The sequence below is a fragment of the Spinacia oleracea genome, chromosome 1 (assembly GCF_020520425.1).
Source record: "Spinacia oleracea cultivar Varoflay chromosome 1, BTI_SOV_V1, whole genome shotgun sequence".
Taxonomy (NCBI): Eukaryota; Viridiplantae; Streptophyta; class Magnoliopsida; order Caryophyllales; family Amaranthaceae; genus Spinacia; species Spinacia oleracea.
In genome coordinates, this window is record NC_079487.1 from 85,123,547 (window position 1) to 85,190,652 (window position 67,106).

General features: G+C 37.6%; 2 protein-coding genes and 1 pseudogene across 2 annotated transcripts; all 3 read left to right on the plus strand.

Moving 5' to 3' along the window:
- The first annotated feature begins 1,766 nt into the window (after positions 1 to 1,766).
- On the plus strand, positions 1,767 to 6,125 carry LOC110776456 (transmembrane 9 superfamily member 8). The gene is made up of 7 exons (XM_021981021.2): positions 1,767 to 1,945; positions 3,551 to 3,715; positions 3,816 to 3,925; positions 4,024 to 4,132; positions 4,224 to 4,336; positions 4,431 to 4,581; positions 4,687 to 6,125. Exons 1-7 carry the CDS (start codon positions 1,838 to 1,840, stop codon positions 5,842 to 5,844), a joined length of 1,914 nt encoding a protein of 637 aa, XP_021836713.1. The 5' UTR covers positions 1,767 to 1,837; the 3' UTR covers positions 5,845 to 6,125.
- Positions 6,126 to 19,288: 13,163 nt separating this feature from the next.
- On the plus strand, positions 19,289 to 30,535 carry LOC110776455 (transmembrane 9 superfamily member 9-like; annotated as a pseudogene).
- Positions 30,536 to 41,770: 11,235 nt separating this feature from the next.
- LOC110776453 (putative F-box protein At3g16210) lies at positions 41,771 to 43,676 on the plus strand. Its single transcript, XM_021981019.2, has 2 exons — positions 41,771 to 42,036; positions 42,277 to 43,676. Exon 2 carries the CDS (start codon positions 42,298 to 42,300, stop codon positions 43,522 to 43,524), a length of 1,227 nt encoding a protein of 408 aa, XP_021836711.2. The 5' UTR covers positions 41,771 to 42,036; positions 42,277 to 42,297; the 3' UTR covers positions 43,525 to 43,676.
- The last annotated feature ends 23,430 nt before the right edge of the window (positions 43,677 to 67,106 follow it).

The window sequence follows — 67,106 nt, forward strand, 5'->3', positions numbered from 1 at the left end:
GAGACAGAAAGTTGAAGGTGGGAGTTAATTGTGATCTAGGTTGTTTCTTTTGTTCTGATTTGGAGACTGTTGAGCATTTGTTTTTCACTTGTCCGTTTGTTGCGGAGATTTGGGCCATGGTGCTGAATTGGTTGAATCTTCCTATTAACAACGGAAGATTCTGTTTGCAGAATGTTGCGGTGCATTTTTACAACAATGGTGTAACACATCAAGTGATTAGAAGGCGATTGTGGTTGCTATCTATATGATTTGGCAAGAGAGAAATCGTAGAAAGTTCCAAAATAGCAACAACACAACTCAGAGTATTTTTAAAGAAATTCAAGTGATCACTATCTTTAGTAGGTGTTTCGGCTCCAAGAAGTTACAAAATTTTAGAGCCTTTTTGTAATTTTGGGTGTTTTTAGTTTTTACTCCTGGGGTGCCTTCCTAGAAGGGATGCCATTGGAGTTTTATCTTTGTTTGTTTGACAGTTTAGCCTTGAACTCAATATTTGCTTTAATATATTTGTTTCATTTACCAAAAAAATTATCTAATGTACAATGAGTATATTACATAATTTATATGCTTAATATGCTAATTTAACAAATATTTGATATGGTTAACATGTTAATTTAACCAAAATTTTTAAGTAAATATATTTTCCATTTTTGTAATACGATTTGATAAAATATTGCCAAAATTATTTTAGCAAATGATTATTATGTTGTATCTATTAATGGTCATATTCTATAATCCAATATCTTTTCCATAGACAAACAATTTATATAAAATGGTAAAAATAAAAAAGAAAGTAGAAATATTTTTTTAAGAAAAAGTTTTTTGGCGGAAAAATTTTGCACCAGAAAGTGACATCTGTCATTCCTAATTTTTGTTTTAGTATAAATTTATAAAGTTATAGATACTTGATGGTGATCCTTAAGCTGATATTCTAAACAATTATTTATTTACCTAAATATTACTCCTTAGTAAATTAATCTACAAAAAGTCTTGCACGCATCAGGTGTATAAATTTATTGTACCTCGTAGTAAATTTTACTCAGTTTTTAATAACCTTTAACATGTTTAACTTTTATATAAATGTTTTTGATGGATAAATATTTTAAAGGTAATATATTTACCTTTATACTGTATATTATTAGTTTTTTTTTTTTTTTGGTGTTAGCACCCGATTCACCCTTAGAGCTAATCTGGATTCGGGGCAAGTTCTGGGTGGATAGGTTCCAGCCCCCCCCCCCCATTGTTGTTGCGGGGGATTGAACACGAGTTCTCCCTACCGAGTTCAGCCCCAATCACCACTAAACCAACATACAATTGGTATACTGTATATTATTAGTGATTGTAAGGGGATAATTTTTATTAAAGCAAAAAACTATTATCATTAAAAAATAGATAACTTTTGCATTATACTGTAATACCGAAATAACTTTTAAATATTTTGACTTAATATTATTTCGATGTACAATATTGTTTGTAAACCACTTTGAAATAAGAATATTTGATTAACCTATTAACAAAGCCTTAAGACTAGTTATGATTTATTCTTCAACTTGATGATAAGCTAATTATGAGTGAAGTCATTATTTGGAGGGGTATTCATATAATTTTAGCACATACTACAATATAATTAAAAAATCAAAACGTAATTAACAATTAAAGACCATAATTAATAAAAAAAATTAATCCATAATCCACTCCCTCACCTCACCTTCCGGCCCCACATCTCCCTTCACCTTACACACAAAGCGAGCACTAATAAATTCGGTTTCTGGATCTCACACACTCTCTTCTCAAACCTCCCTTTCTCTTTCCCTCTCTTTCCCTCTCTAGAGACGACGCCATGGAAGCTCGACGAAGATCTACACTCTTCTCCATCTTCCTCGTTCTTCTCATCAATGGCGCACATTGCTTCTACCTCCCTGGCGTCGCTCCTCAGGATTTCGACAAGGTCTCTCTCTCCTCCTGTAAACTCATTTTCTGCCAATTTCACATAAATAATTTCATTGATTGTGTTGAATCTTTGAATTGAATAGTTTCAATTTGATTTCCGCAATGAAATGTGGTTAATTTCTAGGTTCCAATTTTCACTTTTGATTTGCTAATCTCAAACTTTCTCATTGTTCATACGCTTTGATTGCTTTTATTGGTGTTGTTTGATTCAGATCGATGCATTTTTTGTTGTTTTTGTTTCTAATTTATCATCAATTGTTAGTGTGTGTTGTTTTAGGGATAATAAGTTTTGTCGGTGATCTTGAAGCTATTGGTTGTGAAGAGAAATGCGATTTTTCTGCTCGCTTGATGGGATCTACTTATGTCGGTGGGAATTACTGTTGAATGAGAATCCTGTAAAAAGGATAGAAACTTGAATCTTACGTCAATAGTCAATGCAGTGACGTTGTAGTGAAGAGTTGAAAAAGTTTTCAGCAAATATCGATTTTGATTAGTTAAAATGATTTTGAATCCGGAGGATCAGCAATAATAAGTTTTATGGAGTAAAAACACCAGTTTTAATCAGATTATAATTAGTTCAGAACAGCAACATTTCTTAACATAGGCGAATTTAATGGGAGGAAGGTCTTTGTCTGTTTGGCGTTAATGGTTTTACAAAACCTAGAATGAGCTTTTGTGTGAAATCATCTCGTGTCAATTAGAATGTCCAGTTGCTAGGGAAGTTTTATGATTTTAGGTATGAAAAGCCTAAATAAAAAATGATTACACCATCTGTTTAGTAATATAAGATTATAAGGTGTCCACACTTTTTAAACTGACCTTTCACCGTTCATTAAGTATATACTGATAGAGCTAATAACAACCATACTGTTAGACTTGTATGTATAACAAGTACTTGCATACTATTAATTATTCCTAGTTATATCATAGATATATTTTGGGAGGAATAATGGTCAAAGTCAATCTTGAAAAGGACTAGTCATATGAGAGAACAGGGGTATGCTTTGTGGCGGAGTATATGGGGTTATGCAAAACTTTGAATGCATACAATCAGGATTTCTATCCAAGACAAAGGAAACCAGAATAATGCATATGGTGATATGGGTCAATGAAGCAACCAAGATTTGAAGTACTAGAACTTTGTCTGCTAGCCTAGTGATCATGTTTAGGAGGAAGTATGACAAGTGACTTGGACAAGGGTGAAGATATCTAGAAGAACATTTGTCAGCAAAAATGAACATGGAAGAGAGACTTAGATCAAGGACTTCAGATGTTTTGCACGTTGGCCCGATAAATTTTTTGCCTAGGAGATTTGAATTATGCGAGAAAGTGTTCTTATAGTTTCTTTATTTTCTTTTCACAGTGCTGGTTTTGTAGGGATCATTGGCTTTTCCATTTCGTTGTTGAAAATGCATTTCTAATACACCTACGTGAATTTGAAAGTAATTAAGTAGAAAACTATGTGAATTGGTGAAGCTGTTGACTGTAATTACACCATTTCTAAATTCATCCATTATATGGGCTTCATTATGACTATTTATCTATTGACATTAGATTTTGGCGAACTTTTCATAGACAGTTGATTAATATGTATTTGATGCAGGGAGATTCGTTGATGGTAAAGGTCAACAAGCTGACCTCAATCAAGACTCAGCTTCCGTACTCCTACTATTCACTTCCTTATTGCCGCCCTGACACCATTGTTGACAGTGCGGAGAATCTTGGTGAAGTTCTTCGTGGTGACCGAATTGAAAATTCTCCATATGTGGTTAGTTTTTTTTGTATGAAAATTTATTCATTCGGGGAGAAAAAGTGTTGATATAGTAGTATCTTGGATATTCACCATTAGCTACATGGATCATTTGCAGTTCAAAATGCGGGAACATCAAATGTGTAATGTTCTTTGCCGGAAAACACTCGATGCCAAAACATCAAAGGAATTTAAAGAGAAAATTAATGATGAATATCGGGTCAATATGTAAGAACCATCTTGCTCCCCTCTTTGTTCATGCATAGCTTTCCTGTGCATGTTAACCTGTTTGCATCATCGTGATGGCTCTTCTTTTTCCATAACAGGATCCTCGATAACCTTCCCTTGGTTATGCCGATAAGACGAGGAGACCAGGATTTAACTCCTGTTTACCAGCTTGGCTATTACGTTGGGCTTAAAGGGCAATACGCTGGAGTGAGTTTTTATCTTCTTAGTATCATAAACTGATGGTGTGTTATGAATTTGTGATATTGTCTGTGTCTAACGTTTTTAACTTTGCCCGCAGACCAAGGATGAAAAGTTTTTTATCCATAATCATCTGTCATTTACTGTGCGGTACCACAAAGATGCACAAACTGAGTTATCAAGGATTGTAGGGTTTGAGGTCAAGCCTTTCAGGTAAATATTTTCTCTGGGAATTCTCCTTTCTGGTAACTTAATGACACCATCTTTTGCGAGTATGTGATGTTCTATTCTTTTTGGGTGACATTAGTGTCAAGCATGAATATGAAGGGGAATGGAGTGAGAATACTCGTCTAACATCCTGCGATCCTCATGCAAATCGTTTGGTTACTAGCTCTAGTAACCCACAAGAAGTTGAAGATAAGCAAGAAATCGTATTTACTTATGATGTTCAATTTCAGGTAACTTAAAAATGCAAAGCCATTTCTTGTTCTGTATTGCTATGTATATTTTCCAGTCAGTCATTTAGTTAGCTTATCAATATTTTCTTCCTTGTTGGTGTGTAGGAAAGTGAGGTCAAGTGGGCATCTAGGTGGGATGCGTATCTTCTAATGAGTGATGACCAGATACATTGGTTCTCAATTGTTAACTCATTGATGATTGTCCTATTCCTCTCTGGAATGGTGGCAATGATCATGTTGCGTACACTATACCGTGACATCTCGAAGTACAATGAACTTGAGACCCAGGAAGAAGCTCAGGAAGAAACTGGTTGGAAATTAGTCCATGGGGATGTTTTCAGGCCTCCAACTAATTCAGACTTGCTGTGTGTTTATGCTGGAACTGGTGTTCAGTGCCTCGGGATGATGGTTGTCACCATGATGTTTGCTGTGCTTGGTTTCCTCTCACCCTCAAACCGTGGTGGGCTTATGACTGCCATGCTCTTTCTTTGGGTCTTCATGGGTATCTTTGCTGGTTATGCCTCTGCCAGACTCTACAAAATGTTTAAAGGAACAGAATGGAAGCGAATTGCTATAAGGACTGCATTCTTGTTTCCGGGATCCGTGGCCATTGTTTTCTTCATTCTGAATGCTCTCATTTGGGGTGAGAAATCATCCGGTGCAGTTCCATTCGGGACAATGTTCGCCCTCATCTTTTTATGGTTTGGAATCTCAGTCCCACTTGTTTTTGTCGGTAGTTATGTTGGATTCAGGAAGCAGATAATCGAAGACCCTGTCAAAACCAACAAGATTCCAAGGCAAATCCCAGAGCAAGCCTGGTACATGAACCCCATATTCTCAATCCTCATTGGAGGCATACTTCCATTTGGTGCTGTTTTCATCGAGCTCTTTTTCATCCTCACCTCTATCTGGCTGAATCAGTACTACTACATCTTTGGATTCCTCTTCATCGTGTTCATGATTCTTATAGTAACATGTGCCGAGATCACCATTGTACTTTGCTACTTCCAGCTCTGCAGTGAGGACTATCTCTGGTGGTGGAGATCTTATTTGACATCAGGTTCTTCCGCTCTGTACCTCTTCCTCTACGCAGCATTCTACTTCTTCACCAAGCTTGAAATCACAAAGCCTGTGTCTGGAATGTTGTACTTTGGGTACATGCTCATTGCCTCTTATGCATTCTTTGTGCTCACTGGAACCATCGGTTTCTATGCATGCTTCTGGTTTACCAGGCTTATCTACTCCTCTGTGAAGATCGACTGAGTATCATGATATACCCCCATTAGGTTGGTGAACGGTGAGCAAATTTTCCCACCCCCACAAAGAAAAAGATAGCCACATTCTTCTCAGAATTAGTTATTCTTGTGTACGTTGTTAGATCGTAAATGTTGGGAGAGGACTGTGATCACAATTATAGTATTATTGAACGGCCACTGATATACTCCGTACGTAGACTGTTAAAGATCATGTATTTTTCTTTCATTCGTTTTTGTAATGACATAATCCTCAATCTTTATTTTATTCATTACTGCTTCTTTTTTTTCCCTGTTTTTTCATTTTTAGAAATCATTAATGTACTTAACGCTAATATATATGGAGTATTAAAAAAAAAAAAACATGGTTGAATTTATTTCTTCCAGATCTGGTTTGCAGACTGTAGTATAGTGCAAGTTCATCAGTCTCATGGATGATTGAAGTTTCTTGTTTGGTTCTAAATAGTCTATTACAGATTCTTGGTTGAAACTTGAAAGTGGGAAAACTAAAGGCCCAACGCTCGACCCGTACATTGATAGTTTTGGAAGAAAAACTTGCTTCCAGTGGCTTTAGTTATGAAAATAAACACCCCTTACCCCTACGGCCCTACCCTTTACATGCAGCTTGAAGAAGAGATTGGATGTACTATACACAAGTACTCACTGTGTGATGAAGGTAGTCTTTTTCATATCTTCTTCGGCCATCTTGATTTGATTATACCCTGCGTCAAGCTATAGCTGCCCGGCCCTATCGGATAAGGAATGCGAAGGCCTTTTCAGGGTGCTTGCAGTTTAAGGGGGCTTAAATTGGCCCGTTTGCTTATTGACGATAGTCGCTAATTTGTTGATTTGTGTTCTTTATTTGCAGCTAATCCGTGGGGGAAGTAAACCTGCATGGATGTTCCGTAACAGAATCTTTTTTTCTAGGTTGGATTTCTTTCAATCCTTTTTTCATGTAGTAGCTCAAATCGGGTCCTCTAATTGGAACAAAATTGATGTCTACTTGGCTGACATTCCTGGTTTCCTTTTGGTTAGGAGTAGAGCTGTCAAAACAGGTAATCAGGTAGGTCATAACCGGGTCGGGTCGTGTCGGGTCAATATTCCATAGGGTTGAGGTCTAGTTCGGTCGGGTCGATTTCAGGTCGGGTCATGTCAGGTTTTTTTCTATCTTGGGTTCGGGTCGGGTCATATTTCGATTAGGTTAAATTTCGGGTTCGGGTCTTATCGAGTCAGATTTAAGTCGGTTTTTGTAGCAGGTAATTTCGGGTTCGGGTCTTATCGAGTCGGGTTTAAGTCGGTTTGCAACAAGTAATTTCGGGTTCGGGTTCGGGTCTTATCGAGTCAGATTTAAGTCGGTTTGTAGCAGGTAATTTCGGGTTCGGGTCTTATCGAGTCGGATTTAAGTCGGTTTGCAACAAGTAATTTCGGGTTCGGGTCTTATCGAGTCGGGTTTAAGTCGGTTTGCAACAAGTAATTTCGGGTTCGGGTCTTGGTTTTGATCGGACAATAATCGGGTCAAATATAATTCAGGTCGGGTCACTCTCGAGCAGGGGGTCAAACTCGGGTCTGATAATTACATCTTAATTTTTTTTTATATTATAAAAATATTGTTTAACTTATTTTAGAGTTAAATTTTATATAGACCAAATAATCGCGTATTTTTGTCAAGTCAATACATATATAAAGTGAATATGGATTGCGAACCAATGATCGTTTTGGTCATCTCAAAATGTTCAAGTGAAAAATATTTACTCATGCAACTCGAATTTCATTTTTGGAATGAGGAGCAAGTGAGTGGGTCTCGAGCCCATGTGAGTCTCGTGTGTGATATTGTAACCATTTTTCTCGATGTCGGGCACATTGACATAGGTCGCGCAGACAAAGAGGAAGACTATCAGTTAAGATGCTAGATTCAATTCCTACCTTTCATCTCATCCAAAATGCTAAAACCCTAAACTTTCATTATCATTTGAAACTCCTTTACATTATTGGAAGACATATATTCATCTAGCCTGTACGATTTTTATATCATAAGTACGACGTATATATCGAAACATATTAAATCCGAACTATGATATTATAAGTTTTGTTATGTCTATAAGTGTGGACTTCTAAATTAGACTAGTTAGATATAGGCTACTAACACTAGTTAACTACGGAGTAATTCAAGTTATATATACGATTATAAATGATAAATCTTATAAGCAAATAACTACAACCAAAACGGGTTATGACTTGTAAATAACTAAATAACTCTATATGTCTTTAACCAAAGTTGATCCAGGTCATTAAAGTTGTTTACCAGGTCAAGTTCGATTGACGTCAAATTCGGGTCAGTTATAACTATGTAACTGTATACAATTAAAACCACATAACTCTATAAGAACAAGATTATAATTATATAACTCTAGTAGGACTATAATTAAGTACTGGTGAATTGTTTTAAGAAGTTCAACAACGACTCAGATAGTTTATAACATGTTCAATTACTTGGTTGAATAGTTCAATTAACCACAAATTAGACAATTAGTTCAAACAAAATCATATTACAATTAGTTTAAATAACTACGACTTAAACAACTTGAAAGATCGGATGAAGTTAAACATAATCACATTATAACGACTTTGCACTTCATATACTCTAAATCTCAATCCAGGACATAGAGTAATTAATATATTGAAATGAGTTAGGTAATTCATATGAAGTATGTTTTTTGGATTATATAACAAAAGTATGTTTCTTATGTGGGCTTATCTTTAATAATAATAATAAAAATAATATATTAATAGTATAAATAATAATATTAAAATCAACCAAAATAATTAAATTAGCTTAAAAAAAACAGTAATTAAATTAACCATAAAAAACATTCGAATAAAAGACACAAAGTGACAAAGCCCAACTTTCCAGCCCAAAAACAATCTAGAAAACTCTTGGTATAAATATCTCACATTCACCCCCTCATCTATTATAACCCTAATCGTCATGCCTGTGTACATTTGTCTCTTCCTCTCCCTCAACCGCACAACGGACACAATCACACAAAACCTTCAGTCACTCTATTTAAAGCTCTTTTACTCTCACACCATGTTCTTCTTCAACAACAAACCCGTGCTCAATCAACAAGGAAAAACATCAAGGATGTGGCGTTTTTCTGATCTAGAAGAAGCTCAAGATTTGGAGTACGATTTTTCTTTGTTCTCTAGTTAATTTAGTATACATCTTATCCTAACTTTAGGGTTTTATTATTTTATTGCAGATCTACTACATTGACATGATTTTATCCTGTTGCGATACAGAGACAATAAGGCTTTGTTCTCTTCTCCTTGTCATTGTTACTTATTGGATCAGATTTTATTAAATCAGACCAGACCAGACCAAACTACACCAGACCAATAACATTCAAACCAAACCAAACAAGACCTTTTAAATGATTTATTATAACTTTTTATTACAATAATAATACTAATAAAATAATAAGAATTAATAATTAACAATTAACAATTAAAAATTAAAAATTAATAACTAGTAATGAGAAATTAATAAATAATAATAAATAATTATTAATTATTAATTAATTATTAATTAATTATAATTATTAATATAAATAATATTATTAATTAGTAAAAAATAATTACTAAAATAACTAATAATTGTTAATTATTAATTATTAATTTATAATTAATTATTATTATAAATTAATAATTACTAATTGTTAATTACTTCCTCTGTTCTTTTTTAAATGACACAATTATTTAGGCACGTTTGCCAAGGCACGATTTCAAACACTAATATCATTCATTGTGGATAAGAAAAAATTATAAAAAATTAATATTTAAAATATATTTATTGGGACGAATCTAATAAGACCCCACATGACAATGTTTTTTCCTATATATAAATCAGAAAAGGAAGTCAAATGAGCTTGTGTAAATAGTGTCAAAAACTCAATTGTGTCATGTAAATAAGAACGGAGAAAGTATTATTCATCATTTAATATTTATTATTTAATATTTATTTTTTAGTTTTTTATTATAATAAGAAAAGTCCAGACCAGACAAGACCAGACGAGTCCAGCATGAATAAGACAAACATCAGACCAGCAAAATGAAAAATCAAATCAGACCAGATCAGACCAGACGGAGAGAACATAGCCTAATTTGGAGAAGAAGAACTCCCCCTCCTTTTTCTCTGTCATCCGATTCGATTCCGTGTTCTACCGGTTTCCAGATCTCTGAATTTTTAAGTATTCGTTCAACTCCAAACCCAAGATTTCAATTTAAATTCACCAGTTTATAATGTTTATTCGCTTGAAACTATTGTTTTAAGTTTCATGATTTGAGCTCGGTTTTTGATGTCAAGTAGATGAATGAGTGAAATTCCTTTACTCCGTATAGCACTAATAACAAGTTAACAACCATGGAGTTCACTTAATTTATTTATTTTCATAAATGGACCTTTAGCATAAACGCCTTAAGTCCTTACTCCTTAACAATGTAATTCGGGAGTTGTTCCAGACTTGAAAATTGCTATAAGGAGTATATTGCTATAGATATCTTAATTTTGGCAATGGATGTCTTACTTTTTTGGTAATGGTTGCTATTAGTGCTACAATGTTCAAAGGAATTTATGCTACAGTGTCAATCATTGGAGTTCACTTGTTTTTTATTTTCATAAATGGATAATAACTTGTGAATAACTGATATTTATTTTCATTTTTGTTTTAATGGTCAAACAAATAAACGACCAAGATTAGTCCTGTAAATTCAAAGGCTCGAATTAAAAGTCTTCCATTATCTTTAGGGTTTTATTAATTTTAATGAATTATTCATTTGAAATAGTACCAATTTAGCTAGTTTGTTGGAAAGTTGAATGTAATTTGTGTGGATTTCCTATAATATTTTACTACCGGTGATTATTTGGTGATTTTGTGATGCTTTATTACCATTTGTAATCTTTATTAATCTGGATTTCTTAGGCTAAAGCAATCAGTAGCTCTTGTAGGAAATATGACTGTAAAATCCGAAAATGTTAATAAAATGTGGGCCGAATATTTGATGTAAATAAAGCTGTGACGTGTTACGAAACACTGTCTTAGAAGCAAAATTCGCCCCGACTATGGTGCAATCGGAAAAGGCGTTGCCCCCCAAGATTTTACACAGCGTCTCTCCAAAATGTGCACTCAACTAAGGAGAAACATGGAACTTGATTTTCGGTGTGCTTTCAAAACTGATTATAAAGCCACCAAGATTTTGTAACCGAAAATCAAGGGACGTAATAAATACGACCGTTACGATTGTGGAGTGAGCTCACGTGCCACGAACACGAACCGAACCGGCCGGGCGGCGACGCGCGTGGGGATTCCCCCTTCTAGCCCACAACACTTGGGGAAGTACTTCAAAGTATAAACATTACTTCCCTATATTTAAACAAAGGGAAAAGCTTGTTTTCTTTCCATGTGGGACAAAGTCATTTTCTTTAAATACTCCACTTGAAAAGCCTCCTTTTCATTTCTACCAATGTGGGACATTTTCACAATATGGTAATACTCTTTCTTTGCATTATTTCCAACAGCTCTTGCCTTGAGAGATAGTGTGTCCACTGATGAAGTTAAGTTACAGAGAAATCAACAACTAGACATTCTGTATTAATCAACTACTCCAGGGAGAATAAGTAGCTTATGCTTACCATTTTGTATTCAATCATTATAATTTTGTTTGACAAGAAATTCTTAAATTAACTATTAACATTTCTGGATAATAACTCTTAATTAATGTTTGGTATATATGATTTATTTTCCTTGTTTTGTGACAAATAGGGAATATTCTTTCATCTTACATGGATAATCAAGAAGTACCATCTGGATTTGATAATGAATATAACACAGGTGATGTTAATATATATTTCATACAATTTTATAATTTTTTTATGTGTTCTTTTTATGTGATAAATGTTGTCTATTTTATGGCATTGATGACAATGCAGAGCAGTTGATGTCTACAACTAGCCGCGTTGTATCTCCAAAACGAAAATGGGCTTTTACTAAACAAGATCTATGAAGGGTAGGCGTACTTCTGCGGTATGGAACCACTTCACTTTCACTACATTAACACTATGAGGTTTTGAAGTGCATTGTAATTAAGTATTGCAAAACACACAAGTTTATTTACGATAGTATCATGGGGACTTCTAATGCTAAGAGACATTATTTAAAGTGCCCTTCTTATTTAGAGTACATGTCTAATAATCCAAATGGGCTTGTTGGTACTGATTTTGATCAAAAAACATATCTGGAATTGTTTGCTCAATCGATATTAGGTCATGGATATCCGTTGTGTATGGCTAACATCCTAGGTAGGACTAGAAAATTACATGATTATCTGAATCCAAAGGTCAAACTGTTTGTAGAAATACCATGACTAAGTGGTGCATGTCTGAGTATAATGGTTTAAAGAAACAATTGTTTGATACTTTAGGTGCATCAACTTCTAGAATTTGTCTCACTTCTGTTTTGTGGCAAGCATGTACCATAAATTCATATTTGGTTCTTGCTGCCCATTATGTAGACAGTAGCTGGAAATTGCGTTCAAAAGATTTAAACTTTCAACATTTTAAATCCTCTCATACTGGGAATAATATTTATGAGTTTGTACAAGCTTTGATTAGAGAGTGGGGTATTGAAACGAAAGTTTTTACAATTACTGTAGACAATGCAACTAATATGGATGTGTTTGCTGCAAGATTAGAGTATGATTTGAATGCTTGTTCTCCTTTACCCTTGGATGGTAGATATTTTCATACTCGATGTTGTGCTCATATCTTGAATATTATTGTGCAAGAGGGTTTGCGTGTTATTGATGGTTGTATTGAGAAGGTTCGTGAGGGTGTTAAGTACATTACACTCACTGAAGGTCGAAAAATCAAATTTAAGCAATCTGTAGTGGTTACTAATTCTGATTTTAAATTAAAGTTAAAAAAAGATGTGTCCACTAGGTGGAATCCTACTTTTTTAATGCTTGAAAGAGCATTCTTATCCAAAGAAGCTCTTGATATGTTTTCTAAAAGAGATAGTAATTATGAGTTTGGTCTTTCGGCTCTTGAATGACAACATATTCAGTCAATGTCTAACTTCCTTGAGCCTTTTTATCTTATCACAAAACTGTTTTCTGGTTCTGATTATCCTACTGCAAACCATTATTTTGGTAATATTTTGAGTATTGAAAAGCTTTTACATGATGCCCATGTTGATGAGGATCCTATAATAGAAGTAATGTCTAGTAAGATGCAAGATAAGTTTGACAAATATTGGAGCAATTATTCTGTCATTTTATCCTTTGCTGTGATTTTTGACCCTCGTTACAAGCTTGATTTTGTGAAAAACTCGTATTCTATTTTATATGTTGATGATGCAACTAATAGTAAAGCCCAATTTCTGATTTCTGAATTTATTGAGATGTACAATTTTTATGAGAAATCTTCAACACCATGTGATTCATCCTTATCTTCATTACAAAGTACGTCAACATCTCCTTTGCCTATTTCCTCTTCTATACCATTTAAGACCGGTGATATTTACAAGGTTATTTCCCTCCCCTATAATTTTCTTATTTTAGACAACTTTCCTATATATCTTCTGAACCTAATACTATTTGTTTTTATATGTAGCATTTTCATGCAACAATAGCTCTAAGTAGAGTTGGTGCATCTGAAGTTGATGCCTATTTGAGTGTACCATTGAGGAAACATATTCCAGGAAAAGAATTTGATATCCTTAATTATTGGAAAGAGCAATCTGTCTCTTATCCGATCCTTTCTCGAATGGAAAAAGATGTACTCGCCATTCTTATATCCTCCGTTGCCTCAGAATCGTCTTTTAGCATGGGTGGTCGAATCTTGACCAAGATAATGAGTTGTCTAACGGATAAACATCTTGAGGCTTTGGTTACTTCTAAAATTGGTTGGACGGTTATGGCGAAGGAGAGTATGAAGATTTTTAACTTGACACCTAGCCTTCCAACCTTGATATCTGAGAATGGTCAATGTCTTCCAGATTATTAATGGTAAGTAATGTTTATATCATTATTTTAATAATCTTTAATTATTTTGATATCTGATTCCCCCCCCCCCCCTCTCTCTCTCTCCCTCTCTCTCTCTCTCTCTCTCTCTTTTATTTTTTATATTTTAATGTTATGTTGTTTGATTTCTGCTAGGTTGTGGTTCTGTAGACACATAATTCGTGTCTCCCCTAAAGGGATGCTGAAGAAATCATTATCCTTTCTAGGTGGTTGGAACAACACCGTACGGAAGTCCTAATTGCTAAGATGTATTCCAAAATCCAAAGTCCAATTTCCGAGCTCATCCCCATTTCGGAACTCGGTACAAAATTCAAGTTCAAAATCCAAACAAAATCTCACCCAATGGACCTCTCCACTGGTTTTACAACGCCATTTCCAATCGAAATGCCATTAAGCAATCCAAAATCGGGCTCTGACCCACAAAACCGAGCATGCCGGGCCTCGTCCCGTAAAACCAAGTCCAAATACAAAACCCGAATACAAAAGGTTAGTTTTTAGACGCAAAATATTGCCTTAACCACCAAGCAAGCACTACGCTCCCAAGCTCGTACAAAGGTACAAAGCCCAAGTACGAAGAAATGACAGTGTCATCGTCCTTCTTTGGCGGCATCTGGTACACATCAGCATCGCTAGCCCTGCACCTGGCGCTGGCGCGGTTTGGCTTTTAGCCGGCTAATCCCCTATTTAAACCCTTCATTTTCACCCCAATGAAAGGAGGATATTTTTAATACAACATCGTAATACACATTTTTCCTCTCAAATTCCAAATACAAAATTCAATCTTCAAAAATCTTCAACATTTCCTACAATTTTTCAAACATTAAAGCTATTGGGAGTACAAATTGAAATCTAACCTAAACCTAACAAGGTAAAACCGAATCCCTCGTATAAATCACCATGATTTAATCCAATGTTCTACTTTTCTTATTTCAAGTTTACTAATCCTATGATGTTCTTGTGATGTCCATACTCACTTGAACTAGGAAATGTTTCAAAAGGAGTAATCTTTGAGGGGATTTCATACTTGAAACCCCCCATCAAATGATCTCCCAAACTCCCTTTATAAGTTTCAAGCTTCAATCTTTATGCTTTGTCTTCAAAAAATATGATTAGTAAGTTGAAGCTTTCATTCTTGAAAGTGTTCCTTACAACAATTATCGTCAAATCAAAAATCTCAACTTTATGCAAGTTCAAGGATGTTTGGGAAAGTGAAAGCCTTTTCCAAACTAGAACACATGAACATCCAAATTTCTATGTTCAATATTCAAAGTTCTACATTCAATATTCAATGATATTTAAATAAGATCAACCTCTATTTAAACTAGAATCAATTTCAAGTCATGGAGCATATTAAAGGTGAGGCCTTTTAACATGGAATGGTCTAAACTTTAAGAATCAAACCTCCTAATTTCAATATTCAAGTTCTATATTCAAGTTCAAGTTTCATTTCAAGTTCTATTTCGATAATCAAAATCAATGATGCTTCAAGATGAGAAACTCATCTAAAATTAAGATTTTCTAGAGAATTGAATCCGTGTCGGGCACACTTATTATTAATAAGTTGCTTGGCGTTCGGATCTCAAATAAAATAGTACAATTTCAATACCGCAATTTCAATATCGCAAATTTCAATACCGCACTTTCAATACCGCACTTTGAATATCGCAATTTCAATACCGCAATTTCAATATCGCAATTTCAATACCGCACTTTCAATACCGTCTTTGAATATCGCAATTTCAATATCGCAATTTCAATATCGCAATTTCAATATCGCACCCTTTACTCGCCTTTTCAAGGCGATGTGGTTTTGTACACACTTCAATAATTCCTTTTCTATTTGTGATGATGCTTTATGTGTTTATTGCTTTCATCACCCAACATGCTAAATACAACAATATACAAAAGTTTACGACACGCTTAACAAAGATATTTTGGACAAACCGGCCTTAGGTTCCTTGAATGAACTTTAAAGCAAAGTGACCACGTACAAGTAGCAATTTCAATATTTCTAAATGCATGATTCAACCAACCTAGTGCCATGATTAGGATTTCGCAAAACAATCCTTGTCTAGTGTTTGAATGTGTTTCTAAAGCCTACCAAAATAAGCGGTTCGTTCCCGTACCCGAATCTCACACATTCGGTTTCAAGATTCAATGCCTTGTCCAAAAAGAGTCAACTTTGGTCCTTCCAAACGGGACCCTTAAAATGTATGGTGGTGACTCCATCAAAGTTCAATATTTGAAAGCCGTAAGGGTATTTTCCGCACTTTCTTATATTTTGAGCTTTGATTTTCTATGTTCAAATTCAATTACTTCATATGTGTGGACCTAGAATCTGGCTCCCCTTTTGGGGTGAAATTGAAAAGATCAAGTCAAACATAGTTGATCACACACTTGACAAATTGGACAAGTTAGAGACTTTGGTGAGTCTTAAGTAAGATTCATCAAGCTCTCATAACTTACATACAAAATTCAATGTACAAACTATACGAAATATGAAAAATACCACAACAAGAGCAAATGCAGTTGTAATGTGATTCCTTGTTTTGTGGTCGTAGAAAGTTGTGGAAGGTAACACTTCTTTCTGTTTGTTAACTTGGGGCAGTTGTGCTCAGTAATTTTCTTTTACATAAGCTAATTTTTGGATTAGCCCTACTCAAATTATTACCCAACTTTGCTGACAAAATTTTAAATTATTTGGATCTTCACTGTTGGGCTCTGTAAGTTAATGCACGGAGTCATGGACTATTCTCAACCATTGGTAGGTTACAATTACGCAAATCGGGTCATTAATGTGGTAACCCCTCGTTGTTTAGAATGGGGATATGACCAACTGATCAATTTCTATCTTCGTTTGACATTTTACATGTTGCCAAAACACTTGGATGCCAAAATTATCTGCTGGTGGTCCATCGTGATATATGGATACAATTTCCTATATGCAGGAGTAAGCACATAAAATTTACTTGGCTTCGCTGTTTCGGAACTTATTTGTTTTGTATTAGTTTGGGACATGAATAAATAAGCAAGTGGAATGAGAAATTTTGAAGCTTTCTTTAATTGGCAGATTGGGAATTTAATTGTAGAAATTCATCTGATCTGGCCTTTATTGAGATGAGAATGAGTTTGGCTGTTAATAGTATGTTAGCACCTGCTGGAGAAACTACTTATGTTATTCATCTCTTCTTGCAGGGGTTTGCTAGCGCACAAGACTGCAACAACAAATAGTGACTAACCTAATTTTAGTATATGGGTGATGATAAAGGTCGCAAGTTGCGACAACATTTAGTTGTCGCAATCTTACGTGTTAGAGTTTAATTGGTACATGTATGTGCCACGTAGACTATGCGTCATCATAATATTTTTACTATCAATGCAATATTTTTACTATGAAATTATGTAAATACGGTAATCAATATAAGTAAGGAAACAAATTAGAATATTAAGATTTTCCTACCTTTTTTTGAAACATGAATAATAGAATATATAAGTTAAATATTTTAATTTCTATTTAAATCGCGACACGTAAGCATGCCATGTCATCATTGTGACACGGCTTAAAGGTCGCATGTTGCGACCTTTATCATTTTCGTTTATTGAGAAGTATGGTTGTGTGACAACAATTGTGCACTATATAGTATATACTGATTTAATTGTGTTGTTTGCAATGTATTGTAGCGCTTTAGGTACTTAGTTTTGAGATAAATGGTTGGTCTTACAACTTTGCCAACATTTATTCCATTTGCTAGGTATATTTTGGGTACTTTAACTTATAATCCTCCTTTGATGTAATATTTGTAGGTATATTTTTGGTACATAAACTTAAAATTCTCTTTTGATGTAATATTTGTAGGTATATTTTTGGTACATAAACTTAAAATTCTCTTTTGATGTAATATATGCTAATGGTGTTTTTTGTTCTATATAATTGAGTTTTTACTCTTTGCTCGGGGCAACAATAAATAAATGAAAATAACAAGTCTAATGTTTTTGCCAAAAGAAGTGTAAAAGATCAAATAATAATAAGCAGAGTCATTCCTTATCTCCAATACTTTGTGAGCAGTGAAGCAATTACTCAACAATGTTACATTTCACTATGACAAAGTAACAAACTAGTCCTATCCGAACAAAGTCTAAGAAGATAGGTCGTTTGTCTTAAGATGATAAATTACTCCCCCGATCCGAATTCATAATTTACGTTTAACGTGATAACAAATTAATGACACAAAATAAAATGGAGATTCACGCCCGTTTTATAGTGGGTATAGAAACCATTTTGAAACCCTTAGCAATCACGATACATTACTTCCTTCGATTCGTATTTATAATTTACGTTTATCAAAATTAAATGTTGTAAAAATGTTGTACAAGTTGCAAAATAAAAATTACTGTAAAAACAAAACAAGTTATACTTAACTTTTGTCTACTCCGTATTTATTTAAAAATGTTAAGCTGTTCAACATGTTTTATTTTTTTTCGCGTTTTAATTTTTCAGGTTCGGATAATGAAAAATTAAGAATAGATTTATCGTTGAAGTTACTATTTGGTCGTGTCAATGACAGGTCGGGAAATCGGGTATCGGGTTGTCACGTACAGGTCGGTTAAATCAGGTATCGGGTTGTCACAGGTCGGGTCAATAATAGGTTTCGTCAAGTTACAATCGGTTTCGGTTGACACCGTGTCGGGTATCGAACCGGGTTCGGTTCATTGACGAGTCGGGTCAGTTCGGTTATCGGTCATCTTTCGCTCGGGTATCGGGTTCGAGTCATACAACATCGGGTTAAATTATGTTATCGGTTTTTTCGGGTCGGTTAGAAGTCGTGTTACGAGTTATCTATTTTACCAATATTTCGGGTCATGATGGGTTACAGCTTCGGTCGATTCAGGTCGAGCGTTCGGGTCGGGTCAGTTTTTAATAGCTCTAGTTAGGAGTGATAACTCTTAAACTCTCAAAGCAAAGTGATAAATAATGCAACTTGTGACAAATTATTTGTGTTATAAGTATAACTATTTTTTTTAATTACATAAAATAATACTCCCTCCGTCCCATAATATAGTGCCCGTTTGACCAAAATCACGGTTATTAAGGTTAATGATAACATTGATAATAAAAACAATAATGATTTGTACTTTCAAGATAAAGTACATGTTAGTTGGCAAAAATGGAGAGATAAATTATAGATTAAAGGTGTGTACATAATAAATAGGCCTAAAAAGGACAAAAATCAAGCACATGAGTTGAATAAAAGTCAAAAAGTACAATTTTCATAGTAAAAATTAATGGTTTAAAATAGAAATAGGCACATCATTTAGGGACACCATTTTAGGAAAACAGGCACTATATTATGGGACGGAGGGAGTAGATTGTAATTTTTATTTTTAATTTACGAGATAAAAAGAAATAATGCTTCCGTTTAGCGCCATGGATGATATTTAAACTCCACCTTCAATTTAACTAGGAGAGAGAAAGTCAGTGAAGTTAGGCGAGGAACGGATATTGCGACAGAGGAAGATGGTGAGCAACTTCCTGTTTAATTGTTTAATTGGAGATAATTATTTGATTGATTAATTCATTCTACACATTTTAATCCAATCAATTGTTTAGTTCTTCTCGAAATCAAACTACTTGCTTACTTACATCTACTGACACTCAGAAACTCCATGAATGGAAGTGGAAACACAATGAAATCAACAATGACATTGTTGTCTTTTGTGCTGCTTGCGATCAACGTCGGTTTGGGAAGCTGCTTCACTCTCTTCAGATTCGGCGATTCGCCTCGACAATATAACCAGGTTCAATTTTATCTTATTTTCCATTTTTTTTAAAATTTTGCATTTGATTGACCTGTTTAGGTGTTTAGTACTCACTTCAATTTGTTTGTATTAATCAGCTGGTTTGCAAAATTCCAATTTAGATTGTGAATACTTTTAATTGTTCTTGTTTTGTACACTTTCCGTTGAGTTGTAGGGTTTTTTAAATTTTTTGTTGGTGAAATTAAGGATGCATTGAAAATTAAATTATAGTTCCGGCGTATAGCTCATTACAATCCGCTGAGTATGTTCTCAAACAATAAGTAGGGGGTTCGGTAAGAAGCCCTAGTTATATTAGTCTCCGCTTCTTTGCTAGTACATCTGCAAGACAATTTTTGCTTCTTGGCACAAAGATGACTTTCTCCTACATGCTGTTGCAACCCCCTGCATATATCAAAGACATTCTTAAGAAATCAGCACCTCCAATTTGACAGTTAAGTAGCTTGACAGCCACCAAACAATCCGAGAGAATAGCCACATTGCCAAAGTTGTTATTTCTCGTAACACACAAAGGCTTATTTTATGCCCATTAACTCAGCATGAAGAGGATTAATAGCATAAATCCTTCTATTGAAGCCCTGTAACCAATGTCCATTGTAATCTCTATACACACCTGCCACACTTGAGAGCACATTAGAGTTTATAAAGGAAGCATCAACATTCACGGGGAGGTTTCTAGGATGGTTGGCGGGTGGGAAGCTCCTGAAAGATATGACATTCCCACGCAAGGGTGATAGCTTGATTAAGGGTAGTAGTGGGAGGTTGAATTTCTTTTTGTTCAAAAATGAATTTATATATTTGCTTCCGTATCTCAAAGCTAATAAACGGGAAAAGGAAATTCCAATGCAACCCTCTGATAATGTTTTTGTTTTTCAGATTAGCTTCTCTACCCACTGCTTGTTGTTATTCACTCAAAGAGTATCAGGTTAGGTGATTAATACCAAACTTGGAAAGCTTTCTGGAAGTTCCTAATAGAATGCAATGAATCTTCCTCGTCATTATTGCAAAGGGAACACAAAGATGTTATATGATATGGTAATATTATATTGAAACTTCTATAAACCAGTATTACAACCTAAGGATTATGAAGTAGAGGCAACCTTTCTAGGAAGGCTATCCTCACTGATTAAACTCCTTTACTGGACATAACTAAATCATCAGCAAAACACAAATGATATAGTTTCATGCTCCTGCGCCTAGAGTGAAAATGGAACTCCTTCTGGGACCTATATAGGACATGATCCTAGATACGTATTCCACACTCAACACAAAAAGGAGGAGTATATTGGATCTCCTTGCCTCAAACCTCTCTTTGACTTGAAGAAACCTATAGGGACCCTATTAAGCATATGAGTGAACATAAGACTAGTAACACAAGTCATGATCAGATTTGTAAAGTCCATAGGGAAACCCAAGCCAAGAAGCATTTCCCTAATGAAATCCCAACTAACAGTATCGTAGATTCGTTGGCCTTCTAGATGTCAATTTTAAGCATACAACTTTTCACTTTTTGACTCCTATACATTCTAACCAAATCTTGACAAATCAACACGTTGCTCAAAACAGTTCACCCAACTATGAAAGCCCCTTGATTACTAGGAATCACACTAGACAAAACTAATTTTATCTTCTCACATAGTAGCTTATTTATGCACTTGTAAATGACTAAACAACAAGATATAAGTCTAAAATCACCCACCATATTAGGAGAGTTGACTTTAGGAATCAAAGTTATAGATGTAACATTTAATTCCTTAAGTAGTTTCCCTGTTTCGAAAAAATCAAGAACTGCATCTGAAACTTCTTTTCCTACAGTATCGATTGCCTTGAAGAAATAACTATTATAGCCCTTTGATCAAGGAGCTCTTTCATTGGGAATAGCGTGCATAACTCTTTTAACTTCCTCAGGCTGAAGTCACACTTTAACAGTTGATGGTGATCATGAGATAAACGTCTCCCTTGTTGCATAATTATTTTCTTAATATAACATATGTTCTGTATTTCCACCACCAGCAAGTTTTGGTAGAAGTCTTAAAAATTCACCAATTTTCCTTTTCCATCTTGTATGACATGGATCCCGTTATGACACTGTCTAGCTTTAATGCTTTGGTGATACACCTTAGTGTTCTCATCCCCATTTAGAAGCCGTTGGATCTAACTATGCATTTGTTCCACTTTTACCTGATTTGCTAGTATGAGATCAGATACGGGTTCGCAATTCGCTACCTAAGTTGCTAAATTAAACAAAAACTGTACCATTTTCATGTTATAACTTACTTTTTCGGTTCACGGTTCATAGGGTGATTACGGAATTAGACAACACTAATCTGTTCTTAAATATGTAAGAGGTGTTGATAAGCGTGAAGAGCCGATGCGTGAACATCACTATAACCTTGTTGGTTCAAGAGTTTAAGGTCTTTTTTTAAAGAGTTTCAGTTTCTGCAAAACTCTAAGCATCGGGGAACCTTGGTTCTCAACCCCCATCTATTCTTCACCAAGTCAGGAAAACTAGGAGAAGGGGTCTACATGTAGAATCTGAATGTTTTTTCCCCTAGCGTTGGTCAAAGTCGCCCTCCGGTAAGAAGGTTACACTAGAAAAGGAGTCGCTCCATGCCCTCCTGCTTATTCGTCCACGTGAAAAACTTGCTAGGCATTTTTGTATCTTCAAGCCACAAACATTAGCACATTGCCCAAAAGTGTTAAACATCAGAATACCTAACAATAGCCTCAACCCTCTCATCAACATTTAACTCATTTGCGTCAACATTGTCAAAGAAGATTAAGCAAACCGAGTATGATGGACAAACAAGGAATTTTTCGTGAGAGCCCGAGTATCCGCCTACTGGGAGAAAACATACTAATCCATTATGAAGAACATGATGATGAAGAACTACAAAGATAGGAATTTTTAAATAGCCTTTAAAGCTTTGCCTCAAACTTTCTCTCTCTCACCTAAACCCTAAGTGTTTGAGAATTCACATTGAGGCTACATCCACACTTAGGTTTATATGAGTCTATATAGTGTAGGCATAAATATCAATTTAACAGACAAGAAAGGACCACGTCGCTTGAAGCTGGCTGAAAAGAAAAGTAGCTCGACCGATCGTTCAGGTGAACCAATAGTAGGTCCAGTCGTAGCAAGGTCAATTTAGGTTGAACAGATACAGTCTTATAGTAAAACAGTCATAACTTCCTCGTTTCTCATCCAATACGAGCTTATGACCTTGCATTGGAACTATATTAAGCCAGACTTCCCCTCCACATTGAATCAACTCCATTCAATGAGTAATATGGACAGACCATCCAAAGCAAACACTTTGCTTTTCTAACTCCACAAGGTTTCCATGCTTAACTCCAAAGTTATGTTACTTCGACACTTCGTCTGGCGGTCGGTGTCGGTGTCGACCCGACCCGACCCGCGACACGACACTCGACACGTGTCCCGGGAGTTATCGACACCCGTCGCAAAAGAATCCAAAAATCAGGTGTCGGTCACTTTTTGTTTGTTGTAGATCTGAATTTTCACCCAAAAACTATTGTGGCTTTTGGCCTCCTTGGTGAGGCGAATCTCATGGTTGCTATCTTTTACTTTAAAATGGTCATAAGATGGCCGAAGAGTATAAAGTGATGGCCGGAAAAAATGTCGGGTGAGGGATGAGGAGAGAGGTAACATGTGGGCTTGTGGGGGACGAAGAGCTGAAGTATATAAAAAAAGTAAGTGGGCCTAGGTACTTTAACTAAAATATTAATAGTGGTAGTTGTCACGTAATTTTTTATTAGTTGTTTTCAAAAAGTAACTTTTAGTTAATCCTTTTTTAGTTAATACTTTGAGAAACTTTTTAATTTATTTTATTTATTAAAAGTGTCGATTTTTTTTCCCGACACTTTATATGGTTGCCGTGTCTACACACCTAGTCAAAACACTCCTTTGACTGTATCAAAGTGTCTACCAAAATTTGGATGAGTATCGAAGTGTCTACAAAAATTTGTATTTAAGTGTCTACACCTTGTTAGATCTGAGCAATATAGCTCCAAAACATATCTTATGACTCCATTTATTATGCTTTGAACCCATCCTCTACACATTCCAACTCTAACAAGATCGAGTTACCAAAGTAACACAAACTAAACAATCCAGATGCAACCCGAGAACTAGGGGGACGGCGGGAGGCCACCTTCTAGGAAAGGTTCCTCCCTGAATCCTCACAAAGCTATTGGTCTAGTATCGAACGAAGCTACAATACAAGTTTCAGTTTTCCCTTTACATGAGTGTAAATCCCAAATTTAATACATTTAAAGGTAATGCAGGCATAAGATAAGAAGCTTTTACTCGCCTTACATGGTATAACATTGCTGTAAAAACAGACAGCGGAACCCTTTCTAAAACGGGCTAGATTCGGGCTTTTAATAGGCCCCCAGCCTGTTGAACAGGTCTAGTCACAACCAAAGAAAAGGTGGCAGGAGCAGGTCAGGGTTAGTGCCACACAGGAGGCAATTATCCTCACCACTCAGCCCTATGTGCATCAATCTTACCGAATATTCAACTTTCCAGACATCATAAGCTAACAGATAAAAGTTTGCTTGGGATATTAAAACGGTTCCAAACCCACCTCTGCCACAGAACATGAGCACTTCATCCTAGGAGGTATTAATAACCAATAGAAATAGTGTTAGAACTTAGAATGCAAGTTCTCAACTACAGAGGACCCTACTGAGATTTGGTGACATTTTCATTTCTTTTTCCCCAAAACTTGCAACCACCTGATATTGTATGGTGGCAAAGCAAACACGTGTCACAGGTTGGGGGAGACATGTAATTAACAGCATGTCCGAAACTGGTCTGTATGATATTTCACAACTAAAGAACCTTTTTTTAAATATGAACTGGGAACAAGGAGGTCGCTGAGCCTAGCTATTCTTGAACACCTATTGATGTCTCAATCTGTTAGTGTATTTATATCCGTAGGCAGGCATCTAGCTATGCTATATAGTGACCATAACACACATACGTTTCAGTGTTTCCTGCCAGTCAGCTCTTCTCGTTATCCCTGGGAAAAGTGGGATTTATGTCCTTCAGAGTTTGGAGCATGCTATATCTGAATATTATAATAAGCTTCAGTTTATCATGAAATAAACATATTTCCCCCATGTTAGAATCTTCTTGTAGGCCCTTAGCATGATTTTTTCTTATCAGTAAGTGTATCTTGTAGCATGTCGTCTGACTTTGAAATATCCTTTCCGGTATTTTTTTTCTGGTTTCAGGGAGATCCATTGATGGTGAAAGTTGATAAGTTAACCTCTTCTGATGCTCAGCTTCCTTATACATACTATTCTGTTCCTTTTTGCCGTCCAAATGCTACATTTGACACTGCTGGATATTTTGGTGAATATTTTGGCCATCGACTTAAAGACTCTCCTTTTGTGGTCAGTACAACTATTTTACTAATCAAACTTATTTGGTAAATCTACTCCTTACTATAATCCCCTGTTTCAAAATTCTGTAGTTCAAGATGCTGGGAGCCACAGATGTGCAGAGTAGTCTGTCGTATCACTCTTGATGAGCTATCAGCAAAGTCATTCCAAGAGAAAATTCATGAGTATTATCATGTTAACATGTATGCTACTAAATTGAATCGCACGAAGGGAAAAAAATAAAGGAGAGGAAGTACTTGGAGAATTCCTCTCCCTTCTTTCCTCCACATACATGTGCTGTTATCACTTTCAATGGAGTTGAAGAACTCATTGCAGAAATAATTAAATAAAACACCCCATGTATTGTTTCCAAAAATTTATTGTAAACTAGAAAATACAAAGTATCTTTTTTATTCTTCCAAATCACGGGTTTATAAAAATGATAAAAAGGTTAATATGGTTGGCCTCCAGAGCCTCATAAGATACACTGGTTGATAGCTTCTGCCTTTTGTTGATTGCATTCATTTACTGTGTCTGCTGTGTTAGGGTCCTGGATGGACTTCCTGTTGCTGTTCGTTATCAACTACCACATCAGGAAGCTGCAGATTATTATCAAATTGGATTCCGTATAGGAATCATGGGGCAATATGCTGGTGTGAGTATATCATCTACTTCATTTGCATCTTGGCATGTCCGCGCGTAATTCATAGTTTCAGCCTGAGCAGTTGTTTACTTCTTCTGTATGCAGGTTGAAGTTTATAAGTACTTCATTTACAATCATCTAGTTTTTACTGTCAAGTATCATATAGATGCTCGCACTGAATTAGCAGAGATTGTGGGGTTTGAGGTCAAGCCTTCAAGGTTAGTCTACAAGGGATTTTCCTCCCACCCCCCCTTCCCCACCAAACCACTGACCCTATATACATCATGAATCTTATGATGCTTATTGTTTTGGTACCAGTGTTAATCATGAATATGAAGGGAAATGGAACGAGAAGACTACTTTAACAGCTTGCAAAACTCATAAAGAGGAGACGTATATCTCATCTGGTCCGCAGGAAGTTCAAGAAAACGAAGAAATTGTGTTTACTTATGATGTCATTTTCCAGGTAAGTCACCAACTTGAAATTCTGTTTGCATATGACATAACCCTCTCTGTGATTCTATCTACAAATGATAGTCCCTTGTAAACTTTTTGGGTCAAACATTTAAAATTATGTTCATTAAAATAAAGTACCTTGAAGATGGAAAAAAGGTCCAACAGGACTCTTATATGTGGATAGAAAGGGTATTGTCATTTTGACTGCCTGAATTCGAAATTCACTATGATCATTCTGAATATAAGATATAAGGTGTCTGTGGTGATTAGTACAAATCAAGCTGAATAGAACATCGGAAATTGAATGATAGCTTGTACATAGTTGGTCAAAAGGGGGTGAGAAAGTGATGATGAGCAATTCTTGTCCATTCAATGCTCCAAGGGCTTCCAACTTTAATACTCGTTCTTCCCCTGCCGGTTTAGGGTAAGTGTAAGATCGTAAGGTTTCTTGTGTCTTGATGTTCCCCGCAGTGGAATTTATAGATGGACATTTTCTCTCAGTTTAATTACTTCCCATGGTTGTCTTAGACTTTCCTTATAATATTTTTTCTGTATATATATATATATATATATATATATATATATATATATATATATATATATATATATATTCCTCTTACCTTACTTTCATTTATTCCACTTTTTCCCTCTTGTTTATTTTTAACTTCCCGCTCCTTTCTGGTTTGATTGGTGATAATGACGATCTCCTACGACGATTCATGTTAGCCGGCCCCAAAACATTTTGGGACTAAGGCTTTGTTGTTGTTGTTGTTGGTTGTCTTAGACTTTTGGTTGACTGGATCTGGTTTAGGCACTGCATCTTGTTGATTTTTGTACTGCTCTTAATGATGATACATTGTTCAGTCCCTCAGTGGACATAGATCCACAAAATCCATTATAGCTGTAAGGGTGCTATAGATCAGAGCACTACATAGGTTCATGTCTTTGAGCTGTCCGATCATTTTAAATCGACAAACTTGTATGCTCCAATGACAACTGTAATTTTAAACTGACAAGATAATAGATTCTTGCCAGTTCCAATGTACGATTTACGATACACTCCACATTGATAAATTAGAGCTTCTATTGATAATACCTTTGCTTGGTGATGTTCCTTGTCTTTATCTCTTGGATGACATTGCCTCTTTTAGATGGATCATTTTCTTATTCACAGGGAGGGGGGAGGAGGAGTTGCTTCTCTCTCTCACCGGTCACCTCACATCTCTTGGTGATCTAATTTCTTTAGCACACCTTAGTGGTGGTCCTCCCATATAAACGCGGCTATGAGCTCCCACACCTGCAAACTTATCATGAATCCTGTGTATATATATAGGTTCCATCATTAAATCTCCCAGTCTTCTCATTCATGTGCTTGAACCAATAACTTCTGTACAAAATACATCCCCTTTCATCAATAAAGTTCTTTTTTTTTTTCCTTTTTTAATGCAGTCCAGGAAAATAGTTATAAAATTAAAAAGTTAGAGTTACACAACAAAGTCAACAAGGAGGTTTCTCCTCCTGAATTACATTCGCCAAAATCCCAGTTGGATTATCAGTAAGTGACAGTATTAATTAATATCTGATTACATAATACATCCGCCGTCCTACAATTTCTTGCCAAAACGTCAGCTGCTGTTTTGGTGCTTGTAGTACTAAACTGAGTAAACTGTATCTTGACATTAGTAGTCCGCGAGATAAGAGCCCTTCATTTCAAGATCACATTCATGTTAGCATCAGCAACCTGGTCCTCTGTCACAATATTCTTCACCGCAAGTTGAGAATCAGAATGGAACAATATTATTCCATCCTCTCAATACAATAGTTTGTCGGCCTTCTACAATTGCTATCAACTCACTCATAAGGACTGTAGGGGCCTTTCTCTTCAATTTATACATCAAAATCCAATCACCTAAACTGTTGCTGATAATGCCCTCTAAACCTGCATATTTGGTTAGTTGACAAATAAAGTTTTCTTTGATTTACACTTTACATGAACCTGATACTTAGGTACGAGGTACGTTCACCATAATACAGTACAACCTTTTTCACACTATGAAAATTTACTAATCTTCACATTCATCCCCTTTGGAATATAGGAAGACTAACTTCCCAGTCTATCGTCGTTTTTCAATCACAAAGTTTACCTTTTTTCACCAATCACTGTGTGCAACACACTCTGAATGCGCGAGTGACCCTGTTTGTGTTAGCTGCCAAAAGCTAATCAAAAAACTAAGGAAGTCCATGCTAATTCTCTTGTAAACTCCTGGATCTGTGAAAAATCAGCAGTGATTGTAGGACCTTATCATGTAGCACTCTTTTAGCTATATCCCCATACCATTCTGTCGGTGTGTGATAGAGTTATGTAGTAATTTAGTATACAGTGGTTGGCTGTGTGCCCTGCTCCTATCCCTTATTTTTTTCTTAGATCTCTTACTTCCATACTCTTTGTTAGGCCTCTATCTTTTAGTTTAACTTGATAAGCTCATTTGTTTTTGTCTTAAGTCAATCATTTGGACAGTCAGAGAGCTGGATGACAAAGGGGGAAGTTATGGATTGGGGAGGAAGTTGATGGTCGGATAAAAGTTATACCAAGATGGTTCTTCCTGTGAGTGATTCTCCAGCGGGAACAATTGTTCATGTAGACTAGTAGTGATTCTCACTCTTCACATAGATTGATGTATTTGACTTTGTTTTCCAAAAAAATGTCCAACCTTGTACTTGATATAATTTCCCTCCCTGTTTTCCTTGAGGTTTTATCTGTTGAGAATTCTTTTCATAATAACCTTGTGTGCATGTTACAGGAAAGCAATGTTACATGGGCATCTAGATGGGATACCTATCATCAATCCCAGGCTGACGAAATGCGTTTCTATGTGACTATCAACCATCTAGTGACACTTGTTTTTGTCTTGGGAGTAGTGGCTACACTAATTATGCGTACATACCGTGACATCTCAAAGTACAATGAATCTGCTATGCGTGACGAAACAGGATGGAAACTAGTACATGGAGATGTTTTTCGGCGACCAATTAACTCAGATTTACTTTGCATTTTTGTTGGAACTGGAATTCAGTGCTTGGGAACAATGATTACAGCTGTTTTTATCTTCTGTTTCCTTGGATTCATCTTACCTTCAGATTGGGATGAGGTTTGGAGAGTGATTCTCTTCCTCTGGGCTTTGATGGGTTATTTTGCCGGCTATTCATCAGCTCAACTTTACAAAATGTTTGGAGGCAAACAATGGAGAAAGATTGCTGCCAAGACCGCGTTCACGCTGCCCGGACCAGTGGCTATCATTCTTTTCATCTTAAATTATCTCACCTACAGACAGAAATCATCAAGTGGTCTTCCACCTGAAGCAATGTTTGCTCTAATCCTCTTGTGGTTTGGTACTTCGGTACCCTTTGTTTTCGTTGGTAGCTACTTTGGATTCAGAACTCAAGCAATAAAATATCCAGTTAGAACTAGTAAAATTCCCCGAGAGATTCCTGAACAACCATTTTATAAGCACCCAGTCATTTCCATTATTGTAGGAGGAATTTTTCCATTTGGGACCATCTTCTATGAAGTTTGGAAAATTTTAGCTACTATCTGGTTGTATCAGTTTTACCACATTCAGAGCTCCCTGTCCTTTGGCTTTCTCACTCTTCTCGCCACTTGTGCTGGGACTACGATCGTGCTCTGCTACTTTCATCTTTGTCGTGAGGACTATAGGTGGTGGTGGACTTCATTCTTGACATCTGGCATTTCAGGAGTTTACCTTTTCCTGTATGCTGTGTATTTCCTTGCAGGCAATCTGTATGTAACAAAGCCAGTTCCGGTGCTTCTCTTTTTAGGTCACATGTTCATTGGTTCGTTTGGGTTTTTTGTTCTAACAGGTACTGTTGGCTTCTATGCATGTTTCTGTTTTACTAGACTCTTATACTCATCCTTGAAGATTGATTGATTTGTAAGGGTATTAGGGTAGTGGCATTGAAGATTTCAACTGCACACTAGTTCTGCTGGTTTACTTGATGTCAACTCATATTTTCTTGAGGAGTTGAAAGTATTTTGTTTAACTGGGACGATAAAATGCCAAGTAAGCATTTTGATGCGTTACGGTAAGCACACACCCCCTCCCCAAGTTTATAAGTTATACAAAACAGTAGTTGTGTCCATCTGTTGTAAATTTTATTCAATGGAAACAGCCCACTTTTCGCCTGTAGAAATACACAAATCATTGAATATAGTCTTTGTTTATCTGAAGGTTTTGCAACGGTGTAGTTTGAAAGAAAAAGAAAAGACAAGCCTTATTCTTGTGAGAAATATCCTTTGTTTTCTTTGACAAGTTTTGTGGAATAAATTAACGGATCACATATTGTCTTTTTTTTTTTTTTTGGACAGGATAGTTTTTTAGGTAATGGACAAGCTAGAACCATTAACAGGAGTATAGTTGTTTTAAAACTTATTTCCCACTTTTCATTGGAATGAAACTTAATTACCAATGTACAGTCCACGTAGGATGGGAATGAGGTGTGTATTTCATTTCAGTATCTAGAGCAAAACCGCTATCTAATAGCGGTTTTACTCACCGCTACCAACATAGGCCCTGTTCGGCAAAATTAGCGGTAGCAGGTAGCGGGTAGCGGTTGAGTAGCGGGTAGCGGTTCGAGAAGCGGGCAACGGTGAATGGTAGCGGGTAACGGTTAGCTGTCAAAGTAGCGGCTAACTGATATGTGTGTTCGGTAAAAGTAGCGGTTGATATTCTAAAATAAAATAAAAGGTAGAATATTTTTTAAAACTTTATTATAAATTTATCAAAAGCTACCCGCTACCTTAAAAGCTACTAATTTTGACGTTTGATAAAAGCTACCCAAACGCTACCTCTACCGCTAACCGCTATCTAAACCGCTACCTTGCCAAACACTCACAAATTTTACAAGTAGCGTGTTGACTAGGTCAAAACGCTACCCGCTACTTTAAACGCTACTGCGAAACACGCCCATAGAAGTTTATAGTTCGTTTCCCGTGCTTCTCATTTTACCCGCCTCAATAACTCAGATCCTCTCTCTCCCTCTCTCTCCCTGTTCTCGTTTCAAGCCAAATATTAGCTCCTCGTTTCACAGTTCTTTTTCTCTCTCTTCCAATTCACTTTCTGGTTTTCTTTCATTGCGCTCAACATTTGAATTTGTATTACTTTTATAAGAAATCAAAATTTCATCCAGTTTCCCCCCAATTTGTTAGTAGATTTATCACCCCCAATTTGTAGGAATTTTCGAGAATCTGATTGCATGTATTGGTTGGGTTTATATTTGATTTGACGTTTTCAATTAGGGTTTCTCTGTGAAATTCGACGTTCTTCAATTTTAAAGCAATTGGAAAACTGTGGAGACTTGTGTGCAGATATTGTTAATAATTTTAACAATATTGGGATTTCCAAGGTTTTTGCTGGGAGAAATTAGGGTTTTTGGAGTTAATTACAATTTTTTTTGAATTTGATGTGTACAGTGGAGAGATGATTGTTCAAGAGCCATCTAATTTGGATATGCCAGATCTAAGAAATCTAGTTTATAGAAATTGTTGCTGATCTAAGAAATCTAAGAAATCCAAGGACCATAGTGTTGTTAACCATGGAGGCCAAGCTTTACTAATCAAAAATGTGGATGGAAATGCTGATTGTAAACGTCAAATCAAATATAAACCCAAATTGATTGCATGTATTGGTAATGCTGCTATTTGATTTCAAATCAAATATAAACCCAATCTGATTGAATGTTGATGGAAATGCTGCTACTTGATGGAGGAGAGAGAAACAAGAAGGGAAGCGCGAGAAGAGGAAGGTAAATCCAACGCGCGGATGGTGCAGGGGCTTGCACGTAGATCTACGTACACGAAAAAGAACATAAGAAACTAAACAGAAAGAACATAATAGAGTAAACGAAAAGAACATTAACCAAAACCTGAAAAGAACACACTAATGTCAAAAAACTAAAGAAAATGTACAAAAATGAATATAACATATTCTCTCTCCTGATAAACTATAAAAAGAACAACTATTTTTCAAAAAGAACATGTGAAAAGTGCAACAGAAAAAAAAAAAAAAAAAAAACATATTATAGATAATATTATTAAATATTAAAAAACTGTAAAAAAGTTAAAAAGTTAAAAAGTTAAAAAGAACACAAAATAATTAAAAAAAAGACCAACAACTTTTTAACAAAACACAAAGAACAAAAGCAAAAGAAAAATAAAATAACAAAAAGTCAATTTATTTTTTTTAAAAACGACAACAAAAAAAAAAGAAAAAAGAACAAAACACATGAAAAAGAACAACATTAAAACGACGATATTTTGATGCACTTAAAACTAGATCTATATTTTTATTTGAGTGTATTTTTGTTCAGATCACACGCATCAGATCTATGTTCTTTTATTAAGTGTTACTAGTCTGTGCCCGTGCTATGCACGGGATTTCTATAAAATTAGTAAATAGAGCATTAATTTTAGTTTCCTTCTTTATTCATATTATTTAAATTGACCAAGTTTTTAATACTTTTAATATTTTTTTCCCCTCTTGTTGATATTTTAATTTTATGCTTTGGTAGTTTCCTATTTGGTTAAGCTTAATTTAAGGGAATTAAGGGTGATACGTGGAGTAGTTGTGGTTTGAGAATTGGAGTTTTGGAGCATTCCCATTAACCACTATTTTGCTTTAATAATATAGATTTGTTCTATTCAAACGATTTTATGTTCTAATTAAAAATGTTAGTTTGCTTAATCTGTGTTTTATACATATTTCCTGGCTTTAGGGATTGTTTCCGCACATGTTATTATGTTTAACTGTATTCCCCTACATTCTGCAGATGCAGTAATTAACCTTTGTGAAATATATATCTGCCAGTTTCTTCATGAGTTTGGGGGCAGCGACTTCGCTAGGGTTACTCATAATGTCATACTCCACCGTTCTATTAAATAGACTGAACGCATCATCAAATGCTTGACCAGGACCAACAATATCAACATGCCGTAGAAGCTTTGTCTGCAAACCAAATGACTGCAAACGAGAAGCAAGAAAAACATAATGACGAACATCACCTGCGGAATAAACACTAATCCCGCCAAAAGAAAAAGGTAAGGTGGCAAGTCGCCACTTCCAATCGCCAAAGCCAGGCCCCGAAGCAGTAACAATACGCTCCAAGGAAGATCGAAGAGCCTCATCGAAAGAGCGCTGAGCCGCCTCAAAAATACCAAGATGACAAGTACGCAAAGCAAAGTAGAGTTTAGAATCTCCGGTACATGCCCTAAGTAACAATAGCTCACACTGAGGATTATCAAGCTGAGCAACCTTATCCATAAGCCCAATGGTCTTGGTCACCCTCTGCATCACAAGCTCACCACTAAAAACTGGATTAGAACTTGCGGGACCACCAAGAAACTTAACACCAAGCAACGGACGAGCAATATCAGGGGGAAAGACTCCCACAAGCTTGCTTCGAGGGTCCTCTGTAGGCCAGAAAACCTCAGTCTTCTCCACGTTAAGATTTAACCTGAGACAAGGCCCGTCCTCCATAATCAGCTGCAGAACCTTCCCCACCACTAAGGTGTCACCAATGATAGTGCCGTCATCCAAATACCATTCCTGAAGACATATATCAAAAGCCTCCGTGATTTTACAACCCAGGGGTTGTAAAACCAAAGAAAAAAAGAGAAGACCAAGGGGATCACCCTGCTGTACCCCCTGAGACGAACATAATGTGTGCTCCCCATAATACAATCTGGCTGGAGTAGAGTAGCAGAATTCAACCCATCGCGAAATGCCCGGACAACGAAGGCGAACTTCACGTAACATGGCCGCTCGATCAACTAAATTGAAGGCATTTTGAAAATCCACCAACAACATAGAAAGTCCTACATCAGAACCCTGATCTTCAATCAACTGGTTCACATCGTGAAGAATTGCCTCACCACCTGCAAATACACCGACACCAAATTGAAGACCATCAAAATAACTCCCCAAAGACGGACCAACCATAACAGCACCAACCTTCGAAACCAGACATCGCCAAACAGTACCCACAACAATAGGACGAATACCACCACCGGGCTTGACAAGAGGGGTGAGAGGAGCACTAGCAATATACTCTCCCAAACCCATAGGACATTTTCCAGCTAAAAAGAGGTTAACCACCCCAGAAATGGAGTCAACTAACTCATCAGAAATCGCCACAGCAGCACCACTCAAGCAATCCATAAGGTGATGAGCTCGCAAACTGTCCCTCCCATAAGATGTGCCATGTGGAAAACTCCTAATCCAGTCCAAAACAACAGCAGAAGTAGATATGAGATGATGGTGATCAACTGGAATATCAGGCAAGGACGAAGATGGAAAAGAAGGGTGTTTTGATTGTAAATCCGTAAGAGTGGCCTCTTTATAAGGCGCAACGCCAGAAGAAGAAAGAACGCGGACTGCGGCAGTGTAATGACCATCACAAATCTTCCTACGAAACTGCTTGATATTGCGTGCTGCCAAATCAAGATCTGCATCAGCATCCATCAACGTAGGGGATCCAGCTGCCAAAGCTTCCCGCAAAAGAAGCATACTACCACCCGGCTCACTCCAAGTATGAATAGCATTAGCAATCCCTAACGGCAGATGAGCACTCGCGATTACTCCTCGGACTGAAGGTCTTAAGGATACATAGAGGCAACACGAGAAGATTAACCCAACAGGAGATGTCCTAAGGCTTGCAAATAACCCTATCAAGCGCGCCCTTCAAAACCCGGGAAAAACCCAAACAACATTTAGGAGGGATGGATTTAACAGAGCAAAGTCGTTTAGAAAGCAATCTGTCAAGGAGAGTGACGGTAAAACCACATTCCTGTTCTCGCACCGCAGTATCCAGATGAACATCAGAAGCAAGTGACGGTTTAGAAAGACCATAGAGCACAAACTGAACAACACCATCCCCAGCATCAGGTGGGCCCACAAAATCAGAACCATGACGAACCACTGATACCACCGTTACCTTGACGAACCATTGCTACCGTTGACCCACTGCAGACCAACAGAACCACCGGGACCAACAAACAAACAGAACCACTGCACCACTGCACCACCAAACCGCAAAACCACCGCAAGAGAATAGAGCCTGAAAACAACCGCTTGAACTCGCCTGAAAAACTGCCTCCGAGACACCTTCACCGTGCCTCTGAACGTCGGAATAACAACCGGAATCCCCACAAAGACAAATCCCCATACAGCGGAAGGTCAACTCAGCTTCAGTAAAAATAGTCAAGTTAGTGGTTAGAGAGTGCCGTGTGACTACCTGAGCATCAACTCTACAATGACGATCATGTAGATGAGTGATCATAGAGCTCCTAGTAAGCCCATTCCCCCCGCCATCTTGACATCCATTCAGACCCACAAACGGACAATGAAAATGCACCACAACAGTAGGCATTAGAAATAGTCAACTCAACAACAACACCCAACAACTCCAAAACACCAAAAACTCCAAAACACCCAACAACAATGACTCCAAAACACCCAACAACTCCAAAACACCAAAAAACTACTCACAAACCCAACAATTCCAAGACTCCAATCACATCAACACTAGGCAAACACCACGCACAACAACATGCACAACACTTAGTCAAATGCTAACAAAGTAGGACAAAACTTTCTATGAAGGTGCGACGGTAATTGCACAAATTGTGGGGTTGGATGGAGAACCAACGTCAATAATTGTGAAAATCGAACAATGTGCAGCGACGAACAAAGCACCGTGAATAAAACAATGTTCAATTGGCAAAACCAAACGCAGATCGTCGATTATTGTGCAGCAATGAACGCTTGAAACGAACCACAACCAACACGACACCAACACAATGCCAAAACCAATCGAACCACCGATACCACCTCGACGAACCACTGATACCACCGTTACCTTGACGAACCACCGCTACCGTTGACCCACTGCAGACCAACAGAACCACCGGGACCAACAAACAAACAGAACCACTGCACCACTGCACCACCAAACCGCAAAACCACCGCAAGAGAATAGAGCCTGAAAACAATCGCTTGAACCCGCCTGAAAAACCGCCTCCGAGACACCTTCACCGTGCCTCTGAACGTCGGAATAACCACCAGAAAAGGACGTGGAACTTGCCCTATACGACCATAACGGACCTGTCCTAATCCCCTCTTTTGAGAGGTTTATTATTATTATTATTATTATTATTATTATTATTATTATTATTATTATTATTATTATTATTATTATTATTATTATTATTATTATTATTAGTAGTAGTAGTAGTAGTAGTAGTATTAGAATTATTATTATTATTGTTATTATTACTACTATTGTATATATTTATATCATGGTTATTATTAATATTATTTTATTACTATTATTGCTTTAATAAAAAAAAGGATGTTCTTGTCGGTGAAATTAAAATTTATTATTTAAAGCATAAAAAAACACTAACAAAATATTCAAATTCGATCACTATGTCCAAATTAAAACCATTAAGTATAGAGCAGAAACGATATGATCAGATCATGTCCATATCAGAACCGATTTTTACAGATCAGAACCATTATATATTCAGACCAAAACCAGTATGATCACATAATATCCAGATCATAATTGATATGTACAGATCATGTCCAGATCATGTTCGAATCTACAAAGATCTTGCCTAGATCAGAATCGATCCTTACAAATCATGTACAATCCTTACAGAACCAATATGTTCAGATCAGAACAGATTTGTACAGATCATGTCTAGATCAGAATCGATATGTCCAGATTAGAACTGGCCTAGATATCGACTCTGTACAGATTATGTTCATATCAGAATTGATCTGCAGAGATCATGTCCAGATCAGAACTGGTCTCCAGATCATTACCAGATCAGAATTAATCTGTACAGATATGTCCAAATCAAAACTGATCTGTACATATCATATCCAGATCAAAATTGATATACAAAGATCATGTAATCCCCCATAATTTTATACATTTTATTAATATATTTTAACGTATAGTTAATTATATTTAAATAGAATTTACGAATTTTAGAAATAAATATGTAATTAACGAAATTTTAGAAATAAATATGTAATTAACGAATATTTATTTTATACATTTTGAATATTTTTAACGACTTATGAGATTAAAATAATTTTAGAATTTCATGTTGAAAAGAGTTCGAATTACGAAAACACGTTTGATTGAATTTGGAAAAACAATGCTAACCATTTTGGATTCAAACAAACTCAATTCTGATCCTAGCCCAAATCGATAAAGCCCAAAAGAAATAACCCATGATTCTTCATTCTTGTTTCGATACTCACGTAAAACTCAATCTCAAACTCTCCTTCAACTTCACGTGGAAAAACAACTCTCAAACCCTCCTCTTTCACGTCCGCTTCATCATTTGTTGATGCGCCTCCCCTTGCTTGCTACTTCTTCAGCCGCCGCACCAGCCACTACTTGGCCGCCGGCGTTTCTACGCCACCATCCTCCTCCCCTCAGTAATTTCTTCTCCTCCTCTTCCCTCTCATCTTTATTCTCTCTTTCTTTTATTATTTCCTCCTTAATCCGGTTGTGTTCTGTTGCGGGAGTCAGCCCCCACCACACGCACCACCGAGCTGCAACCACCACCGCCCACCGTGCAGTGCCAACCGTGCCACCACCCGCGCCCAACATCGCTGCCCAGCTGCCGGTAATTTCCCTCCTTCTCTCATCTCTTGCTTCGTCCTTCCCTTTCGTGTTGCCCCTCCTTAACTGTGTTCTTGCACAACACCACCAGAAACCACCGTGCGAACACCGACACCGTCCGCCGCACTCCTCCAACCAGCGCCGCCGCCCGGTTCTGCTTCGTGCCGCATGTGCTCCGCCGGCCAGCCACTCTCTTCTTCTTTTTGGTTAATGCTCAAACCCTAAACTAAACTATGTTAATTATGTTTTATTAATTGTGTTTTAATTATGTTTTATTAATTTAATTCATGTTTCTTGAATTAAATTATAGTTTTTTTTTATTATTAAGTTATGAATTTCAGATTATATACTTTGCATAATTAATAATTTAATTTTCAAATTTATATAATTGAATTAAAATAAGGTGTTAAATTATTAAAACATGAATTTTTAAGGTTTTAATAGTTTTGAAATCATGGTAGGATGTTTATGAATTATTAAAGTTATTGTTTTTATGATTTCAAACATGTTAATTATGTTTCGGAATAGTTTGAAATTAGTTTATGTTGCTGGAAATTTAAAGTATGATGCTTTGAAGAGTTTTCAACGAATTTCAATCATTAATTCAATAAGTATTGGGAAGGTTCTAAATATGTTTAGGATGTATTTAGAATGTTTTATTGTAGTTGTGAATGATTAGAAGTTGATTGGGAATCCTTGTTGGTTGTTTTAGGCGGAGAATTCTCTTTAGGCGACTTTTGAAAGTGTAAAGTGGCCTATCAGTTTGTTTACACAAGGTGCGTACATACCTGTGTGCTTGGAATGTGTGTTATGTGTTGAAACCATGTTGAAATTGTTGATGAACTTGGTTATGTTGAAATTACATGTTTAATATTGTTGGATGGACATGTTGAACATATATTTCGTTATGAGGATTATAGCATGTTAGTATGATGATTGATGCAAACATGTTGGTTGGGAACACTAGATTATTTTTATACATATATTGATTCATATCGATTGATCGTTGTTCCCTTTTAGCTTTTCACTACTTTATGAGGGCCGAGGACCTTGTTTAGTAAGTTAAAACCTTATACCCATATAGAGGGGTAGATCAGTATTAAAGGAAATGTTGGATTTTAATGGAATGAGTCTTGATTGATACCTTGGTGATCACTTACTTAATTCCAAGATAAAAACAATTGTGAATAATTGTTGATTGTATGACTTATGTGATTGTTGAGTCATAACAGAGTTTTAATATGTAAATCATGTAAAGTGAAACTGAATAGCAATAGCTTTAGACTGTGCACGTCTGAAGTGACGGACAAACATGAGTTGGGGTTCATGGTGGTAGCCCATGGCCTTTTCTGGGACCGGATTGATCACCGTGTTCTATTTTTATTCAAACGTTCCTCGATATCGCAGGTCGCCGAGGTTACGGAGTCGCGCCCGTACCTCGTCTTCCTTAGTGAAGACTTCTGGTTAGACAACTCGGTCCATTGACTATTTCAATTAAAATAATATTAATGATACAAAGGTCTAGTTTAGTTTAATAGAGTCTTCAAGTTAATATGTTTTTACTTATGTTTTATTAGTATCATGATAGGGTTGTTCGCTTAATAGAATCATGTTAGGATTACTATTGTTTTAGTATGTATGTAGTACTTAGCGTTGCTGATTACGTGCTTTGTTTGTGTGTGTTGATCATGGCTATGCCTTATTGATCTTGTGATGACCCATTTTGGTGAGCAGTCTCTAAGGATCAATAAGCGTTGTCCATCTACAGGTTTGAAGATGATGCATCATTGGGATCGGGATTAGAGAGCTTGTATTTAGTTTTGTTTTGCTAAGTTGACTTGGGTTGTTTAATTGGACTTTAAACTTGTCGTACTATTTACATTTCCTTATTTTCGTTGATTAGTTTTTGGGATTAATTCTGTAATTGATTATTTATAAACCAAAAGTTAGTTTTATGTTTTCCGCTGCAAAATTCTGAATAAGCCGTTACGTTTTCACACGGGCGATAATGCCTTGATAATTCTCTACGTTTTATATTAAAAAGGGTATTTTAAAAAAGGGAGAATTGTCGGGGTGTTACAGATCATGTCCATATCAGAACCGATCTGTCCAGATCAGAACCAATATATCCAGATCAAAACCCATACGTGTAGATCAGAACCCATATATTCAGATCGATCTATCTAGATCATGCCTAAATCTACAATGATTTTTCAAGATCAAGTCCATATCAAAACCCAAATATCCAGATCATGTCCAAATTTGAATCGATCTATTTCGATCAAAACCGATATGTCCAGATCATGTCCAAATCAGAACTTGTCTGTACAGATCATGTATCATCTCCAGATCTGTATTGATCATGTCGATATTAGAGCCGATCTGTCTAGATCATATCCAGATCAGAACCAAATTTGTACATATCATCCCCAAGTTAGAATCGTTTTGTACAGATCATATCCAGATCAGAATTGATATGTCCAGATCAGAACCGATCTATCTAGATCATGTCTAGGTCTATCTAATATAAGGAATAGTTAAATCATGAGTAAAGTTAAATAAATAATAACAATATTATAAATTTTTGTAACATTTATTTTACACATAAGTCGTTGAATATTAATAAATGTAGATTTTTGTTTAAACTTAATTCTAAAAGATCAGATCAGACCAGATCAGATCAGAAAAAATAAGTTTAGATCAGATAAGTTTAGAAAAAATAAGTTCAGATCAGATTAGATCAGACCATACTAGACCAGATCAGGAGAAATAAGGTGAACTAAAAGGGGCCTACTCCAAAGATGAAGGAAAAATAATTCTCCAGGGGATTATTCTTGCGTGGACATGGTCCACATTAATATTAATGTCGACCCAAAATCACTAGTTTTCTCTAGCACCTTTTTACACTCGCAGTGACATTTATTGTTCATATAGTAACTATAATAAATTAATTAAATACCAAAATTTTTATACATAGTAACCCTATATTTTTAAAAGCAAATTGTGACTTAAGACCACATTATTCAAGCACAATATGTATCAAAGGCACTAATTTGACTTTTTTTCATAATAATCCAAATAAAATACCAAAATAGATTAGAGACAAGTTGTTGACCTTATTTTAAGACATAACCCACAATAAATTTAGTGTGGACCAAATTTATTTAGAAATTAGTGTTCTCAAGATAATTAGTATTTTTATATAGTAAATTCATAGTATAAGATAAGATAAGGTCGGATAATATAATTTTCAACAATATAGAGTAGTTTATAATGTATAAGTATCGATCCATTTATAAAAATAAAAAATAAAAAAATTCTTTTATTTGGTGGGTACCGCCGTACCGAATATAATTACGTAAATGACAAAAACGTGAGATACCCATGGAAATTTCCCATGAGTATAAAAGCTTCACACAATAATTGCCAGCACTCATAAATGGAAATTTGTTTCACTTTATTTACTGAAAATGCGGTACACGACTTCACAAAATAATTGCTATCACTCATATAATGATTATCGAAAAGGCTTGCGCGAACAAAGTGTACAATAAATTTATTGTACATCAAAATAACTTTTATGTAGTTTTTTGTAACTTTAATCTACTTTTTTGTAACTTTTACATTATAAAAATAAAAAGTTGATAGATAAACGTTTTAAAGAGTAAAATGATTAATTTATACATTATTATTGATTTTGAAGAAATAATTTTTATTCAAATAAAAAAATTTATCATTAAAAAATAGATAACTTTTACAAATATAAATGTAACTTTTAAGCATTTTGAGTCAACTTTTATTTCAGTGTACAATATTTATTATACACCCCTTATAAATAAGAATTTGTGAATGCTCATATTAAGATTTGATCAGTAAAATGCGGTACACGACTTTGACAAAATAATTGCTATCCCTCATAATAAGTTTTGATCAGTAAAACACGGAGTAATATTGTTTTAATTAATACACAAATTCATTTTTCTTTTTATTAATTCTTGGTTATAGTTTATAATACCTTATGACTCATTAAAACAAAAAATCTCTACATATTGTTGATTTCCATCAATCCCTGGTCATCTCATTAAGGTTTGATTTTCTTCCCCAAATCTAATTCTTAATCTTAAATTATTTGCCTTTGTTTTTCATGTTTATATAATCTATTTGTTGTTGATATAATTTTAGTTTATTAACGGCCGGAGTATGATTTTAGGCGAGGCCATGTCGATCTTATATAATTGTACTCCGTAGATGATTCATTCATAATTCATTCCCTGCATCTTATCAGTTATCCCCCAATAATACCTAACCTCTGTAATATTTAATTAGGGTATGTGATCTATTGGAGAAATGAACCCCGTTGAAAGAAAGTGCGTCCTTTCAGTTCCTAATGATCTGGTACAGGACATCCTGTCAAGGCTGGGAGTTAAAGACTTATTGCGATTGAGGTGTATAAATAAAGAATGGCGTACATTCATCGACGATACTAACTTCATCAGGAAGCACTACGATGCTCAACATTCCATTTGCAAAGGCAAAGGCAATGGCAACATGCCTCACTTTGTGTATAATGGAGGTGATTCAGAAACATTTTGCCTTGTTTATGTACAACAAGGAGAAATGATTACTTTGAATTTGAATGCTGATCTAGAGCGTGATAGTAAAGATGTGGTTGTGGATGATCGAGATCGAGATCGAGATCGATATGATATTATCTCAGATGGTTGTGTGAATGGCATTATTTGCCTTAACTGGAAGCACAGGGACACCGAATTGAACAATTTCTTAAGCTTGTGGAATCCAGCCACTAGAGAATTTAAAGCTATTGCGTATCCAAATATGCCACCTCTCATCCAAAGAAGTCATTTTGAAGTTTATGGATTTGGGTTTGATCCATTATCTAATGATTTCAAGATTCTGGGATTATATAGTATTACTGAATTTAGTTGTTACTATGAAATGTATTCGTTACAAAATAATTGTTGGAAGAGGCTTAGAGAACCGAAAGCCGATATTGGCGGTATTCCAATGCCCACAACGGATGGATACTTAAATGGTGTCTATTATTGGACTGCAGAAATAAGTGGAGGACATTTGGTGATTGTATCTCTTAATTTTAGTACCGAGGTTTTTGAGGTGTCTGATCCACCACAGGATGCTGTTTCCCTTCACGCGTCTCAGATTTATCCATCGCAAACAACCATTACACTGTACAAGGAATGTCTTGCATTAGCAATTAGCCATACGGTTCAGGAAGAGGCTTTATTATATAGCATTGATATATGGGTTGTAACTCGATTTGATGATTGTGGAGTCCCATTGTCATGGCAACACTTGTTTACTGTCGAACCAGTTCATGCCAATTCAGGTCTACAGTTAGCTGCATCACGATTAGACGGTCATCTTCTGATCAGCTCTCTGTTTCCAAGTGAAGATTGTGCAAGTGATCAAGATAGCGAATGCTGGCTTTATAATCCCTCAACCACCAAGTACACAAAATTGGAAACAGACTTTTGCACTTGGTTTAGATATTTGGAGAGTTTGTTTCCGTTATCAAAGAGGTTAGACCAGGTCTGAGAGTGCTTTAATATTTTCAGTGGTTGCCTGGTTGGTGTTGGTCACCTAGGAACTCTTGTAAGTCGTAACAAATAATAACTTTCCTACTTGTAGTATCACGTACTCGGATTTTCAAACAACGTACTCTTGCAATAAAATAATAACATTCCTTGTGTGTTGTGTCATACTTCTTGAGAGTCTCACACACGAAGAATTTTTTACTACTTTTTTTTTTCTGTTTACTATGAAAGGTTGAAGAATATAGAATTACTATCAATGCTCCAAGCCAATACAACAATCCTTTAGGGTTGGATTATTGTCAAGAGTCTTACTGACCCAGAACGAGGGATTTGTAGTACAAAGAAAATAAAACCAGCGTACATCGATAAAAACAATGAAAAACATCTGCTATATATAGACAATATGTACGCGTTTTATAAGGGATGATTAGACTAATCTGAACAAAAACATCTTCGCTAATCATCTTCGCACATACTAAATCATTGTCATTATTATTGTCATTACCCCATTGTCTCCCGCAAGAAGCGGGGTAAGGGGTGTCGGACGTACGCAACCTTACCCCTGCAATTGCAGAGAGGTTGTTTTCAATTGACCCAAAAGCGATAACGGGACAACAACCGAACAACCATCTTCTACTTCATGAAAAGGAAGCGAAGGGGTTTTAAGAGCCATTTTGATTTAGTCCATTACGGCTGTGTTTGGCAACACTAACTGAATTTGAGCTGAAACTGATAAGATAGCATATGAAATTGATAAGTTGCTGAAATTAATAAGGTACCTGCTTGCATTAATTGTTTGGTAAAATTTATTTCTTAAGTATCTAAAATTAGTTTAATCCATCATATTTTTAATTGATATTTTAATATTTCAACATTAAGTATTTTATATTATTTTCTTAAAATGATCCTATCATTATCGGACCATGTGTAATTTCCCTCTTGTTTATCAAAAATTGATGCCATCTACAATCAGAATTTCCTTTTACTTTCAAACTCCAAAAGACCATACTCATATAACATAGAAAATAAAATAAAATTAAAATAAATTCAAGTCTATCTCCTTTAAACCTGTATATTCTTCCTCGGCCAACAAAATTCATAAATTACTATCTTCCAATTACAAAGTCTCTCTCTCTCTTTTAGAGAAACAACTGGGCTATCCCAATTCTCAATTTGGTAATCTAGTCTGGGTTATCTCAATTTCTTTCATTACTCAACTATTTCGGTTTCAATTTGTCGATGTTTAGGGTCTAAATCCCCCTGAGATACTTCATTAAATTTTTACTATTGTTTTTTTCTTTTAATTTTCATATGTATTTCAACTTAGCAAAAAAGCGGAGATATTGATGGAGTTAATTAGCACATCAGATGTGTTCTTCTATATGCACTGTGCGCAGCTTCTGCATCACACAACGGTAACTTCATCATTTTTTTTAATTGAAAAAAATAAATTTCAGGTGTTGCAAGTGAGACGTTATTCAGAATGACTTCAAAATCAGTCACTTCTACCACCTTAAATTTTATTTCATCTCCTTACCAAACACTTCTAATCATTTAAGTTACTTATATTATTAGCACCTAATCATTTAAGGTGACTGAAAATTCTTACCAAACAGAGCCTACATCTACAACCAAAAGAACAAATGAATGTTTGAGTCCATTGAAAATGGAAATTCGCACGTACTAAATGAAGTAACAAAAAAACCTAAATACAGGACAACTTAATGATATAAAAATCTGAAAAGACCAAAGTACCCTTTACTTTCTCCATACAGCCATGTCGAATTCAATAAACAAAGAAGATTAGGAATATGGTTATCAGTTCTATATGTGCATCGGGCTCCAGCTTTCTTGAAGTCTTCCTATACTTGAATCATTAAGTGATGCAGTACATGAGCACATGCGATTGTAAAGAAGTTGAGATTCTTATTTCTTGTTGGTTTCTAGCAAATTATTAGACATATATGTGAACATCACTGAATGTACGTGTTTGATCCTCATTGCCAATTTAATGTCCAAGTCTTTAGCTCACATTTGAATACTCTGGAATGGTTTTGTAGTATTAGTTTCTTTTAATACGGGACAACTACTCCCTCCGTCCCGGAATATTTGACCTGTTTTCCTTATCGGGCCGTCCCTTAATACTTGACCTGTTTCTAAAAATAGAAATATTCTAACAATATTATATTATTTCTCACTCCACCCCTATTAACCCACCTACTCCTACTCCATACAAAAAATAATTAAAAATTCAACCCCTACTCTCCCCCAACCCCACCCCTTTACACATTTCCCACTAACTACATTAAAATAATACCCCACTATCAACTACTACCTATTAAATTAAATAAGTCAATTCAAATCCCTTCAACTCTGTACCGGTCAAACCGGGTCCAGTATTCCGGGACGGAGGGAGTAATAGATATTTCTGAGATTTTTCTCCTAAATCCAGGCTGCATTTAGGGGCGTCAAATTGGTAACGGATTTCAGAAATCATGTCGAATAGATTGTTAAAGGTGCCGGTAAATGTATCGGGTAGCCGGTTAGAGGTGCTGGAAATTTCTTGCGGTGGTTGATTAATTAAGGGCTCCGGAAAAATATTACGGCAATTGTTTAAGGGCTCCGGAACTATATTCCGGCAATTGGTTAAGGGCTCCAAAACTTTCTTCTATCAGTTGGTTAAGTACTCCGGATGTTCAATCCTGCGGTGGATTAGTGATGTCTCCCAATATGATCTAGAAGATTTAATTCATTAACTATTTTGCAAAAACCCTTGCATTACTACTTGCGATAATAATATGTACTCTAAAACAATTGTCGTTATGCATAGGCAAACATTGAAGACTTTGATACGGAGTAGATATATGAAGTATTAACTAATTGAATAGATTGGAACAAGGATAATTTAGGAAAAATAGTATTAAGTCATATTGAGACATTGAGTTATTCTGCATTTAGGTAAAGTACTTACTCCTATATGCATTTAGCACCCCATCAACATTATACATTTTTAGGAAGTAAATTCATGTAAATCCACATACTCTTTAATCAAATACCACAATATATTACTGTAACTGTAAGTACTAAGTACATCATATTTGTTAAATGACATTTACCATTGTATTGGTATTGTAGAAGAACATTTATTTTGGATAAAAAGAATTAGCTAAAAGACTAACGGCTTTTTCATGAAATACCCCTAAGGTTTGCAATAATGCACCAAATACACCCGCGTATTTTGAATCACATAATATACCCCTATTGTAGCATAAGTTTGCACCAAATACCCCTAATCTGACTTTCCGTTAGTCCTCCGTTAAGTCATGTTTATAATTCACAGTATGCCCCTATTTTTAAACTTATTGCACAATATACACATGTTTGTGAACTTAGTTGCACCAAATACCCAAATTGCAGGAATTTGAATTTAATGGCTAGTTTTATTTAACCTAGGGATCAAAATATAGCGGTTATTTTCTTGTTGTTTATAAATCGAAAGAATGAAGTAATGAAGCTCCGAGGGCGTGGTTTTTTTCATCTTTATGTAAGCAAACCACCAATCACCCCTCTTATACGAATAAGTTAAAGAATGGAGTTTCAAGGTACCACTATACAATTTTATACAAGTGCCAAAATATAAATTAGCTATGGATAAGATCCAACAAGAGTTACAAAACAACCTCTATGCACAAATAATACATTATATACTTTGTATGTGAGTATGTGACCAACCCCATATCACAGTTAGAGCTATCAGAGAAACACTACAACATTTTCACACCCGGAGGCGCATTTTCACAAACAGTTAGTGTTCATTCTCCGCCAATTAAAGTCTCTGCAACCGCCCTTCTCCCCAGATTGCATCATAGAGTCAAACATGTCTATTGTCTAATATGCTGGGATTTCAGAAGCGCAACCACTTGATTGGGGTGAGGTATAGTCTGTTCCTGTATTAACTCCAATAAAAGTATCTGCAATGCACAAGGAAACAAGAGACATCTTTCAGTCCAATTTTGATTAGAAAGACATTTTTCCACCAACCAAGTCGATGACAAAAGGATATTTTCACAGCATTTGTTATACCGTAACAGTTTAACAGATCTACAACTCTGATGCTACGCCCCTAATGCTTGCATAGTAAAATTCTGAATGACTACATAACTGATAACTGAAGGAAATAATGCCCTTGGTCCAAGTATGCATTCTATGTTAAGTCTAATAAATGCGGTTCAGTATTAATTAACAAGTTAATAATTCAGTGAGATCAAGTGAGCTGAATGCCTAGCTAGAGGCCGCTTTAGTTCAAGTGGAATTAATGATATTAATCCACAGCTTACTCTTGACTGAACCCGTAGGGTCACACAAATAGTACGTAAACGGATCAAGTATTTAATAGCATTAAATACTCCATCTATGAATATTCGGAACCGACGGATCTTGGTTTCAGTGGGAGCTAAGATCGTCACAGGCAAGGAATGAATACTCCGGAAACGATGATATTGCCGGAAACGGAAATATGGATCGTATCGGAAATATAAATATTATCCAAGTCGTAGATGTTGCCGGAAACGGAAACATGGTACGTGTCGGAAAATATTATCGGAAATGGAAATATTGCCAGAATCGGAAATATTGCCGGAAACGGAAATATTGTCAGAATCGGAAATATTACCGGAATCGGAAAATAATTCCGGAAACGGAAATATTAAATATTTGTTCGAAACGGAAATTAATTCCGGAATCGGAAATATTAAATATTGTTCGTATCGGAAATGAATTCCGGAATCGGAAAATTTAATCGGAAGCGCATCGTACGAATAAGCATCGGACGAGGCCTGCCGGACGAGGCCCAGCACGAAGCCAGGCCATCGCCCAGCAAGCCAAGCGCGCCGCACAAACAGCCACGCCAGGCCCAGCGCAAGGCCAGGCCCAGCAGGCTGCGCGCAGCGCGCAGCGCGCACAGCGCGCACAGCGCGCGCGGGCGCTGAGTGGGCTGCTGCTCGCGCGCACGCATGGGGCCCATCGTGGCTGCCGTGCGTGTGTGTGCAAGTGTTTGTGTTCGTGCACGTTTCCTAAAACATGCAGAGTTCGGTTAATGATTAAATTCCTAAATTCTATTTGATAAATTAATTAAATTAGAGTTCTTGTAGGATTCTAGGTTTGATTAATTTGTATCTGAATAGGATTTCGATTCCCTTTCCATACCGCTATAAATATGAGGCTAGGGCTCACAATTTATAACACAAGTTTCAAAGTATTCAAAGTGAGTTTTTGAGAGAAAAATTCAGTCACACATTTGCCTATAAAGTGCCGAAAATAATAGTACCTTAAGGGCGATTCTAGTTGGTCAATCTTAAGGCGGATCCGGACGTGCTGTGGACTATCTACGGAGGGACGACACTTGGAGTCCTAAAGACTTGTTCTTGTTCGGTTCGGGCGCAGCTAGGGAAGGCACGCAACAAAGAGTATGCATCTAATCTATGCTAAATGATTATGTGTAAATAATATGTTTTCCTGGGTTTATGGTTTTTCCGCATGATTTATGAATTGTCATATGTATCATAACCTAACAGTGGTATCAAGAGCCCCTTATTATTTTCATAATCTAAATTGCATGAACATGGTTAAATATTACAAATTTGCAAGAATTAAAAGGGGTGATTAATTTTCGTAATTGTTAATTAATTGCAAATTGCGTTTATTTAATTATACGTACGCAGTTTTTCGGCAGTTTCTTCGTTACTCATCCGAATTGAGTGATTTTTGTGTCAATTCCGCATGTAAAAGGCATTCTAAAATTTTGACAAAAATAGTGTTTTTCTGCCGAACCCAGAATTCTCAAATTCGAAGCCTAACTATGACTTTTCGAAGGTTTTAGTTTTTCGAATGCAAAATTTCGTAAATTTAAGATGTTAAATTAAATATTTGCGATTCTTGTTGATAAATCTTGAATTTTTGATTGACCTACTGCATATGTTTAACAAGTTTGAATGCCTAGTCTTGTTAATTATGCAATCTAATTTGTAATTATGATTAATTTGTTGAAAATTAGAATAATTTAGAATTAATTTGATTTTCATAATTAATTGTAATTTAATTAGAAACCTATGATTAAAAACCACCATAAAAATTGTAAATTTACGATAAATTTTAAATTTTTATGACCTAGACTTGAATCCATAACAATCGGAAATCAATTGGATAATAAATTTTCGATTTTTTCGCCCTAAAATTATGAAATTAATAATATTTATTAATTTGTCATTAATTTTAAATATAAATTTTAAATTTTATGCGATTCGTTCATATAACTTGCACGCACGAAGCAATGGACGCTTCGTGTTACCCTTAAGGGGTGTTGTATAATGCGGGCATGCGACGACGAGCAAGGGCTCGTCGCCCGTGCGGCACGAATGCAATGAGCAAGGGCGTAGTGCACGAGCACAAGGCAGCAGCCCTGCCTTGTGTCGTGTGCCACGACCAATGGACGAATGGGCATGGGCGTAGGGCGAGCCAAGGCAGTCGCGTGTGGGCAGCAAGCGAGCTGTGCCACAACGCGCGCTGCCTCGCACAAGAGCGCGCAGCCTCGCGCGCAGCGAGCGCAAGCTCGCGTGCCACGAGCGCTGCGCCTAGCATTGCTCGCGCGCACAGCGAGCGATGTCGCCCGCCCAGCGAGCGATGTCGCGCGCCCAGCGAGCGATGTCGCGCGCCCAGCGAGCGATGGCTCGCGCGCCCAGCGAGCGATGTCGCGCGCCCAGCGAGCGATGTCGCGCGCCCAGCGAGCGATGTCGCGCGCCCAGCGAGCGATGTCGCGCGCGCACTGCGAGCGATAGCCCGCGTGCGATGAGCACTGGCGCGCGCAGCGAGCACCAATGCGTGCGGAGGCTTGCGATAGGGATGCAGCAGCTATGCGACGAGCGCATGGGCTGCGCGCGCATGGCCAGCGATGGCTGTGTGCGTGCGGCCCATGGGCGTGCAACGCGTAGGGTGTTTGCGTTACGATTAGATCGTTTTGAATGTTTAATTTGAAAATTTCAGTTCACGTAATTTTAATTAATTTTAAAATTAATAATTTAAATTATTTTCTTGGATTTTAATTTTGAATATTATAATTATAATAAATGTTATTTATTCTAATTATTTTACTAAAATTAAAATCATGAATTAATTTAAATGCGACTGAAATTAAATTAAACTTTTTGGATTCAATTATAAATTTATATGAGCTTTAAATTTTAATTAAATTTGTATGTTTCCGGTTAGACTAGAAATACATTTTTATGTTTAAAATTGGTAAAGCATATGAATTTATTGGTTTAAGTGGGAGCGCTTTTTAGTCATAAACTCTTGATTAGGTCTACAAATCCTTAAGGTTAAAACAACTTGATTAGAATTAATAAGGACTGAATAATTGGTAGATTATTGGTGCCCTTGATTAATTGCTGCAAATGTTTACGTGATGCATAATGTGTTTTACTAACCAGCTATGTGGGCCATTCATGATAATGAATGGGTGAATGGTATATATTGTATATGTACTGTTTTGCAGGTTATGAAGTGACTAGTATGGCCCAAATAGGATAGAAAATATGGTCTGCGTACCATTAATTTGAATGTAATTGGTCTAAAGTACCAAAGTTATTTTTCAATTCAAATATGGTCTGCGAACCATCAAATAGTTGTAATTAGTTATAGCTTATCCTATTTGAAGAAAATGGTGCCTCCCACGGAGATTTTCAAGACGGACTTTGAAGTCAAAGCTTCAAGATGAAGTCGGGCCATACTAGATCACAAATATCTTATGCATGTTTTAAGTTATTTATTGCTTTAAATATGTCTTAAAATGCATGAGATCAAAAGCTTGATTATGTTGCATGATTAAGGATTTTAGTTCACTTAAAATCTAACCAACATAGTAAGAGCCTTAAGTTCCAAACTTAAAAATTGAGTTAAAAGGTGCCATGCCAAAATATACACTTGCTTGGATATCCTTTACATCAATCTAGTAATAGTTTTCGCTCAGCGAGGTGTTACTTATTGGTCCTAAAGGGGCAAGGTACACAAATAATTGTGAGTACATGTTAGTTTTGGTGAAACTCAACGATATAAGTAAGGAGTCCTTTTATGTCGTGGCAAATTCGATAGGTTTACCTAATAAGTTCTTAGACGTACCTATCAACCAAGAATAGTTTCTAGACTATTAGCAAAAGGCTTTTGCTTACCTAAGATGTTCTAGGATTAAGTCGACAAACTGTGCTTAGTTCTTCAATGATTTTAGGATCTTGGAATCATTTTATTCACACCTGCCGGAACACATAATTTGAATAAAATGCTTAATAAACATTGAATTATGCATGTATGCCAGAATTTAAGTTTATTAAGAGAAACTGTGAATGGTTATTTATTTGTTTATTCTTTTCAATTGTAGTTTTTAATATGGCAAACAACAATTCATTCAACATTCGATCAATTCTCGAAAAGGAGAAGTTGAACGGGAAAAACTTCCTTGACTGGCAAAGGAACTTGCAAATAGTTCTTATGCAGGAAGAAAAGGAGTATGTCCTAGATGAGGCGATGCCCGAAGCTGCAGGCGACGGGGTCACTCAGGCAGCCCTCAATCGTTGGATTGATGCCAACAAGGATGTGAAATGTCTAATGCTCGCCACCATGAGTGCGGATCTGCAGAAAACGTTCATCAACTCAGATGCTTTCACAATCATCAGTGAGTTGAAGAACATGTTCCAAGATCTGGCTCGAGTCGAAAGATTCGAGACTCATAGGCAAATTCTTGAGACCAAGCTTAAGAAAGGCGAGCCCGTAAGTCCACATGTTCTCAAAATGATTGGACTCATTGAGAATATGAGTCGGCTGGATCAGCAATTTTCTCAGGAAATGGCTATAGACACCATCCTCCATTCTCTTCATAGCGGGTATGATCAGTTCAAACTGAACTACAGTATGAATAGTCTGGACAAAACGCTCACTGAGCTTCACGGTATGCTGAAGACCGCTGAAAAGACGCTCAAAAGTGATAAGCAGGATGTGCTTATGGTGCGTGGGGGCAAGTTCAAGAAATCTGGAAAGAAGAGGAATGCTAAGAAAGGTGGCAACAAAGCCAGCCCAACTAAGCAAACTGGCGCCAAATCTGCAAAGAGAAAGGTCAGTCAACCCACTTCTGAATCCGAATGCTTCTACTGCAAGAAGAAGGGGCATTGGAAGAGAGATTGCTTGAAGCTAAAGGAAGATCAGAAGAACGGAACAGTCGTTCCATCTTCAGGTATTTTCGTTATAGACTGTATACTTGCTAATTCAACTTCTTGGGTATTAGATACAGGTTGTGGCTCACACTTATGTTCCAATCCACAGGGACTAAGAAGAAGTAGAAAGTTAAGCAAGGGTGAAGTCGACCTACGAGTGGGAAATGGAGCACGGATTGCTGCATTAGCCGTAGGAACTTACTATTTGTCGTTGCCCTCCGGGCTAGTTTTGGAACTGGAAGAATGTTTCCATGTTCCAAGTCTTACTAAAAACATCATTTCAGTTTCTTGCTTAGATGCTAAGGGATTTTCCTTTATAATAAAAGACAATAGTTGTTCGTTTTATTTTAAAGAGATGTTTTATGGATCTGCTAGATTAGTCAATGGACTTTATTTATTAGATCACGACAAACAAGTATATAACATAAATACCAAAAAGGCCAAAAAGGATGATTCAGATCTCACCTATCTGTGGCATTGTCGATTAGGCCATATAAACTTGAAACGCTTAGAAAGACTTCAAAGGGAAGGAATTCTAGAACCATTTGACTTAGAGGATTATGGTAAATGCGAATCATGTTTACTTGGCAAAATGACAAAGCAACCTTTCTCCAAAGTTGGAGAAAGAGCAAATGAACTATTGGGTTTAATCCATACAGATGTATGTGGACCAATGAGTACAAATGCTAGAGGTGGTTTCAGCTACTTTATCACTTTCACTGATGACTTCAGTAGGTATGGTTATATCTACCTAATGAAGCATAAGTCTGAATCCTTTGACAAATTCAAGGAATTTCAGAGTGAAGTAGAGAATCAATTAGGCAAGAAGATTAAGGCACTGCGGTCTGATAGAGGCGGTGAATATCTGAGCTATGAATTTGATGACCATCTGAAAGAATGTGGAATTCTATCAGAATTGACTCCTCCTGGAACACCACAATGGAACGGTGTGTCAGAACGGAGGAACAGAACCTTGCTAGACATGGTCAGGTCAATGATGGGTCAGGCCGAACTTCCATTAGAATTTTGGGGACATGCACTAAATACAGCTGCACTCACTATAAATAGAGCTCCGTCTAAAGCTGTCGAAAAGACTCCATACGAATTATGGTTTGGAAAGCCTCCAAATGTGTCTTTTCTTAAGATTTGGGGATGTGAAGTATACGTCAAACGATTAATTTCAGACAAACTTCATCCAAAATCTGACAAATGTATCCTTGTGGGCTATCCAAAGGAAACAAAGGGGTATTACTTCTACAATACATCTGAGAACAAAGTGTTTGTTGCTCGAGATGGTGTCTTTTTGGAGAAGGATCACATTTCCAAAATGACAAGTGGGAGAAAAGTAGACCTCGAAGAAATTCGAGTCAAACAACAAACTCTAGAGAATGCTCAAGATGACATTCAGGATGAAACTCAGAGATCTTTAGAAGAATCTGGTAAGAATCATGGTCAATCTAGAAATGTTACCCCGCGTAGATCGCAAAGATATAGATCTCAACCGGAAAGGTACTTAGGTATTTTGACGAACGAGAGCTATGACGTTCTATTACTTGAAAGTGATGAACCTGCGACTTACAAGCAAGCTATGACGAGCCCTAGCTCCAAGCAATGGCAAGAAGCCATGCAATCTGAATTAGACTCCATGTCTGAAAACCAAGTATGGGATTTGGTCGATTTGCCAGATGGCTACCAAGCCATTGGAAGCAAATGGGTTTTCAAACTGAAAAAGGACAAGGATGGGAAACTTGAAGTTTTCAAAGCTAGATTGGTTGCAAAAGGTTACAGGCAAGTCCACGGTGTGGATTACGATGAAACCTTTTCACCAGTTGCAATGCTAAAGTCTATTCGAATAATGTTAGCAATCGCTGCATATTACGATTACGAAATATGGCAGATGGATGTCAAAACTGCTTTCTTAAACGGCGTTTTAACAGAAACTGTGTTTATGACACAGCCTGAAGGTTTTGAGGATCCAAAGAATGCTAAAAAGGTATGCAAGCTAAAGAAGTCAATCTACGGATTGAAGCAGGCATCCAGGAGATGGAATATACGTTTTGATGAAGCAGTCAGTGACTTTGGTTTCATCAAGAACGCGGACGAATCTTGTGTATACAAGAAGGTCAGTGGGAGCAAAATTGCTTTCCTAGTATTATATGTCGACGACATATTGCTTATCGGAAATGACATTCCTATGTTGAACTCTGTCAAGATTTGGCTTGGGAAATGTTTTTCGATGAAGGATCTAGGAGAAGCACAGTACATATTGGGCATCAAGATTTACAGAGATAGATCTAAAAAGATGATTGGACTTAGTCAAAGCACTTATATCAATAAGGTGCTTGATAGGTTCAAGATGGCGGACTCCAAGCGAGGCTACCTACCCATGTCTCATGGAATGACTCTAAGCAAGACTCAGTGCCCAAAAACACTTGATGAGCGTAGACGAATGAATGGGATTCCATATGCATCATTGATTGGTTCAATAATGTATGCTATGATATGTACACGCCCGGATGTTGCGTACGCACTCAGTGCTACGAGCAGATACCAGTCAGACCCAGGAGAGGCGCATTGGACTGCTGCCAAGAATATTCTGAAGTACCTGAAAAGGCACAAAGATGACTTCCTGGTCTATGGTGGAGATGATGAATTAATTGTTAAAGGCTATACGGACGCAAGTTTCCAAACCGACAAAGATGATTTCAGATCACAGTCTGGGTTTGTCTTCTGCCTCAACGGAGGAGCAGTAAGCTGGAAAAGTGCTAAGCAAAGCACCATTGCGGATTCTACAACTGAAGCGGAGTACATTGCTGCACATGAAGCAGCAAAGGAAGCTATATGGCTAAGGAAGTTCATAGGAGAACCTGGTGTAGTCTCCTCCATTAAAGGACCAATAGCCCTGTATTGTGATAATAACGGAGCTATTGCACAGGCAAAAGAGCCTAGACACCACCAGAGAGTCAAGCATGTACTTCGTAGATTTCACCTTCTACGAGAGTTCGTTGAAAGAAAAGAAGTCGAGATAAGCAAAATTGGAACTGATGACAACATATCAGATCCATTAACTAAACCTCTGCCGCAGGCAAAGCACAACTCGCACACTGCAGCTATGGGAATCAAGCATATTGGAGAATGGCTTTGATGTCTCTGTTTAATGTTTTAAAGTTTTAGAGTTTAAATCTTTGTAAAACATTATTGGTTAATCATTCACAATAAATGAAAAGAATTCATTTTTCCATTTAATTTGTGGTTTATTAAATGATGAGTCCCTTCAATTTGACGATATATTCAAGATAGACTGTCAGGACCAGTCCTGTGACTAAGAAATGTCTATCAAGTGAACTTGAATGTCAAAGGTTGAAAATGGTCCCTAATCGGAGTTTTCTATAAAATTGGACGCATAGAAAACGTTAGACGATTAGAATGCAAGATGACTAGTAGTTCTGTTTCTTGAACTATGTGGACATGGCAATGTCATAATCATTTGCATAGATACTTACTTTGGGAAGACTAGTATCGGACGAGACCTATGAAACTTTACTGTAAGAGATGAAAGTCTGTCATAAGTAAATTTCATTAAATTATTAGACACTAAATCCTCAATACCTGAGTGATTTGAGATTACTTGTTTGAGAACTGGTTGCTTTGACGTTGACCAACCGTCGCACCGTAAAAGGAGGCTATAAAGGCAACGCTCAGGTAATCACCTATCAAACGAAGTCTAATCTCAAGATCGCAAGATTGGGATTGTCCTCCCATAAATCGGGATGAGATGCTTAAAAGTTGTACAAGGCCACTCGGAGAGCTAGAAACTGTGAAATGCATGGCCGTGCTCGGATGAATCATAGGCTATGATTATCTGTTTATTTGATCAGTTGAACTCTGAAACCGAGGAACACCTCTGGACATAATAAGGATGACAACTCTTACCTTATGTTCAAGAGCAAGCATCGAGCGACAAAGGAATTAGGAAATGCACACTTGTCCCTAAGGACAAGTGGGGGACTGAAGGAAATAATGCCCTTGGTCCAAGTATGCATTCTATGTTAAGTCTAATAAATGCGGTTCAGTATTAATTAACAAGTTAATAATTCAGTGAGATCAAGTGAGCTGAATGCCTAGCTAGAGGCCGCTTTAGTTCAAGTGGAATTAATGATATTAATCCACAGCTTACTCTTGACTGAACCCGTAGGGTCACACAAATAGTACGTAAACGGATCAAGTATTTAATAGCATTAAATACTCCATCTATGAATATTCGGAACCGACGGATCTTGGTTTCAGTGGGAGCTAAGATCGTCACAGGCAAGGAATGAATACTCCGGAAACGATGATATTGCCGGAAACGGAAATATGGATCGTATCGGAAATATAAATATTATCCAAGTCGTAGATGTTGCCGGAAACGGAAACATGGTACGTGTCGGAAAATATTATCGGAAATGGAAATATTGCCAGAATCGGAAATATTGCCGGAAACGGAAATATTGTCAGAATCGGAAATATTACCGGAATCGGAAAATAATTCCGGAAACGGAAATATTAAATATTTGTTCGAAACGGAAATTAATTCCGGAATCGGAAATATTAAATATTGTTCGTATCGGAAATGAATTCCGGAATCGGAAAATTTAATCGGAAGCGCATCGTACGAATAAGCATCGGACGAGGCCTGCCGGACGAGGCCCAGCACGAAGCCAGGCCATCGCCCAGCAAGCCAAGCGCGCCGCACAAACATCCACGCCAGGCCCAACGCAAGGCCAGGCCCAGCAGGCTGCGCGCAGCGCGCAGCGCGCACAGCGCGCAGCGCGCACAGCGCGCACAGCGCGCACAGCGCGCACAGCGCGCACAGCGCGCACAGCACGCGCAGCGCGCGCGGGCGCTGAGTGGGCTGCTGCTCGCGCGCACGCATGGGGCCCATCGTGGCTGCCGTGCGTGTGTGTGCAAGTGTTTGTGTTCGTGCACGTTTCCTAAAACATGCAGAGTTCGGTTAATGATTAAATTCCTAAATTCTATTTGATAAATTAATTAAATTAGAGTTCTTGTAGGATTCTAGGTTTGATTAATTTGTATCTGAATAGGATTTCGATTCCCTTTCCATACCGCTATAAATATGAGGCTAGGGCTCACAATTTATAACACAAGTTTCAAAGTATTCAAAGTGAGTTTTTGAGAGAAAAATTCAGTCACACATTTGCCTATAAAGTGCCGAAAATAATAGTACCTTAAGGGCGATTCTAGTTGGTCAATCTTAAGGCGGATCCGGACGTGCTGTGGACTATCTACGGAGGGACGACACTTGGAGTCCTAAAGACTTGTTCTTGTTCGGTTCGGGCGCAGCTAGGGAAGGCACGCAACAAAGAGTATGCATCTAATCTATGCTAAATGATTATGTGTAAATAATATGTTTTCCTGGGTTTATGGTTTTTCCGCATGATTTATGAATTGTCATATGTATCATAACCTAACAATAACTTGTTCAAACCATATTCAACATGCTATCATCATGGTTAACACAACTACAGACCCTCACACATCGCCTGCTATTATGTTCTAGCCTTCTAGGAACACAAACTATACGTGCAGCAAAAGACCGGAAAACAGAAAGATATGACACCATCAAGTATAAACCCTCACATTGCTTGCTTCTAAAATATAGCAACATAAATAACCACACAACTCGAAGAGTTAACACTATCAACCAACTGGCACTAGCTCATTTGACATTGGAACAACGGCATTACTTCCACCAACATTTGAAAATCAAACATCAGTAGTCATGCATTAGTGTAAATATCTACAGTCCAAACATTCTGAAGATACCACATTGTAAAGTATTTCATGACTTCTTTTTTTCTCAAAACTGAAGTCCTAGCATAATTCGATTACTATTCTACAGATCATGGTTTTCAATTCTCAGGCAGATTAAGATTTAAGAATAACAAAAAAAAAAACTTCAAATTAGTCCTGGCTAGTTATTCTCAATACAACAAATCCAATGCTAAGACCATGTTTCATAAAGCTACCTAGAATTTTTAATCTTTAACTCATGACATTAACGAGATACACAATCTTCTAACAATAATTAAACCACAAGAATACACAACTAACTAGAAGACTGAGCAGTAAATTTCCATCTTCACCCTCTTCTCTCCAAAAATAAACCAGAATGTAGCCTGTGAGCTACAGATAACAAGTTAAAAGTACAAATATTAATCGTGAACTAAACAATAATAACAATAATTCGCTACACATAACCATTGGGTATTCTTTTAGAAAAATCGAATTATTTTACTGAACAATAGGAATAATCTCACAAATGGTGAACAAAAAAGGGAAAAAAAAGTAATCTATAATAAATCATCTAATGGACAAGTGAATTGCATGTAAAATCGCAAATTTGGATACGTAAGAGAAACAATTGCATTATACTGGGAGAGATGTAATGAGAGGAGGCTAACCTGAACAATCTGTGTATCACCAATTTCGCCATTTTCTTGTGAAATTTCTCCTTTTTGAAGAGATAGAGAACGGCCGACGAAGCCAATGTTGAGGAGCTTCATCGCGGCGAGGGCGGATATCCAGCGCAATAGAGAAGGGGGTCTTTCGAGAGTTTGGGGGATGAACCTCTCTTGAGTTAGATTTGGGGGATTAATGGACGCAATTTGATCAACCAAAGGTAAGCTTTCATCGGGAAAAGTTATAGACCCCAAAATTTGATTTTGAAATCGCAAATTGCAGCGAACCCTATAATTTGCGCAAATCGGGTAATCAGGAAATTGGAAAGGTTATCTTTTAGCAATGGGCGAGACATATTTTTTATTTTTGAAGCAGAGCGAAAATGGCAGGAGTGAGAAAGATGGAGTGAAGAAGGTGATTGAATTTGGGATGAAGCAGTGGGTCTACGAACAGGATAGGAGAGGAGAGGAGAGGAGAGAGAGAGAGGAGAGAAGAGAGGGGTTTTTTTTTTTTTTTAAGTTAACCGTAGAATTTTGGATGAGTAAGGGTATATAGGTAAAATAATACTAACGGAGCACTATCGGCCATTAAGTCTAAGGGTATTTGGTGCAAGTTAGGCAAAATTAGGGGTATATTATGTGATTCGAAAGACGCGAGGATATTTGGTGCATTATTACAAACCTCAGGGGCATTTCATGAAAAAACCGAAAGACTAATTCATCTTCATGGTTCGACCAACTTTTATATATCAGGTAATTCTAGTATATAGATCAAACTAGTACTAATAACTACACTACTACTCCAAGTAAAACAGAACTTTCTCTTTCCCCATTTTCCGCCAATATCCACAACCACTCAGGCTGTTTCCAGAGCAATTCTGAAATCTCTTTAAGTCGGCAGTGGCACATAGCCTCATTTCAACAAAAAACCTCTTGGCCTTATACGTCTGGCAGTGAATTATGGGGACTAGGTGGAGTTTATCGACCATTGTTCTATAAAATAACTCAACTGTAGGTACATTTTTGTTTCTCATATCAGTTGTGATAGAAGGAGTTACTCCTACACCCAATACCAAATTATATAAGAATACATAAGAAATATTATTCTGAAATAAATACTCAAAATTTTGGTAATATGCATGGAAAATCAATTACTTACTGTACGGGGTCATATCCAGAGAGGACAGAACATTAATGACAGAGCAAACTCTGACACCCAGGACACACCCAAGTCAAAGAAAGACTCTAAGCCCCAAGCCAAGCATACGCAACCCAGGCAGATCAAACCTCCCCATATCACATATAGGACATAGAGCAGAGCCAGACAAAGTTGCATCAGTCCAAGAAAGGACCCGCAGGCTAAACGACAACGACAAAGAATAAAGTACATCGCCGTCATACACGTGGCGGAATCCAAATAGGCCAAAGTACAGAATAGTACGCCTATAAATAGCACCCACATCACTCATGATGGGACACATTCTTACACACGGTACTTGCTCCACCTTCTCTCTATATTCCCTCTCTAAAGACTTCTTATCTATTTGCCGACTTAGGCATCGGAGGGGGTTCCTCGGTTAAACCCCCGAGGTTAGCTCACGTTTGCTCTGCTTGACAGGGCCAAGGCACTTCGGAACGTCCTCCCAGTTCCATACTCGGAACAAGTGGCGCTAGAAGGAGGGGACTTCCCAGACCTTGCTTCTAAAAGACCTACCCTCTCACATAATGACTGAGTCAAGCGAACCGGTAATCCAACAGATAGAACCACCCACCTCAAAAAACAACCAGAAAACCACAAACGTACCCTTGTTCGGCATGCCTCAAAGTCTTGGTCCGCCAAGAGAGACACCACAACCCAGAGCTATGGCAACTCCTAGCCAGGGCCAGGGTATCACAATTCCAACCAGTGCCTCACTAGCACGATTGGGGGCACAGTTCTCACCCGACCAGATGCGCACAGCCATAGAAGTCCTGACCTTCCTTACTCAAACAACACCACGAGCCCAGGTCATGAGGACAGCCCCAGAGGTTGAGGTTGAGCAGAGGAGAAAACGTCCCAGACCCCAAAACAGTCCGAACGTTTGGAGGAGGAATCTGCAGCAGGAGATGGAAGGGCTGACAGCCAAGAATATGAGGCAGAAAGTATCACGCCAAGCAGAGCTCAACCCCGAGCAAGGACCAAACAAGCACTCAGTCAGAGGAACCACTCCGGGTCAGGTATGCCAAATCCCACCCGAGCAATAGTTAAGCCTGATAATTCCCCCTTCTGTGATGAAATACTCTCTGAAAAAATGGAAAAGATAAAAATGCCCACCTGCAAATACTCCGGAAAGTCAGACCCAACGAATCACCTCTCTGCCTTTGGGGGACACATGATGCTATATACCAACACAGACTCTATGTGGTGTAAGGTCTTCCCTTCCACTCTGGAGGGGATAGCACAGAGCTGGTTTGGTAAAATACCCAAAGGCACCATAACCTCTTTCCGACAGTTAGCTATCTTGTTTCGCACCCAATATGTGGCAAACATTGCCAGAGAAAGGAGGACAGGGGAGCTGATGTCAGTCATCCAAGGGCCTCAGGAATCTTTGAGGGAATACATATCCAGATTTAATATGGAGGCGTCGAATATACCCAAGTTACAGCAAGAGGTAGCAGTCCTAGCTATGATGACTGGTCTGCGGGATGGAGAATTCAAGAGCTATCTGGGCAGAAAGTCATTCACAACCCTGGCAGAGGTGCTGGGAAAGGCAAATGAATTTATAAAAAGTGAAGAGATTGGCAGAGCAACCTCACGACGATATGTGGCAAGTGAGAAAAATTACGGCAGTCAGAGCAAGAAAGAGCCATACAAAAAAGAATACCCAGACAAAAGAGAAAATCAGCAGCCCAGAAAAGATTGGCACGGGCAGGTCAGAGGAAGAGGTAATGAGTTCAAAACCGAAAAGCGGGGCAAGTTTAACGAATACACTCCTTTGGTCGCGTCCAGAACCCAGATTTTTGCTATCAGTAAGGAGGATGAGAAATGGCAGAGACCACCGAAAATGTACAACAAATACAGGGACACGAAGAAGTACTGTGATTTTCACAAGGATCATGGTCATCTCACAGAGGAGTGCACTCACTTGAAAGATAACATTGAGGACCTGATTCGAAGGGGGTACCTAACACAATTTAAAGCAAAAAGCTCATATAGCAGGACCTACGAAAACAGGGATGATGATGGTCGATTTGATAACAGAAAGACAGAGCAAAAGCAGAACCACCCAGCAGATCAGAAGAGGTCGAATGATATACTGGTCATAACAGGAGGACCAGTTTACGCCGGTACTACAGCCAGCGGTGCTAAGGCCAGTGTGAGCGAATTTAAACACCAGGTTAATTACCATAACTCAGGAAAATGGCCTGCCCCTCCAAAAATCCCACAGTGCACCTTTACGGAAGATGATTGTAAGGGCATAATTTATCCCCATGATGACCCAATGGTGTTAGCTCTGGATGTGGCTAACAGAAAAATCCATCGAATCTTGATAGACGGAGGCAGCTCTGCAAACATTCTATCCTGGCCAGCTTTCCAAGAGCTGCAGATCGAAGAAAAACACGTAAAACCAGTTAACTACCCAGTAATTGGCTTCACAGGGGCAACGATGATACCAGAAGGAATAGTCAGCTTACCTGTCCAAATTGGGCAGGGGAAAGATATCAAGGATGTCATGGTTGATTTCATGATAGTGAAAGTACCTGCAGCATACAACGCCATTCTGGGCAGACCATTTATCCATGATGCAGGAGCAGTGGTGTCTACTTATCACCTCACCATGATGTACACAACGAATGATAACAGATCAGCTAAGGTCAAGGGAAATCAAGAGCAGGCCAAGAGATGCTACCACACAGCCCTGAAACAGCCACCCAGACCCCCACCCCTGGCAGAGGCAGACATTTCCTTGTCCAGAAAGAGAAAGAGAGCAGAGCGTAAAAAAGACGCACTACTGGACATGGAAAATTTTGAGCATCGTGAAGAAGGACTATTAAAGCCAGCCCCAGCAGAAGGAACAGAGGAGATAGAACTGGAAGAAGGAGTAGAGGAAAGAACAGTCCGAATTGGCACAGATATAGACCTTTCCCTGAGGGTAAATATCATCGGTCTGTTGCGAGAGCACGCGGACATATTTGCTTTCTCTGCTGACGAAATGCCAGGGATTGATCCCAGCGTCATGGTCCACAGGTTGAATGTTAACAGAGAAGTCAGGCCAGTAAAACAGAAGAAAAGAACTTTTCGACAGAGAAAAAATGTAGCCATCCAGGAAGAGATCAGCAAACTGCTGGCAGCCAAATTCATAGAATAGTGTGACTACCCAGAATGGTTGGCTAACGTTGTGATGGTAAAGAAAGCGAATGATCAATGGAGGATGTGTGTAGACTTTACAGACCTAAACAGGGCTTGTCCGAAGAATTGTTACCCGCTACCCAGGATAGATCAACTGGTGGATTCCACCAGCGGGCATGCCCTGCTGAGTTTCATGGATGCCTTTTCGGGTTATCACCAGATCAGTTTGTTAGAATCAGACCGGAAAAAAGCCGCCTTCATTACAGACGCTGGAGTTTACAACTACAGGGCTATGCCGTTTGGTCTAAAGAATGCAGGGGCCACATACCAGAAACTGGTAGATAAAATATTCGCAGGACAAAAAGGCCGAAACGTGGAAGTGTATGTAGATGACTCCATAGTCAAGAGCAAAAAGGAGGCTGATCTTGAAGGAAACCTTTGCAACATTGAGGCAATTTGGTATGAAGTTAAACCCAAAAAAATGCGTGTTCGGTGTTAAGTCCGGAAAATTTTTGGGGTTCCTGGTCAGTGAAAGAGGAATTGATGCCAATCCAGAAAAAGTAGAGGCCATACTCAACCTACCAGAACCAAAAAACATACGAGACATCCAGAGGTTGACTGGGAAAATGGCAGCACTCACCAGGTTCATCAGCAAGTCCGCGGATAAGTCCCTTCCTTTTTTCCAGGTGCTAAAGGGAAATAAAACGTTTAAATGGGAAGAAGAGCAAGAGAAAGCATTCAAGGAGGTGAAGAACCACTTGAAAAGCCTCCCAACCATAGCCAGACCAGAAGTGGGGGACATATTGCAGCTATACATCTCTGCCTCCAAGAAAACTGTAGCAGCAGCTCTGGTAGTCGAGAAAGATAAAATCCAGCAGCCAGTTTACTTTGTCAGCCACATCCTCAACCCTGCAGAACAGAGGTACCCCCTGATTGAAAAAATGGCCTTTGCCATCATGATAGCTGCCAGGAAATTGAAACCATACTTTGATGCACATAAAGTGCAAGTGTTAACCAATCAACCTTTAGAGAAGTCATTGCAAAGGTTAGATACCTCTGGTAGACTCCTGAAATGGGCAGTGGAACTCTCAGAACATGACATCGAGTACAAACCCAGAACCGCCTTAAAAGCACAGGCACTGGCAGATTTCATAGCAGAGGCATCGTACGAAGAGGAGGAAGAGCCATTGGAGACTTGGCAGATCTCGGTAGACGGCTCCGCGGCAGTCACAGGGTCGGGTGCAGGTATCATAATGGTATCACCAGAAGGCAACGTTTTCGAGTATGCTATAAAATTCAAATTCAAAGCTTCAAACAATGAAGCAGAGTATGAGGCAGCAATCGCAGGAATCCAGATGTGCAAAGCAGCGGATGCTAAGAAAATAGTGCTCAAAACCGATTCACAGCTGGTGGCCAGCCAATATAGAGGTGAATATGAAGCCAGAGAACCGTCTATGCAGAGGTACCTGACATTGATGAAAGAGGCAGTAGCCCAGCTAGAAAGGTTTGAGATTCAACTGGTTCCCAGGGCAGAGAACAATCAAGCAGACGCCTTATCCAAGTTAGCAAGTTCGACGTTACAAAACTTGGAAAGAACAGTGATGGTAGAGGTCCAGGAAGAAAAGAGCATTGACAAAAAGCCTGCAGTTAACTTCATTGACACTGAGCCACAGTGGTATGACAGTATAGTCTCATACAAGCTGGGAAGGGGCCTTCCCACAGCAGAGCAAGAGCAGAAAAAAGTAAAACGAAACGAGCATTGGTTCGTCATTTACCAGGGTAAACTGTACAAGAAATCCTTTTCCTTGCCTCTGCTGAGATGTGTATCAACAGAGGAGTCGCAACGAGTCATTGAGGAAATACACGAGGGAATATGTGGAAATCACATAGGTGGCAGGACATTAGCCTTGAAAGCTCTCAGAGCAGGATACTATTGGCCAACCATGGTAAGTGATTCTCAAGCATATGTTAAAAAGTGCGACAAGTGCCAAAAATTCGCCCCAGTGATCAACCAGCCCTCTAATGACTTACAGCCAATCATCAACCCCATACCATTCGCCCAGTGGGGAATGGATATTCTGGGACCATTCACAGCAACAAGCGGAGGAAGAAAATTTCTGATCGTGGCAGTTGACTATTTTACTAAGTGGATTGAGGCAGAGCCCACTAGAAGCATAACAGCCAAGCGGATGAAGGACTTCATCTGGAAGAACATTGTGACAAGGTTCGGCATCCCAGAAAGTTTAGTCTTCGATCATGGAACACAGTTCGACTGCACTCCTATAAAGGATTACTGCGCTGAACTAAGAATAAAATTCGCATACGCATCTGTATGCCATCCCAGAGCAATGGTCAGGCAGAGGCAGCAAATAAACAAATCCTGGGAGCACTGCGAAAGAAGGTAGAAGATTTTAAGGGTGCATGGGCCGACCTTATTCCAGAGATCTTGTGGTCCTCAGAAGAACAGTTGCCACTGGAAAGGGAAAGGCAGAAGGAAAATTCACTGCCAACTGGGAAGGACCTTACCAGATCACAAAAGAGGTAGCCCCAGGCTCGTACCATCTAATGACGATGGAAGGAAGAGAATTGAAGAACAGTTGGAATGCCAACATGCTAAAGAAATACTATGTATAGACACAAGAAATTAATACTATAACAAGGCAATAGAAGCCAGAGTAGTTCTTTACTTTTGTAATTTTCCACGTTTACAAGCATAGTAAAAATTGGCCCAGCTACCTTCGATAAGAAGAAAACGCGTCAGGTCTCTTAGAAAAGTAAAAGGTGAATGGCTAAAACTCGTACAGAGAAAAAACGCTATCCACAAATAACTTGGTCTGATCAACCAAGTTATTGGGTGAGTTTTTCTCAACGAGATTTTGGCGAAAACATTTCTCGAGTTTTGTCCTGGCCAAAGCCAGGACAATTCAATGATGCGCAGCCCAAAGTAGGCTGGAGTAAATACGAAGACACTTCTTGAGTTTTGTCCTGGCCGAAGCCAGGACAATTCAATGATGCGCAGCCCAAAATAGGCTGGAGTAAATACGAAAACACTTCTTGAGTTTTGTCCTGACTATTCAACGATGCGCAGCCCAAAGTAGGCTGGAGTAAATACGAAAACACTTCTCGAGTTTTTTCCTGGCCAAAGCCAGGACAATTCAACAATACGCAGTCCAAAACAGGTTGAAGTGAATATAGAAATACTTCTTGAGTTTTGTCCTGGCCAAAGCCAGAACAATTTAACAAAACGCAGTCCAAAACGGGCTGGAAGAAAATACGGCAATACTCCATAAGCAGTAACACCTCATAAGCTCGGACAAGGCAAGAGCCAAAGTGAAAGTGACAGTGCGCAGCCTAGAATAGGCCAGAACAATCAAACACGCAAAGCAGGTCAAAAGGAAATATGGGGGAAGCAAAACAATAAAAACATAGCAAGTAGAAAAACAAGGTAAAACGCAATATAAGCACGATGAGCTAACAAACAATGGGACCGGCGGCTATACCTCAAAAACTTATGCAATGTACAGCCTTACAAAAT

Coding starts and splice junctions, on each gene's coding strand:
- LOC110776456 (XM_021981021.2), top strand. CDS start 1,838: ATGGAAGCTCGACGAAGATCTACACTCTTCTCCATCTTCCTCGTTCTT. Junction 4,337..4,430: donor TTTGAGGTCAAGCCTTTCAG/GTAAATATTTTC, acceptor GGGTGACATTAG/TGTCAAGCATGAATATGAAG. Junction 4,582..4,686: donor CTTATGATGTTCAATTTCAG/GTAACTTAAAAA, acceptor GTTGGTGTGTAG/GAAAGTGAGGTCAAGTGGGC.
- LOC110776453 (XM_021981019.2), top strand. CDS start 42,298: ATGAACCCCGTTGAAAGAAAGTGCGTCCTTTCAGTTCCTAATGATCTG.